Below are 71,619 nucleotides of genomic sequence, written 5' to 3'. Positions count from 1 at the left end.
GGCCTCTTGGCCCAGCCTTGTTGAGCCAGGAAGGCCAGTGACTCATAGTGACCGCACTCCACTTGGCCTTTTTTGCTCTTTCTGTAAAATGGGCACAGTGGCTATTGGTTAAGCAGTCTCCCCATGAAAGGCCTGGGCGGCTGTGGAACTCTGTTATTATCATCACCACTCCTCCTTGCTCTTACTCATCTGGGAAGTTGTGTGGAAGGGGGAGATCCCAGAAAAGAGTAAAAAAGAAAGGAAATAAGTTTCCCTTGCAGTCCTTGCAGTCCAGCACCCAGAACTAGCTCCTCATTAGAGCTGGTGGCTCCTTCTCTGTCACTTTTCCACAAACAACCAAAGACAAGTTACCATTTAACCAGCCCATGGGAATTGGGGCCAAACTCTCCAAATGGCAAACCAGCAGGACCTGTTTGCTGGAACGAAATAACCCCACTGGACCTAGTACATGGCTGCCCTCACACGGCCCTCCACCTCCCCCTTGCCCAGCCCAGCAAGGTAACCTTCCTAAGCTTCCGGGACTTCAAGGGCCAAGGTGGGAGGTGGGGCTACTGGGAGGAGCCAGAGCCAGGGCTCAGGGAAGAAGACACAGACAATCAAATGAGTGAGCAAGCGGTGTCCCCCGGAGTTGGCTAGAGGAGTCCAGAGCAATCCACAGTGGACTGGAGAGGCAGGCTGGGATTGGAGGGGGAACTTCGTGAGAACTGGAGAAGAGGGGGCTCCCCAAAGTCTACAGACTGGAAGCCCCAGGAGCCAGGGAGGGAGAAGACCCCAGCCTCCTCCCTCAGCCCTCCCACATCCAGCACCGAGGCCAGGGGCCATGGGAGGTCTCCTTTCTTAGGCTTCTTTTGAACCAGCTTGCGTCTTAATCACCCCAGGGGCCGCACGTGTCTGATAGCCATAGGTACAATCAATGTTTATTGCATAATTGCTTGGCTCCAGTCCTTCTCCCCAGGACCCCAGCCCTTGGTCAGTTCAGCTCCTGGATCCCTGGGCTATCAGAGCAGGAAAGGTGGAAGGGGTTGCAGGGATAAGCAGGGCTGGGGGTGGGGATTGTGGCTGGGGAGGGACTTATATTTTACTATTAAAACAAATGTTTTTTTGCTTTAAGTGACATCAAATTATAGATTTTTACCCTTCTTAAAATTTTAAATAAATTTAAATTAGAAAATATTTCAAACATACAGAGAAGTACGGAGTCATATTTTAGATAGCCACACACCCACCACTAAGCTTGAACAAATGTTAACATTTTGTTGTATTTTCTTTAGTTCTCCTTTGGTCAAAAAATTAAATGTTGACAGTAGAACCGAAGTGCTATCCCTAGCCCATCTCCTTCCTCCCTCCCCCTTCAAAGCCCACTAACTTGAGAATGATACATTTTCCCATGTGTTTTCATACTTTTACTATATATATGGGTCTATAAGCAACCTACAGTGTCGTTTTGCATGTTTATAAAATGATGTGTGAAATGTGAGTTGCAGAGCGATGCAGTGTTCTCCTCCTTGGTACTCTGGGGCCTGGCCAATCATTTACCGATCCAGGCCCCACCCTGGAGGAAGCAGGGCCCGAGCCCCTCATCATCTTGAAACAGATAGAACAGCAACTCTTTCTTCTGATGTATACTTTGGGCTTCTGCATAAGATCTCCTTTGAAAAACAGGTTCCATTGTTTGAAAGTCACAGGTCTAATGAAAACCCCTCATCTGACAGAGGATTAAACTAGGGCCCGGAGAGGGGAGGTGACAGCTTCCCCACGGGCCTCCCTTGTTCAACAAAAGAAAAATAGATGGGCACCCAGACCCAAAGGCTGATTTGCTCCCGGGTCAGGGAAAGGCAAAAGGATCTGGACCTGGGGCCTCTGAGGAGGCCAAACGACGGACCCTTTGGGGAGTGGCAGGGCATAAGGAAAGCCCTAGACCTGGGCCGCCCAGTGAGGCAGCCACGAGCGCCCTGTTGAGCCCTGGAATGGAGCTAGTCCCCGCTGAGAGGTGCTGCAAGAGTGAACTACACACCTGATTTTGCTTTTTTTTGTTTTTTTTGGAGGGGCCGCATTGGGTCTTCATTGCTGCGCGCAGGCTTTCTCTAGTTGCAGCGAGCGGTGGTTTCTCTCGTTGCGGAGCGCGGGCTCTAGGCGCGCGGGCTTCAGTAGTTGTGGCACACGGGTTTAATTGCTCCGCAGCATGTGGGATCTTCCCGGACCAGGGCCCGAACCCATGTCCCCTGCATTGGCAGGCGGATTCTTAACCACTGCACCACCAGGGAAGTCCCTATGCACCTGATTTTGAAGACTTAGTACAAAAAAAGAATATATAAGATCTCACTAATTTTTATATTGATTACATAGTGGAAGGATAATATTTTGGATATGTGGGGTTAAGCAAAATATATTCCTAAAATTAATTGTACTTGTTTCTTTCACACTTTAAAAAATGTGGCTATAGCGCTTCCCTGGTGGCGCAGTGGTTGAGAGTCCGCCTGCCGATGCAGGGGACACGGGTTCGTGCCCCGGTCCGGGAAGATCCCACATGCCGCGGAGCGGCTGGGCCCGTGAGCCATGGCTGCTGAGCCTGCGCGTCCGGAGCCTGTGTTCCGCAGTAGGAGAGGCCACAGCAGTGAGAGGCTCGCGCACTGCAAAAAAAAAAAAAAAAAAAATGTGGCTATGGAGAAATTTTAACTTGTATATGTGCTGAGTGAGGTCAGGGCTGGGGGAGGTTGGTCTCCAGGGGCCCTGAGCTGAGGGCTCTTTTTACAAACCACATCTGGGCACTGGGTTCTGATCAGGGTGGGGTGAAACCAGTAAGTGCCTCCCCAACCTCACTGTCAGGTTGGCTCCGTCAGCCTCTCTGAGGCCCTCCTACCCTGGTCCTCCAGGATCCAAGTTTGCCCTTGTCTCTGGCCTTGAGAGCCGAGTCTGAATCAGAGTAAGCCATCTCCTCCTGGCATTTCGTCCTCCACCTGCAGGCCCCCGGTGTGCACAGACCCCCGAGGAATCAGGACAGCAGGACGGTACCCTCTCCTGGATCTCTGGCCTCCCTCTTCTGTCATGATGTCAGGGACCTTTGCTGCTCCCGTCCCATCTTCCCCTCTGCACTGGGCTCTTCTTTCTGAATTCCTCCCACCACAAACATACAGCTTGAGTTCGGGAAGAGGGTCCTCGGGGTCTGGTGTGGGCTGCAGAGACTCTCCCACATGTCAGCGGCGCACACTAAGGCCCCTGGAGGGGAGAGGGGCCACTGAACGGCTTGGGCCTCTGGACACAATGCCCCTAGTCTGGCATCGTGGAAGATGACCAGCCCACCTCTGGGGGACCCTTTCCCCAACCAGCTCTGTCTTCTCTTGCACCGTCGCCCAGGTCTGTGATTCCAGCCAGTTATGCCGTCTTCCCCAGAGCTGGCAAAGCATGACACTTCCCTATTGGAAATTCTTAGCGATCACCCTGTGTAGATGGGAGCTGTCAGCCAGCAGCTTTTCTCTGTTAAGGTAGGGTGAAAAGTAGGGGTGAGGGGGTTGCACTGCCTATCAGAACATGAGAAGAATGTCAGGCGCTTCAGTGCATATGACAGAGAGCAACGTTTTCTCCCCATGGGGGAAATAGAATCCAGGATGTAACAACTTTAGAGTTTTCAATGTATTGGGGGAAAACATAGCATCCTCCACTACCACAAAATAATACAAATGCACATAGAAAAATATTCAAATAATACAAAAGCCCCCAAAGTTATTAAAACATTGACACATAATTCACCTTTCATCACTGGCCTCTGCAAACTCCAGGGTGGGTGCTGGTGGAAGCTCTGAGACTCTCTCTCCACCTTTGCTTCACCTCGCTTTGGGAAATCAAAATAACTGAATTTTACAAGCCACTTCCCTGGAAATACGGCTTCTAATTTAGAAAAAGTTGTCAGCGGAGGACTGTGCTCCAGACGCTAACAGACTATGAAGAACGAGCATACACACTGAGAGTTCACTGTTTTAATCAAATAAAACCTACAACAAAGTTAATCTGACACATAGTTAATGAGATAATCATTGTTGCGCTTCATGGGAATTAGGCATTAATGGGAAGTAGTTTTTATAAATGATGGTAATTATACTGTTGCCTTTACTCAGCCAGAATTTTAAAGTTTTTTTCTTCTTGTTTTGATACTTCCCTTGCATAGGCTGTCAGTCTCTGTGATGAAGTTTCCTGTGGTTTCTGTGCCATTTCATCACCGTCCCCTCCTCGCCTTGCCCCCACCCAGCTCACAGGCAGTCAGCAAGGTTTTCTTGAGCACCTGCCATGGGCCACTCTTCAAAGCACTCAGTTCAAACTACCTCGTTTAATCCTCAGAAGAATCCCTAGAAATAGGTTCACAAAAGGGAAAACTGAGGTTCGGGTTGGTCACAGAAGCAGGAACGAGCCAGCGCAGGCAGCCTGACCCGCCCCCGGAGCGAAGCCACCGTGCTGGGCAGCCCCTCTCCTTCGTCCCTGGCTGGCCTCTGCTCTCCGGGGACATCAGTGCTGGGCAGTTGAGGGCAGCAGAAGCGTCAGGCTCTGTCCCTGCCCAGGGGCACAGTGCATGGAAAGGGAGTCAAGGCTGCATGGGCTTTGTAGCCACACGGGCCAAAGTTCAAATCCCAGCAGCTCACCGAACCTCTCAGCCTCGGCATCTTCATCCATCACATGGGGTGGAGAGTTCAGGGCTCCAGTGACGATCAAGTGAGCTGATGTCCGAAGGCTGAGTGCAGGCCTGGCGCACAAGATGGGGTGAATGTGAGCAGGCCCTGTGTGGGGAGGGGGACAGGAGGAGCAGCAGGTAGAGGAGGCTGTGCGGGCCCCATATCTGGGGTCCTCCGCACAGGGACTTGGATCCAGTGAGGGAAACAACACTTTCCCACTGAGCTTTGTGACTGGGGGTCACCCAAGGGGCCAAACAATCACAGGCTCTCTTCGGGACCAGCTCTCGGTTGGTCCAGATTCCATGACCAAGGAGAAAGCCCCGCTTCATCACAAATCTCCCCAAAGCCTCAGGTTCCCTCAGCAGTCCTTTCACACCACTCTGAGCTATAAACGGGTTACACCACAGCATGCAGTCTGCGGCAAGGGGAGGGGGCAGCCAGCAGGAAACTCCAAGTGGGAAGAGAGCAGAACAGAGAGGCTGCAAACACCGTCCAAGACAAACTTCTGCCACCTTACCGTTTTGCCCTGGGCCTTCCCTATTTGCCATCACCAGCAAAGAGAGGTTGTGTGCAAAGGTACTTTGTGTTCTTGTGGCAGGGGGCCAGTTAAGGACTCTTGTCACCTGGCTGGACTCAGGATTCCAGGGCAGGATCTAAACTACCAGGGTCATCCGCAAAGCAGGTCTGAGTGGAGCCTGTGTCTTGAAGCTAGAAAGGCCACCTGGGGCCGGCAGAATCCTGGGGCCCTCGCCAACGGCTCACCTGGCCCGGCTGCACTGTCATCTGGGCTGCAGACAGAGCACAGACATCCAGAGTCACAGGGCCGCATCAGGCTTTCGAATCAGCCACACTGGGGTCGAGTACCAGTTCTGCCACCTTCTAACAGTGAGACACAGACAAGTTACTTATTTCCTCTGAGTCTTAGTCTTCCCACCTGTGAAATGGGGCTAATCATCAGGGTTAATCATTGTGAAGACACATGCGCTCTGACTTGCATACTGAGTCCAGTGGCTTATTCAAATGAGGGCTCTGTCCATGCCAGACATTTATAATGACAGTAGAAATATAATGATAATTCATTCCAGAAATACCTGTTGAGCACCTGTGACAGGCCAGGCACCGTGCAGGGTGCTCTTGGAGATATGAAGGTGAGTAAGATGAGTCCCACCCCTCCTAGCGGGCATGCACAGGAATAATTCTAACCTAAGTCTGAGAGTGCTGAGTGACGTGGAGAGAGGTTTGCCAGGACAGGCATTCAGGGAAGGCTTCCTGGAGGAGGAAGAATTTCAGCTAGGCTTGGGCAGCTGGCTAACTGGAGGTGGGGGAAGAGAGGAAGGGCACTGATGCATGAATAAAGAAGCAGAGGTGTGAAAGAGTGTGCAAGATTAGGGCACATGGAAGCTCCAGTATCCAGTGGGGGCGACAGGGGGGAGGGGTGGTCAGCTGCCCTGGTGAAAAGAGAGCACTACTGTCCCCCAAACATGCCACTCTGCCTCTGCCTTGCTGGGTGACCTTGAGCCAGGCACTCCATGTTTCTGAGTCTAATGAATGGTTCCCCATCTTTTCCTCCAAGAACTTCCATCATTCCTTCATTTCTCCTCGTTCTGCCTTCTGCACATATGCAGAATCTTTGTACGACGAAGTCACTCAAGGTTTTGACGAAGGTTGTGAGGGATCGGTCATAAGTGAAGGGAATGAGTCCCCTCTGACTCTAGTGTGGGGGTGGGTGGGAGGCTGGGAGACCACCACCGTGCTCTAGGAGGCTAGGATGAGGCCTGGGCTGAGAGGGGTGAAGAGTAGCTGGTGGCGGGTTCCCTGGGTCCGAAGGCAGAGCCTGGGTGATCGGTGGCCAGGTGCAAAGCTGTGGAGCCCTGCCAGAGGGGCAGCTCCCCCACCAAAGGGGGAAAGTGGGCTGGTGTGAGCAGGCTGAATTGGAGGTACTTCTAAGATATCATGTGGAGTGTCCAGTAGGGAACAAAGCTAGGAGCAGGGGCTACCGACCTGGAATTCACTTTGGGTCCCAGATTAGAAACCCAGGTTACCCCATCCAGCTCAGTGCCTTTGACCTATTCCATGGGAACCTGGGATGCCGGGCGGGCAGCAGTGGAGGGGGGGCGGGGACAGAGAATAAAAGAGAATGGCAAGGAAGTGACACTCCTGGGCCTCGGTTCCGATCCTGTGGAATGAGGGGAGGTGTTTACAGCAAGGGTACGGAGCGGGCGGCTGTGCCGAGGGGACCAGCTCTCCTTGCACATTCGCTTTAAGCCCCTCGAGATGGTCTGCTATACAGCCTCTCCTCCCAAGTGCTGTCTCCTTGCCACGGCAACTGGCTTCTTTCCCTTGGGAAAATCCTGAGGCGTTCCTGACGACCATGGCTTCTTCCTGCTTCCACGATCACTAGCTCTGAATTCTGGGGTTACTTGTGGGCTGGGCTAGCAGGTGAGGAGCAGAAGGGTTCGTGCTGTGGGCGGGTCTTGGGGCCCAGGCCCTGTCCTGCTGGCGATTTTCTTTGTTACCTGATGGGAGGCCAGCCACTGGTAGGCGGGACCAATGATGTTGGTGCCTAATGAGTGACTGATACGATAGCCAGTGAGACACACTCGGACCTACTACTCCAGCAATACAAGGGGTCTTAAAGATCACCTATCCTTGGCTGCCCACTTCGCACCTGAGATCAGAAAATAGCGGGGAGGAAGAGACCTGGAGCTGATTTTTATCTTTCCAAAAGCCTAGCAGAAATAGAACATTTATCTGTGTGAAGGCTACACAGGCTTAACTAAAATGTCAAGTTTCTTTGCTGGAATTATCATGGAAAATATGATAAATGCACCTTTATTCAGTAATTATTAATTCCAGATCCTGTTTTATGTGAAACAAAACCATGGCATGCTGCTCAGAAGCTTTGGTTGGTTTTGTTTCATACAAAATTGGCTCCTGAATTAATAATTACTGAAAAAAGTAATTTGATAGCTCTAAACTTTTAAAACATGGAACGTGTGTGTATGCTGGGGGGTGGTGCAGAGCTGGGACAGTAAAAAGGTAAGACGCTCTCATTTCACAGCTGATAAAACTGAGATGCAGGGGGCAAGGGCCCAGCTCACGGCACACGATGAGGCAGGTAGGGCCAGGCCCCAAACTTCCTGAACTCTAACCCTAGGCTGCCCTTGGTGCTCTGCTGCTGCTCCTTCTCTGGAAATGCAGTGGGTAGGAGGAGAGGAAGAGTTAACTATTCCTGTACCTCCAGGCCAAGGCCAACAGCTGCCAGGAAGATAAGGGGAGGGGACCCCTGGGAATGAACAGCCTGTGGATTGGCGAGATTGAGCAGGGCAGGAGAAACAGGGGCAGGTGACAACAGGGGATGGGGGAGGGGAGGCAAAGACAGAGAGAGGCGGAGAGACAGAGACAAGGAGAGATAGGTGGATCCAGACAGAGCAGAGGAGGTGGGGCTCCTGGGACCCTTGAGGACCCGGGCAGTCTGGAAGGCCAGATCCTATGGTGAGCAGAATCCGGTCCCAGGCCCCACTCCCCAGGGGCCGCCAGCCACTGCGGGAGACAGTCCCTTTGTTTCACAGGCCTTGCCCTGGAGAACTCTTGTTCAGAACCAGCCCCATTAAAAACCCTGCCCCCAGAAAGTAACTGGGAGCCCAGTCTGAAGTGGGGGAAAGGGCACCGGGCTAAGAGTTCAAACTCCACGCCTCCAGGCCCTGTCCTGTCACCGACTCCCTGCCTCTCTGGGGGCTGTTAAACATCCCCACTCAGAGTCAAGGTCTGGGTGACTCTCTGGGCCCCCCGGCCCAGAGTTTGGTTGGGGGAACAGGTTGAGTGCTGGGGCCTTGCTTCCCTCCCCTGCGAGCCTGCTCTCTAGGCAGAGGCCCTGCCACCGTGGTGTGGTGTAGGGGCAGAGGGCGGGCTGGGCATTGGGCGGTCTCCCACCTCTGCCCCTAGGGGGACCTGGCAGGGCCCTCGGGCCCCGTGCTTGGGCAGCAGGCTGGCACCTGCGTGAGGAGTGGCTAGGCGCCCTGCCCCGAGCTGAGGAGAAGCTGCCCAGGGACTGGGCCCAGGCCTTCTTGTTCAGCCAGAAATTCTAGACTTTTAAGAATCAAGGGCCAGAGAGGAGCCTTTTCCAGGGCACCAGGGAGCTGCTCTCCTGCTTGGCGGTATTATCAGGCCTTGAGGGAGCCTGCCCTGGTCTTTGCTTAGGCTTTCTGGGAAGACATTTGCCTGCTCGTGGTAAGATTATTGCAGGACAAGCTTCAGGCCTGTGGTCACTCTGACAAGGTGGGGGCTTTGGCCCCTCATCCAGGCTCTTGGGAAGGAATTATTTTTCTAATCAACTTTATTGAGGTCAATTTACATACAAGAAAGTATACCTATGTTATACACAATAAAATGTACTCATTTTAGATGTACCGTTCAGTGAGTTGATAAGCGCATATACTTGTGTAGCTGCCACAACCATCAAGCTGTAGAACATCTCCATCACCGTAAAAGGTTCCCTCCAGACCCCTTCCCAGTCCCTACAGCCCCTACGCTGGCCCCAGGCACCGGCCCCAGGCACCCACTGATCCACTTTCTGTCCCTATAGATTAGATGTGATACAGGTTACCATGCTGCTTGTCCTCGTGTGTCTGACTTTTTTCGCTCTGCATAATACTTTCGAGATCCATCCATGTCATCGTGTCTATTGGTAGTTCTTTCCTTTATACTGCTGACTAATATTCCACCGTACGGATATCTCATAGATTGTTTATTCATTCGCTGTTTTTTGGACATTCGGGTTATTTCTGGGTTGCAGCTATTATGAAGAAAGTGGCTACGAACATGTACGTATAAGTCTTTACGTGGATGTATGTTTTTATTTCTCTTGCATTAGTACCTAGAAGTGGGACTGCTGGGCTGTATGATAAGCATACGTTTAACTCTTTAAGAAACCACCAAACCGTTTCCCAAAATGGTTGTACCAGTTTACAATGTATGAGGGGGAGGGATTTTGAATGCAGCCCTTCCCTGTTCTGCATCTTGACCTTTCCTTCTCCTCAGGGACTGAGCTGGTTTTGTAGGTGGTTTGGTGCTTCAGGGAGCAGGAGGGAGCCCCCCTGCCTCTCCAGGAAACATTCCCTTGCCCTCCCTCCCCGCAGAGCGGCTGCTCAAGGTTGAGATTAATGGACTGTGCTGTGTAGAGAAGGGCCTAAGGGTCTATTTATACCTGAGTTTAAGCAGATGCATTGTTAGCTGAAATGCCATAATTATTTTCCTTTTGCTAGTTCTTACCATCCCGTGAGAGTGTTTTTAAACAGAGCTGCTGCCACACTGGCAGCCTCACCCTGACTTCTCTGCCTGCCACCCCCAAGGTAAAACCGTTTCTTCCCCAGGCCGGGGGCGGTGGGTACTTCTGTTCCCGAGCCCTCCCTCTTCACCGGCGTGGGCTGATAGCTGGAGCAGGCAGCCTGTAGCTGGAGAACTTCACTTTTTTGCTGTCAGTCCCACCCCAGCTCTCACCTCCCTGTCACATTGTTCCACCTTGCCATCAGTCACCAGAGAGCTCTGGACACCCCTAACTCCAAATGATGCAGCTGTCCAAAGAGAAAGGATGAATCTTTCTTTTTCTTTCTTTCTTTCTTCCTTTCTTTCTCTTTTTCTTTCTTTCTTTCTCTCTCTCTCTTTTTTTTTTAACATTTTTTGATATGGACCTTTTTTAAAGTCTTTATTGAGTTTGTTACAATATCACTTTTGGTTTTTTGGCCCCGAGGCATGTGGGATCTTAGCTCCCGGACCAGGGATCGAACTAGCACCCTCTGCGAAGTCTTAACCACTGGACCGCCAGGGAAGTCCTGAACCTTTCTTTTTGTGTTCATAGGCTTTGCTAATTGCCAAGAGGTAGGAAAGTACAGGCAGCATAAAGGTCTTCCACTGGAGCAGGAGTTTAAGGAAACCTATGAGCCTGGCACTGCACGTTTCCTGGGCTGGCCCTAGTCTCCCCCTGTTCTGAAGTTTTTAGGCTCAGGCCAATAAATGGCTCCTTAGGGGTAAATTAAGATCTTCTTCATAAGAATCTCGGGCTGTAATATCTCTCAGACCTCAGGATACCTTAGAAACCTTTCTCCCTGCTTGGGAAAATATCACTACCCTATCATTTAGGAGTCACTCACTTAGTTGTTTTCAAGCTCTGACTCTTTAGAAAGCACTTACTGGCAGGATCCTGCCAGTCTGCACATGTTTTAATCAAGGCCACGGGTGACATGGCCCCAGACCCTCAAAAGTTTGACTGGGTTGATGACCCTGTGATAGAGCCCCAGTTTGAGCCACGAAAATATCATTCAACTCCTTATTATTATCACTGTTAGCGTTTATTTTATTCAAAGATTGTAATATAGGGCTTTCCTGGTGGCGCAGTGGTTCAGAGTCCGCCTGCCGATGCAGGGGACACGGGTTCGTGCCCCGGTCCGGGAGGATCCCACGTGCTGCGGAGCGGCTGGGCCCGTGAGCCATGGCCGCTGAGGTCCGGAGCCTGTGCTCCGCAACGGGAGAGGCCACAACAATGAGAGGCCCGGGTACCGCAAAAAAAAAAAAAAAAAAAAAGATTGTAATATAGCTGTGAGGTGCTAAATCTGATACAGGTAGGCTACCTCTTTAGGCTAACTTTTATTCTAAATTGGCTTGATCCAAACCTGTGCCATCTACTATGGTGGCCACTAGCCACATGTGGCTGTTTAAATTTAAATTAGGGCTTCCCTGGTGGCGCAGTGGTTAAGAATCCACCTGCCATGCAGGGGACACAGGTTCGAGCCCTGATCCAGGAAGATCCCACATGCCGTAGAGCAACGAAGCCCATGCGCCACACTACTGAGCCTGTGCTCTAGGGCCCATGAGCCACAACTACTGAGCCCGTGGGCCACAACTACTGAAGCCCGCGCACCTAGAGCCGGTGCCCTGCAACAAGAGAAGCCACCGCAATAAGAAGCCTGTGCACCACAACGAAGAGTTGCCCCCACTCACCACAACTAGAGAGAGCCCGTGCGCAGCAACAAAGACCCAATGAAGCCAAAAATAAATAAATTTATTAAATAAGTAAATAAATAAATTTAAATTAGTTAAATTAAATAAAATTAAGCTATTAGTTCCTCAACTGTACCAGTCACATTTCAAGTGCTCAATAAACCCAAGAGGTTTAGTGGCTACCATGTTGGACAATGTATATATAGGACATTTCCAATATCACAGAACATTCTAGTGGGCAGCAGTGGTTTAAACAGTAAGTCATGTATGCAGTAGCAGCTTTATAACGTAGAACATTCCTGCACCATCTACATAGGACCCTTATCTGGGCTGGGCCTTAAAGAAAAAAAAAACATATCAGAGGTAGAATCCCTGCCCAAAATGCATCTACATTTCCAGAACGACACAATGACACACAGGGTTTAAGACAGTAGAGGACAGATATTAGACCAAGCAATGATGGACATATAAGGGCAAGAGAGCAAACAATTAGAGAAGTGAATGTAAAGTCCAGTGGGAGCTCCAAGGAATGGTGTCTTTTGGAAGGAGTTCAACAAGACTCATTTGAGAAGGTATTTGGACTGGGCCTTGAAGGGTGGATAGAAGTTTCCCATGTGAAGGAGGCAGAAGGATATTCAAAGAAAAGGGATTACGTGTGCAAAGGTCCAGGGGTATGAGGGACTGGCCGTGTTTGGGATGGTCTTGGAGTGGTACAGCAGGAGTGTGGGGGTCAGATGGGCCAGATTATGAAAGGCTCTGTGCTCTGCTAAGGGGAATCTAGTTTATCCTGGAAGGCAGGGGCAAGGCATGGAGAGATTTACGTTTTAGGAGGATCATGTTAGAGAAAGTGAGATGCACAACATGGAGAGACCAACCAGGAGGACTATGGAATAATCTAGGTGTAAACTGAGTTGTCCTGAACGGAAGCCTGGACAATGGGCATGGAGAGAAGGGGCTAGATCTGTGGGACAGCTGGTCCAGCCTGGACGAGGCAGGTGGGAAGGAATGTGCACCATACCCAGGGAGGTTTCATGTAGGAGATGTGATTTCTGGAATTGATTTACCGCTATGGGCTGTAAATTCAAAAGGCTGCTACAATAAATACCCAAGCTAATTAGCCCCTAGAACATCAGTCTTGATTCCTTCCAAACAATGAAGTGTGAGGCTTCTCTGAGACCTCAGCTTTCCATCTGAGCCAATGAAGCAACAAATCTATTGTTGGAAAATGGGTTCTCCAGGGAGGGGGTGGGGCGTGGGGAGGCAGGCTCATTACAGCACAGAACGGCACAGCTGTTGGTTGTCCAAACTCTCCACTTGGCTTTATTTATAATCATAATGACACCCTCCAGGAAGAACAATTGCTGATCGACCCAGTTAGGAATTAAAGTTAATAAAATGAAGAGACTGCAACAAATAATCGATGCAAATGCTGCAAAAAGCCATGATCAATGGCAGAGGGGCCTGCAGTGATCAGTGACCATGGCCTGCAGCTGCCTGGTCTCCTCCTCATCACGCCCCTCCCCGCCCCTGTTTCCTGCCTTCTCGTGACTCCGTCGACCTGCTGTCATCTCCCATCAGGGGCTGTCAGGCTTCAAGTGCTCAAGTGGGTGCCCCGCTCACTGCTGGCTGTCCCGCCACCACTCCCCTCCAGCCCCCTTGCCAAGGGGCCACGTGGAATGAGGCCGCTGTAAGCAGAGTAAGAAGCAGAGACAGGGAACAGGGCCTTGGCTTCTATTCTCCTTCCCAAATCTCCTTTGCTGCTCCCTTTCCCGTCCAAGGTGTCTCTCATTTCCCATTATCTTCTTCTCTACTGGCCTCCGTACACCCTGAATGTTCCGAGCAGGGCCTGGATTCTGGGGACATCCCAAAGAGGCCAGCAGGCACGGTCGGCTTTTGCTCCGCTTAAACACGGCTTCCTGCTCTTGCTGACCCTGTTCATTTCTTTTTCTTTGTGAAGAGGGAATTGGAGGAGGGGGTGGGGGACGAGCCTCCTCGCAGGCCCCGTTGTCTGTGCAGTGGCTCCCGTCTCTGCTTCCCTTGGTCTCCGGCAGCGTGCCCCTGCTCTGCGGTCCACAGCAGGCCCAGATGAATCGGCATGGCTTACCTGGGAGGCAGGCAGCATGTGGGGACTGGGCCACTTCTCTGCCTTTCTCTGTAGGAAAGGCACACTGGTTGGTGTCCTACCTCTGGGCCTTTTGCCAGCCCCCAGCACCCGTGCACCGTGTGCTTACCAGGCAGCTGCAGGCCACGGTCACTGATCGCTGCAGGCCCCTCTGCCATTGATCATGGCTTTTTGCAGCATTTGCACTGATTATTCGTCGCAGTCTCTTCGTGCACTAGGGAAAACAAATCTCCCCAGGTTTGGGACAATCGTCCTGGGAGTTCCGGCTTCTTTGGGCCTCATGTTTGCTCAACTCCAAACTCTCGGTTCTGCCTCCCCATTGCTGCCCCTTTGGACTAGGGGTTTCTATCTAGTCCTCCTGGCATTTGGCTCTTGGATTCCCTAGATGGGCATTGACACGGCTCACAGGCTGGGATGCCCAGTTTCTATGCCGGACTCTTGGTCTTTGCCCCGGGGAAACCAGGCTGGACAACCCGAGTGACAGGGAGGTAGAGTGACCAGCAAAGGAGCAGAGAAGAAACTAGTGCTGCCTCCAGGGTGGGTCATGCCGGTCAGGACTGATGGAAAGGCTTCATCAGCAGACTCCAAGGACTCCACTCTGTGAGTGGCCCACTCACCCCGCTGTACTGTAATCAGTCTGTTTACCGGCCTGCCTCACCCACTAGACTGTGGGCTCTGCGAGGGCGGGATTGTGTCTGATTGGCTGCTGGATCTCCACTACCTGGTGTAGGTCTTGGCTCTCTGACCAAGTGTTTATTGAAAAAAAGCAGATGAACAAGGGAGCTCTTCTCCTTTATTCCTGCCATGGTTAATGTCAGCCTATCCACATAAGACCCAAGTGAGAAACATAAAGTCATTAAGTCCTGTTGATTCTACTTAAAATACTTCTCCAACCAATGCCTTCTTTGGGGGACCGTGTGTTTCCTGCCTGGGTAATTCCAGCCAGGAGTTGGTGGACTGATTCTCCTGGCTTCCTTTTCTTGACTCTTCCACTTGTCTACCTTCCCTATTGCTTACATGTATAACACAAATCTAATCATGCCATTCCTCTGCTAAAGCGCCTTGCAGAGCTCTCCATTTCTCACAAAATAAAGTACAGTTCCTCTAGACCCTCCATGACCTGGCTCAACCTACTATTCTAGCCCATTTCTTGCCATGTTGCCCTGGGGATCCTGTAAGTCAACCCCATGGAACTGTCTTCAAGCAAGTTATTCTTCCATCTCCACACTTTGCTGCTTCTATCCCCACTGCAAAGGTTGCTCTCTGCAACAGACCCCAGCCTTTCTGATCTCCTTAACTCAGACTAGTCCTTTAAGGCTCAGCTGAAACGTCACCTCCTCTCTGGTTCCTCTGATGTCATCAGCTAGCCACCAAACATCCCTTTCTTATGCTTCTTTTCATCTTGCACATGGAAGGTCACAGAGTATTACAGTTCTAGGCGCCATATCTTTTTTGCACGAGCACATAAATTCCTTGGGGGCGGGGCCTCACACTCACCTCCAGGTACCCAAAGATGGCAGATAATATTGGGCGTGGTGGGAGAGGCATATACCATAGGCTGTGTGGCCTTGGGCAAGTTACATTGCCTCTCTGTCTCTCATTTTGCTCATTTATAAAACTGTCAAAATAATAGTTCCTGCCTGAGGGAATCTTCCACCAATGAGGATTAAATGAGTTACTACATGTGAAGGGCATAGAGCAGCGCCTTTCTCATATTAAGCCCTCAGTAAATGTTAGCTACTGTTATTAACTGTGATTATTAGGCACTCTGTAAATGTTTTTTCGAATGAATGAGTGAATGAGAGTCTGCAGAGTCTAACGAGGCACTTTTCCACCCATAAAGAACATTCAGTATCAGAGTCCTTCTGTTCAGATCTTAAAGGCTGGTCAAAGTACTAGCTATGTCACTTGAGTCGGTGGTAATTCACTGGTGAGTAACGATTCCCCACCTCTTCAAGTGGAGCTGAAAACGTTCGGTTAAGGGAAGATGACTGGAGAAAGTTTTCTCATACTTGTGAGAAGAAGGACAGAGAGGGGCAGGGTTCGAGCAACTTGATGACAGTGGTGATACTGAAAGTCAGTGCCTGAGTCACCCACCAATCCGTGAGTTAGCCATAAATTCCCTCATTACCTTTGAGTAGGATACAAACCCATGATTATCTGTCTGCTAAATTACAAGGAACCAGATGGGGAAACAAATTTCTACATTCAAAAAACCTTAAAGAGAATCGAATCTCAATCATTTCTTCAGAGAATGGTGATTATTTTGACCTTGGTTCAAATTCCAATCCTGTTATTTACTATTTGTAAGATACTGATATATCCCTGGATCTTGCTGATCTATAACATGGAAATAATTCTTATCTCATGTGGTTATTGTGAGGTTGAAATGATAGTAAATGGGATAATTTACATATAATGTAAAGCTTTGTGATCATAAGTGTGTACAAACAGTGTCAGAATCAATTTTGAAGTGTAAGCTGTACCTGGGCCTAATAAAAATGCTTACTTCCTATGCAAGAATGACATTGGACAGCTACAGGTATGTTTCTCATTCTCACATTCTAGTAAGAAAAAAAAATTTTTAACCATGGGCCAGACATTTTGTTAGTGGCTAGAAAAACACAGTTGAAAAACACAGCGCTTGCCCCCATGTAAGTCACGATCTAGTGAGGGACATAGACAAGGCAGCAGATTGTCAGTCATGAGTCAAGTTCTACAGGTAACACAATATGTCCTCGCAGAGAGGAAGCACTGAACTGAGATGGGACAAGATGGGAGGGGAGGGGGTTAAAGAAATCTTCTGGAGGAGGCGATTCTTGAACTAGGTCTTGAAGGAAAAGTAGAAATCATCCAGGCAGACGAGGGGGAAGGGAAGCTCATTCCAGGCAGAGAGAGCGGTGGATGCAAAGATCCTGGAGCACAAAAAGCCGTCCCACTCTAGGAAGAGTAAACTGCCTGACAAGGGTAGAGAGCCGATACCATAATGGGGAGGCAAGTGAAGAGACCAGAAAAGCAAGCCATGTCATGAGAAGCCACTGGATCCAGGCTAAGCAGTCCTGATTCCATCCTGAAGGAGATGGAAAGCCACTGAAGGCCGCAAGCAGAAGAAGGACGTGGTGGTATTAATGTCTTGGTCTGCTCACTCTGGAGGCCCTGTGGAGGACAAGGCAAAGGGCAGGAGACCAGGAGGGGGCTATTGGAGAAATGCAGGCAAGATAGTCCCACCTGGAGCTGTGCCCAGGCCATGAGGAAGGTGACTCCACAATCTCAATCCATGTATAAGCTGACAAATGTATCCTGTCCTATAGTAGATGCTCATTAAGAAATGGCATCTGGGCTTCCCTGGTGGCACAGTGGCTGAGAATCTGCCTGCCAATGCAGGGGACACAGGTTCGAGCCCTGGTCTGGGAGAATCCCACATGCCGCGGAGCAACTAGGCCCGTGAGCCACAACTACTGAGCCTGCGCGTCTGGAGCCTGTGCTCCGCAACAAGAGAGGCTGCGATAGTGAGAGGCCCGCGCACCGCGATGAAGAGTGGCCCCCGCTTGCCACAGCTGGAGAAAGCCCTCGCACAGAAACGAAGACCCAACACAGCCATAAATAAATAAATAATTTTTAAAAAAAAAAGAAAAAAAAGAAATGGCATCTGCATACTTTCAGTACACCAGGCTGGGGGGGGACAAATCAGAGGTACCCCAGCAAGGAAGGGCACAGAGGTAAACTTTGGAATGTGGGGAGGTAGGTCTAAGAAGATGTATCCCCCAAAATATTTATAGAGATTATTTCTGGGTGGCAGAATTATGGGAGATTTGTATTCTTTTTTCTACAATAAACATGAGTTATTTATATATTTTTTTAAAGAATTCATTTAAATACATCCGCCCCAAAACCTTGGATCAAAGGGGAATTGGAAGACCCAGGACATTCATTAGACACTAGAAGGTGGATACTTCAGGGGTCTACACGCAGTTTGGAGTCAGTGAGGGAGAGAAGATTTAGGAGGGAAAGAACAAAATCTGCTCAGGCTGGCGAGTAAGTGCCTGCATTGTAGGGGATCCTGGTGAGCAGAGTCAAACTCAGCAAGAAGGCAGTGAGCTACCCATCAAAGATGGGATGACATGCCAGTCAGGCATCTGGGAGAGGGTTGGGGAGCACACACTCAGTGCAGGCAGATTTTCAGTGGGAGGCTGAAAGACACGAGGGGAAAGATTGTGTAACCGAATTATGGGGAAGAATAGTGGCTTATTGTTGGAGACCCAATAAACAAATTGAGAGCGTTCATCCTGGGGGTGTGGGCCTGAAATAAGTTCTAAGACAGCTTAATGAGCCATCACAGGTCCTCTTCTGGGATGAGTCACTGGAGAATTATATTAACCCAGTTCAGCCTTCATTGCCCCATCACCTGCAACAAAGTCACTGAGATGCCGTAGCTGAGCTGCTCTCAAGATAGAGCCTCCTTTCTGTGAAATAGAGAAGATGACACCAGCCAGCTCACCCATCAGCCCTGGGCATGCCACAATCTGCCCTTCATCTCGAATGTTCAGCATTTACATAATTAGGCCCCTGATGGAGGTAAATGCCCTCCCCACTGACACCCAGCACTCTGGAGACAACGTGTAGGTGGACAGCCGCTGAATGGGCCCGGGTCTGCTCCAAACAGCAGCAATGTCCTTTTGTAGAAGCTGATTAATGAGGCTGGAAACTGGTGGCTTGGGAATCAGGGCCAACTGAAGCCATATCAGAAATGGAAATAAGAAACTACTGGAAGAAATGAAGGAGCTCACAAGTCTTCCACCAGAGGCTCCGAACTTCAATTCTGGTTCCACCCCACAAAAGCCATGTTATATTGAGCATTTCACTCAACTCTTTGGAGTCTCAGTTTCCTTGACTGTGAAGTGGTGGTAAAGTCCCAGTTCTCTTAGCCCAGAGGCTAATAGCAGTGCACCCTCATGTCAAGCTTGTTGTGTGTGTCTGGCACTGTTCTAAGGGCTTTACACATAGATAGATAGATAGATAGATAGATAGATAGATAGATAGATAGATAGATAGATAGATATAGATAGATAGATGATAGATAGATAGATGATAGATAGATAGATAGATGATAGATAGATGATAGATAGATAGATGATAGATAGATGACAGATAGATAGATGATAGATAGATGATAGATAGATAGATGATAGATAGATAGATGATAGATAGATGACAGATAGATAGATGATAGATAGATGATAGATAGATAGATGATAGATAGATAGATGATAGATAGATGACAGATAGATAGATGATAGATAGATGATAGATAGATAGATGATAGATAGATGATAGATAGATAGATGATAGATGATAGATGATAGATAGATAGATGATAGATAGATAGATGATAGATAGATGATAGATAGATAGATGATAGATAGATGATAGATAGATAGATAGATGATAGATAGATAGATGATAGATGATAGATAGATAGATGATAGATGATAGATAGATAGATGATAGCAACAACCTACATGAGGTAGGTATTATTATGAATGTCATCCCCCTTAAAGATGAAATAACTAAGGCTTGGGGAAGTTAAGAAAAGTGCCCAAAGTCAGACACTATTGTGGAATCCGGACTTAAACCTGGGCAGCCAGACTTGGGAGTCCATGCTTCAAAACATTGCATTCACCTCCTCCATCAGACTCAAACTGCTTTACAAATAGATGCAGGCCTGTTTTTTTTTTAATTTTTATTTGTTCATTTATTTTTGGTTGCGTTGGGTCTTTGTTGCTGCGCACGGGCTTTCTCTAGTTGTGTCGAGCGGGGACTACTCTTCGTTACGGTGCGCGGGCTTCTCATTGCGGTGGCTTCTCTTGTTGTAGAGCATGGACTCTAGGCACATGGGCTTCAGTAGTTGTGGCACGCGGGCTCCGTAGTTGTGGCGCACGGGCTTAGTTTCTCCGCAGCATGTGGGATCTTCCCGGACCAGGGATCGAACCCGTGTCCCCCGCATTGGCAGGTGGATTCTTAACCACTGCGCCAGGAGGGAAGTCCCTAGATGCAGGTTTATTCTTCTTAGTTGTGACTGATATTTCCAGAATGCTGAATTAAATGCCTTGGGCCCCATTTGTGACAGGTTTATGGTTGCCAGGGTTTTAATGCAGGAAAGAATGGGGCTGATGGTTGTGTCCACCAGATGTTGCAATAAGTGCTTAGTGTCGATTCTCATACAACCATGGAAGATGCAGGAGTGGAGACTAGGAGGACTAGTGACATCCCACAGTCTTGGAGCTCATAAGCCAGAGTCTTGTTTGATTCCAAACTTTCCAGCACAGGGCCTCTTAGGCTTTAAATGAAGACAGGCAACGTGGTAGTTAAAGCCTGGGTCTCTAGAACCTGAATTCAGCCCATTCCTGCCACTTCCTAGCTGTGTGACCTTGGGCAAGTTTACCTCTCTGGGCTTTGGTTTGCCCCTTTGTAAAATGGAGATGACAATAGTATCTACCGCCTAAGCTTATGGTGAGGTGCACATGGGTTAATACAAGTAAAGTGTAGAACGGTGGCATGTAGTATGCTCTCAATGGTTATTAAAGCAACAACTCCAGGCCTGGGACAAAAGTATAGTATTTGACTCAAGATTTGCTTTTCCATGAGAAGGGCTATACCCAGAAACCAGAAGATTCACACAGTGGTGGGACATTTGTTCAGGGAAGATTCTAGAAGGACACAAGCAGTAAAGTCAGACTTCTAGGAGGGTGGCATGAGGACCCACGAGGGTCAGACACAGGTAAGTGGGGAAGGTCCAGTTGGACAGGGGGTTAGCTTGGGGGGCTCAGCGTTGGGCAGCAGGTGGCTCTCCTTCCAGGTTGGTGCTCAGTATCTAGAGGGTCTGATGGTGTCTGGTAAGAGCCCAACCACATAGTCAGTATAAAGGGTCTGGCGTGGATTTGGCAGCAGGGAGTGGAGACACAGCCACTGGCTAGGAATTTCGAGGCAGGAGTTTACTTACTAGGTGGCCAGGAGTCAGGGAAAAGACTGTGAAACTTGTAGTAGGGGAGGCAACAGAACTGGGGTTCAGTTGACAGTGGGCTAGGTCAGACTAGGGAAGGCCAAAGCCAGATGTTAGGCAGATATAGGTGAGCAAGATGTCAAAACAAGAGAAGGAGTTAATTAACGTATGCAAAGGCTCAGGACAGTGCTCTACACAAGTGTTTCTGCTGTTGTCGGTGGTGGTGGTGGTGATGATGATGATGATGGTATTCTGTTGGCCAGGATCTGGGGTTCAGGGTCAGGATTTCAGTTCCTTAGAGCAGTAGTAACCAGACTGGGCTTCAATGCTTTATGATTTTCCCCCGTATGTCTAGGACCGATATTGCCAACTTTTTAATTTAGCCAAGTGAGGCCATTTAAACAACCAAAAACTTATTACCCACCATCACCATGATTTCATAAAAGAAAGGCCATCTTATCACCAAAAGTAAGACAGACATAATTTCAAAATAGACAGCCGTTTAAATTGGAAATGAAAGTTAACTTGACAAAATACCAACTTACACTGTCTTTTTCTCAGTGGAAAGCTGGCGGAGCACGGAGCAGGACTGGTGGGCAAAGCAGAGTTTAGAATGCATTCGTTTCCAGGGCTCCCCTACCGGGGCTGGACTACCTTGGGGGCTTGTTTGCAAGGAGCGTGACAAAGGCTCTGCAGCTACATGCAAGGTGTCTGTCCTGGCCCTGAGCCTTCATGCTGACCTAAGCCATCCACATCTTCACAGCTGGTGCCTCTGAAGTCCTGTGCGGACACTGCAGGACACTTACTTCCTGCCCAGCCTGCTCCCACTCCATTCCAGGGCCACCTGGGTCCTCTCCAACGTACAGCCCTCCTCCTGCCCTTTGGACCTGACACCTGAACTGGCTTTCTCCAGTTTAACCCTTGACACTCTCTAAGGGCCTTGGCTGGAACACACCTTCTGGATCCTCCTTCTCCTACCCACCTCTGAGTAGATACCCTGCACCATCCTTGCCCCTGGACTTCAGCCTTGGCCCTTGTCCTCAGTTGCTGGGGACCTGCATGGAATGCTGGAGCTTAGATCAGCCCTCGCAGCCACTGCGACGTGGATCCAGCACTTCCTCCACCCACATTCTCCTGTTCCCCTATGTTTGGTCTAGAGAGGCCCCATGGGGGTGAGGGACAGAAGGAGAAGACTGTGTCTCAAGTTTGGTCACAGTCTGTGGAAATTAATAGGCCCCAGGGCAAGGAGCTAAATGGGTAATTAACCCACATCCGTGTCAAAATCTGTCTCTTCGATTTATCTGGAAGCTCTTTGAGGCAGGGACATATCCTGATCATCTTATTTAATCTTTTATTTTCTACCCACTCCCAGCTCCCCATGCCCAGTACTCCCCGCAAAACCAACTAGCCAAGTCCATCTGCAATATATTTGTTGCCTTGAATTTGATTCCTTCATTTGACATATGTTTACTGATCACTTGCCAAGAAGGAGCCACTGTGAAAGGCACTTAGAGAGATACTAAGACAGACAAGATGTGGACACCACCCTCAAGGAGCCTTCTGCCCAACAAGGAAGAGGCTGCACACCCAAAGAACTAAAAATGAAGTAGGAAATACAGAATGTTTCCAGAAAAGTATGAAGGCTGAGCTGAACTTGTTTCACCTCCAAGTGCTTGGGTGGTTTGGCCTCTCTCTGTCAGCCCAACCTGGGAAAGGAAATCTCCCTACAGGGGCTCCAACCACATCCCAGTGGGCCCTGAATGCAGCTCTGAGCTGAGAGCCTGCATTGCAGTGATTTGTTTTGTTTCCAGATAGGTTTTTCCCTTCAGTTCCCCATTTGCCTTGGTCGGCTAACACTCCTTCTCCCTGACCTTCCTCCCATGCTCATCCTGAACAGGACAAGACCTTTTCCTAAAAGCAGTGTCTCCCTCTTCCCATTGCAAGATAAGGCTGCCCTTTGGGTGTTATTTTCATTAATTTATCGATGCTTGTTTTCATACTGCATTTGACTGGCCTTGTACTTACTTTGTTGAAGCCCGAAGGTTGTTTAAGCAAATGGGCACAAGAAAGGGGAAAACAAATCAAAGAAACCTAAACTCTCCAAAAAAACACACACACAAAAAAACCCAATCAGCTGATTTAGTACCAGTGATGAAGTTTCCCAAGGAGAGAGTCCAGAACAGGTTGGGTAGGAGTATCTTTCAGGCCAATGATACAGATCAGGGATTTCCATAACTTGCTTTACTTCACTGTTAAATGACACTCGCAGTGAGTCGGACTTCCTCTGGGGCCACAGGGTACGTCTGTCCCCAAGGGGGTCTGTGCTGTTGCCCTTTGATGGCCTGACAAGTCTGGAAGCTACTCCCAGTGGGTTGCCTTCTGATCTGTGCACAGTCCTTCAGGGTAAGGCTCTCCAAATTTCCACACGCTTTTGGTTGTGCAATTATTACCTCTTCCTCATTTGTAACTGTATGGAGTGGGGCAGCCCTAAGGTTGTGAGAAAGAATTTTGAATTCCCAGATGGGGAGAACTGGGTCCTAGTCTTGAGCATGGCAAATTCCCTAACTTATCTGGAATTAAGTTTCCCTGAATCAAATAGTCAGTAAAGTTCAATGAGTCTATGTATGCTTATTTAATTTTAATTATTTAATTATAAATTGAATGCAATTCACTGTAAAAAACTGAAGATGGGTCCCTCACCTCCACCCACCATCACCTCCAGAAATAACCACTCTAGTTTCATGAGTACCCTTCCAGAAATTGTCTATGCCCACACAAAGGTATCACTAGGTTTGTTTAGATCCCATCTAGTTTCCAGTGTTGCCACAGACTGCCTAATAGTGGTGGAATTCTTCACTTTCCAAGACAAGACTCTGTCTTCTTAACACATTTTATTATATTGGCACCAAGAAAGGTTTATGCTTTTTGCTTTCCGTGGTTTTAAAAAATATGTGTTCACTTTTTCTAGAAAATTCCAGAGATAAGGAACAGGTGTGGAGCTGGCTTGTACAGGGTTGAGAGTCAATTATATGTATCTATTCCAAACTCCTCATTTAGTGATGTCACATTAGTAGCTTGAAATCAGCCATGGTAGGAGTTTGTTTTTTTGGTTTTTTTTTCCGGTACGCAGGCCTCTCACTGTTGTGGCCTATCCCATTGCGGAGCACAGGCTCCGGATGCGCAGGCTCAGCGGCCATGGCTCACAGGCCCAGCCACTCCGCGGCATGTGGGATCCTCCCGGACCGGGGCACGAACCCGTGTCCCCTGCATCGGCAGGCGGACTCTCAACCACTGCGCCACCAGGGAAGCCCAGCCATGGTAGGAGTATTTATACCACAGAAACTGGCAAATGCTACAAATCAGGGTTCCCCCATCCCATCCAGTTTACCAGTATATCGCTGGGCATGAAGAACATGCTTTAGCAACTGAAGAGGGTCAAAGAGCACTATGTAGCAGTTGGACAGCCTTTGTAGAGTCAAGCGAACTAGATTTGTATGCTGTTCTTGCTGACAAAAGATAACAGAACCCTAGTTAAGATCATGGAAATCCCTTGTGGTGCAGTGGTTAAGGATCAGCCTGCCAATGCAGGTGACATGGGTTCGATCCCTGGTCCGGGAAGATCCCACGTGCCACAGAGCAACTAAGCCCGTGCGCCACAACTACTGAGCCCATGCGCCACAACTACCGAGCCCATGTGCCACAACTACTGAAGCCATGCTCCACAGCAAGAGAAGACACCTCAGTGAGAAGCCCATGCACTGCAATGAACAGTAGCCCCCGCTTGCCCACAACTAGAGAAAGCCTGTGCACAGCAATGAAGACCAATGCAGCCAAAAGTAAATTAAAAAAAATAATAAAAAAATTTTTTAAAAAGGTCATGGAAATAGAAGAATAGGAAACTTACAACTCCTCTACCCTGCTGTCCTGAAGCAAACGCTTCACACTTTACATCCTTTAGGTCTCTGTGGTAGAGTTTAGAATATTGGCCTCCACGAATCACACCCCATGTGCAGTGTGATATTGCTGCTTCCCCACCAAAAGGTCAAGGCTATTTTTTTAAATTTATTTTTTACTGAAGTATAGTTGAATTACAATGTTGTGTTAATTACTGCTGTACAGCAAAGTGACTCAGTTATACATATACATATATTCTTTTTCATATTCTGTTCCATTATGGTTTATCACAAGATATTGAATATAGTTCCCTGTGCTATACAGCAGGACCTTGTTGTTTATCGAGGTCAACTCTATGTTGACATCCCCTTGAATATGGACTGGCCTTGTGACCTTTTTTTTTTTTTTTTTTCTTTTTTTTTGCGGTACGCGGGCCTCTCACTGTTGTGGCCTCTCCCGTTGCGGAGCACAGGCTCCGGATGCGCAGGCTCAGCGGCCATGGCTCACGGGCCCAGCTGCTCCACGGCATGTGGCATCTTCCCGTACCGGGGCATGAAGCCGTGTCCCCTGCATCGGCAGGCAGACTCTCAACCACTGCGCCGCCAGGGAAGCCCAATCATGACCTTTTTTGACCAATAGAATATGGCAGAAATAATGTTGTGCAAATTCTGGAGCTTAGGCCTAAAGGGGTCTTCCAGTTTCTCCTATTGCCTTCTCATAACCTTGGGACCACCATAACTTGATGAATTTCAGTCAGTCTAATGGAGGATGAGAGGCCACTTGGAGGACTGACAACCAGAGTCAGTTGCCAGGCAGGTGAATAAGGCCATGTTGAACCCTCCAGCCCAAATCAGATGACTGAGGCCACGTGGATGATCAGAGATGAGACTAACAGAACCGCCCAAGGAGACAACCCCCAGCATGTGAGATACAATAGACCATTGTTTTGAGCCACCAAGTTTTGCTGTGGTTTGTTACAGAGTAATAAGCAATAGCTAACTGAAACAACCTCAAAATCTAGAGAATGAGGAGGGCCTGGAAAGCTGGCTGCCTCTCCCTGCTGTAGACACGTCCCCACTAGAGTTGATACGTGGTCAGGATTTATTTAAGGCGTCATTCCTCTCAGGGCTCGTCCATCTTCAAAGGCATAAAGTTCTAACTGAAATTGTAGGACCTTATCAAGGACATATTTATGGCCAGGGACCCTCCTGCCTGCTCTTCTTCTTTTTTTTTAATTGAAGTATAGTTGATTTACAATGTTGTGTTAATTTCTGCTGTACAGCAAAGTGATTCAGTTATACATATATATATTCTTTTTCATATGCTTTTCCATTATGGTTTGTCACAGGATATTGAATATGGTTACCTGGACTATACAGTGGGACCTTGTTGTTTATCCATTCTATATATAATAGCCTGCACCTGCTAATCCCAAACTCCCAATCCATCCCTCCCCCACCCCCGCTCCCCATTTTCTTTCTCCTCTTCAGAAGCCACATCTTGGCTGCTTCCTTCAGCAGCTTTCAGCTCACCTGTTAAAGGCCTGCCTTTCCCAGGTGAGGAGGGGATGGGGCACACCTAACTCAGAGGAGACAGAGCTGGTCAATGATGCAGAGGAAATTCTGAGGAGACACTAAAGAACATCTAACCTTTGTAGCCAAACAACGCAAAAATGATCCCAAACCCCAAAAGAGTCCTGGAGGGAAAAAAAACCAAGGATTGCAAAGATGATAAAACGTTGGGTCAAGCCTCTAGGTCATGAATTATATACGGCAGTTACATAAAGAAAGTAAAAAGTCAGGTGGAGTCCATAGAGTTTGACCTCTTCTGAGGTCTTTACATTGTTCTGAAAGTTTGTTTGTATCCGTTCCCCTCACTAGACTGGAAGCCTCCTGAGAGCAAGGATCATGAATTATTCACCCTCTTGACTGAGAGCCTAGCATAGGGCTTTGCACAGAGCAGGCATTCAATGAATGCTGTTCAACTGAAGCACAAATTCAAGGCCAAAGAGCAGGGTGGGGAACGTTGAAGCCAATAGGTCCCATGGTTTTAACATTTTGAAGGGTTCGAAATGTCTGCAGAAGTACCAGGAGAGCAGGGGTCTGAACCCTTGGAAATGGCTGCAGGCCTGGCCCTCTGAGCACTTGTCTCCCCAAACCCACCTCAGGCTCGTGCCCTCACCTGGGACACTGGTAATTTCAAGGTGAGGCTGCAAATCCTCAGACCGTGGTAGCACCTTGAGCTCACTTATTCACCAACCTTATTCGGAGAGGCACACGGTGGAAATTGTTTGTGCCCCAGAGCCAGAGTCCTGGAGGCGTGGTCTTCAACCCCTCAATGGCCTTGTGGCAAAGGCTACAATGCAGAAGAAACACTGGAAGGTGGCACACCCTCAGGGACCCTCCCCAGACACTTGTCAGCGGCCTCATCAATTTGTCATTCTCACTGATGGACACCTGCCCTCTCAACTCCTCCCTCTAGCCTCCACTCTTGCGGCTTAGCATCCTGGGTGCTTCAGAGTCTCCCAGGCCCCTCTCTGCGAGAATGCGGTTGCCCTGGGGAGTGACTTTCCCTCTTTCAACTACGCTAGCTCTGCTTTATACATCTGGGGACAGGGCCAAGAAAAGGGGTCCCTTGAGCCAAATGGCCTGACAGCACCTTGTCGCTTTATTTCCATCCAAAGACTTACTGTTTGGTACTTGGAGGTTCCCTGTCTCCAGAAAGAAGAAGAGCAGGGAAGGAGAGATGGACGAAAGAAGGGAGTAGGGGAGACATTCCCTAACAACCTTCCCAGTCTCCCCCATTACCTGCAGAATAAAGGTCAAGTCCTGTTTTGGTACGCAGAGCCCTTCCCAGGCTGAGCTCACCCACAATTGCAGACTTATCTCTGCCTCTCCCCTCTGTGACTTGACAACCACAGTGGAGTCTACATCAGGCTTCTGCAGCTTCTAAGTCTGGAATGTCCTTTGCCCTTCCCTGTCCGTGAAGTGATACCCACCCTTCAAGGCCTCCTTCTTCTCTGTGATGCCTTCCCCACCTCCCAGGCAAAGACAGTCTCGCCATGCCCCAAGAGCCCCACAATCTGTCCGGTAAGGCAGCAGGATCACTCATTCATTTACTCATTGACTCATTCATTCATTCACTCAAGTGCTCACTGAGCACCTGGATGAGTCAGGCTTTGTGTTTGTTTCCAGGGATACCACAGGGAACAAAATACACATGGCTCCTACCCTTATGGACCTTACAGACAGTTGAGTAAATAACTACACGGGAGTTATGGAGGTAAAGAGGAGGACTTTGCTCTAATAGTGAGGGTTGGGACAGCTTCTCCTGAAGAAGAGAAATACCAGCTGGAAGCTAAGTAGAGGTTAATGAGGTCTGGGGGAGAGGTGGGGAAGGGGGTTGGTGAGAGGATCCAGGCAGAATGAGTAGTACTGAGCAAAGTGAAAGGGAACTTGGCATATATGAGGAAGTAAAAGAGGGTGGAGGAAGGTGGTGCAAGCTCTGGGCTGTGGCTGGACAGGCAGGCCAGGTCCTCCAAGGCTCTTGTAGACCTCCGTGAGAGTTTTGGTCTCACTGAAGAGACATGGGAAACATTGCTGGGTTTACCCTGCTGCGGGTAAGAGGCAGGAGCATGTCCTCTTGGCTTTTTATAAAGATCTCTCACCTGCGCAGTGGAGAATGGGTTAATGATGGGGGCAGGAGTGATGGCAGGAGGGCCAGCAGGAAGCTGGTGAAGTGGTTCAGCGAAGGGTTGCTCAGTGGCCTGGAGAGTGGTAGATGGACTAGATTGGCTCAGTGGCAGGTTGGAAATAGGGACAAGGTGAGCAAAAGGGGTGCCCAAGATGGCGCCCCAGTTTCTGGCTTGGGAAGTATCCGTAGCTCCCACTAGCCTGGGGCTTGCTCAGTCTTATGGCCCCTGCACCCAGCATGGCATCGTACAAAAAACCTGTGGGGGGCTTCCCTGGTGGTGGTTGAGAATCTGCCTGCTAATGGAGGGGACACGGGTTCGAGCCCTGGTCTGGGAGGATCCCCCATGCTGCGGAGCAACTAGGCCCGTGAGCCACAACTACTGAGCCTGCGCGTCTGGAGCCTGTGCTCCGCAACAAGAGAGGCCGCGATAGTGAGAGGCCCGCGCACCGCGATGAAGAGTGGCTCCCGCTTGCCACAACTGGAGAAAGCCCTCGCACAGAAACGAAGACCCAACACAGCAAAAATAATAAATAAATTAATTAATTAACTCCTACCCCCAACATTAAAAAAAAAAAAACTTGTGGAAGGGAAATCTAGACGCTGGGAACAAAAAGGCAAATTCTCTTTTAGGGAGTATGTTAAATTTTAGCCAGACCATTTACGAAATTCTTGTAACAAATAGATATTTAAAAATGCACAAAATCAGATCTCTTCCAAAGTGATAAATTAATGCTTTTGCAGTGTAGGCAGATAGATGAGGCATGAACATTCTGTTCTCATTTTTACTAGCTAACAGTTTGAACTGAAGGAAGCTTCTAGAAACAAACACTATATAAACAAAGACGTAAACCCCAAATGTAAAGATAATTTAAGACTATAAATCATATTAATATATAATAAATATTAAAATATATTTAATATTTGAATTGCAAAAGTAACGGCTCACTGTGAAAAATTCAAGCAATATACGAAGAATGGAATCAAAGTGACGTAAGTGCCCCTTCACCCAACTCCAAAGCCACCACTCACCAAATGTAACCACTTGTTCCTCTGCACCAAAACATGTTATCTTCTGCCATCCATATGGCTTCATCTCATCAACAACTTCAAAGTACAAGATTTATCAACATTATTCAACAATCCTTTGTTGATGGACATTTAAGCTACTTCCATTTTCCTTACAATTCTAAATGGTAAGTGTCTTTACAAGTAAGTATCTTTAAAGATATATCTTTCCGTACACTTGTGGGCATTTTTGTTCTCATTACAAAATGGCATCAATTTTCACCCTCACCCTCATACTTAACCAATTTGAATTCCTGTTAAGAATGCCCTTTCCCCCACTCGTTGGCCAACAATTAGCAATTTTTAGTAAGTTCTGTCAAACCAGTGGACAAGATAAAATATCTCATTATTTCATTTTTGTTTTCCATATTATTAGAGAGTGAATGTCATTTTATGTGTTTATAAAAAGCTGTAATTTTTTTCTTCAGTGAATGGTTCCATTTTACTGTGGTCAATTTCCATTGGGTTTATATATCTTTCCGTTGTTGATTTGTAGAAGTTCTTTATATATTATGAATATTAATCTTTTGTTCTTTGCTTAAGGTGCAAATAATTTTTCTCAGCTGGTCATCTGTCTTTTGATATTGTTTATCAAAATTAGATATTCCAGGGACTTCCCTGGTGGTCCAGTGGCTAAGATTCCATGCTCCCAATGCAGGCAGCCCAGGTTCAATCCCTGGTCAGGGAACTAGATCCCACATGCTGCAACTAAGAATTAGCATGCCATAACTAACGATCCCGCATGCCTCAACTAAGACCCAATGCAGCCAAATAAATTAATTAATTAAAAAAAATTATTTTAAAAAATTATCTTAAAAAAATTAGTTACACCAAAGATTTAAATGCTTATCTGTTAATCTTTTTGTTAAGAGATAAATCTGTTTATCTGTAGTCTATCAGTTAATCTTTCCTTTATGGCTTTAGGATTTGCGCCTTCCTTAGAAAGGAAGATTTTTTTAAAGTTTGTATATTTATTTCTTATTGACTTTTAAGCTTTAAAAATGTTTTAATCTTTAAACTACCTGGTATTTTTGTGTATGATGTGTTATAACTTCTTCCCCCTAAAATTGATAGCCAGTTGTCCCAACACCATTTTTCCCCACAAATTATAATTGCCATCATTGTTATAAACTAAGCTCCTATTTAGATAGGATATATTTCAGGACTCTGTTTTGTTTCCTCATCCATTTGGTTATTCCTACGTCAATACCACAGTTTTTATTATTAGATCTTTGATATCTTTGTTGTATGTCTTGATATATAACAGGAGGTGCTCCTCTCATTTCAAACACTTCTATTTCAAAGTGTTCTTGGCGATTCTTGTATATTTCTTTTCCAGATGAATGTTGGAACCAGTATATCCATAAAACAAAAAGTCCTGCTGGAATGTCAATAGGGATTAATTTGAAGAAGAATTAATATCTTTTAAATACTGAATCTTTTCATTCAGGAATATAAACTCTTTCTCCATACTCAATATTTGTATGTCCTTCAATAAAGTTTCATCGTTTTATTCAGTGTAGGTATATTATTTGTTCATTTGTTCCTAAGTGCCTTATAGTTTTTTTATTAATGTAAATGATATCCTTTTTCTATTATATTTCCTAATTTATTATTGCTGTTGTATAGGAAAGCTATTGATTTTTTTCATATGTTTATTTTCTAATTTACCACATTGTTAAACTCTTTCATAAGCCACAATCATTTTTTACGGTGTTGGCCTTAGAAGTTCTGGATAAATAATCGTATCACTGGTAAATAATGCCATTTTATCCCTTCACATGTTGATGTATACCTCTTATTTCCTTTTCTTTCTCATTACAACGACTAGGTACTCCAAGCTTGTTTAATAATAATGATGGTATCAACTAGGTTTATCTCAATCCTGACTTTAAAGAGAGTGCTTTTAATACTTCACCATTAAGTAATACTACTGTAGGTTTCTGATGAAGACTTTATCAAGTTAAGGATGTTTCCTTCTCTCTTTTTTCTAAAATAATTTTTTGGCCACGCTGAGCAGCATGTGGGCTCTTAGTTCCCCGACCAGGTATCTAACCTGTGTCCCCTGCTTTGGGAGTGCAGAGTCTTAACCACTGGACCACCAGGGAAATCTAGGATGTTTCCTTCTCTACTTCACTTAAAAGAAGTTGTCGTTGTTTTTTCCAATCATAAAAAGGTATTGGATTTTATCAAAGGCTTTTTTTTTTTTTTGGTATCCACTGAAATGATCATTTTCCCCCCTCTTTGGTGTATCAATGTAGTGAATTGCATTAACAAATATCCTAATGTTGAATCATCCTTGCATTACTTTTAATACGCTGATTCAATTTGCTAATATTTAATTTAGGATTTTAAAAATTTAGCCTTTGGTTTTCTTTTTCTTTCTTTTTTTTTTTTTTTTTGCGGTATGTGGGCCTCTCACTGTTGTGGCCTCTCCCGTTGCAGAGCACAGGCTCCAGACGCGCAGGCTCAGCAGCCGTGGCTCACGGGCCCAGCCACTCCACGGCATGTGGGATCTTCCCGGACCGGGGCAAGAACCCGTGTCCCCTGCATCGGCAGGTGGACTCTTAACCACTGCGCCACCAGGGAAGCCCTGGTTTTCTTTTTTTTTGTTATTGTCCTATGCTTGCTTACTATAGTATCAGCATTATGCCAGCTTCATGGAATGAGTTTGTTAGATCTTACCATAAGACCACCCTGGCCTCTTTTTTGTGGGTAGATCTTAAACTATTTTTTTTTCCAAGTTTTTTCCATGGTTGGTGGTCTATTTAGGTTTGATACTATCTTTAAGTCAATTGAGATAATTTATATTTTCCCTGAGAAATCTAAATTTAATACAGATTTAATCCAGTTGTACATAATATTCTCATAATTCTTTAATAACCTCTGTTTCTGTAATCATGTTTTCTTCTTATTTCTAATATTGTCAGTTTGAGTCCTTTTCCCTTGCACAGACTTGTAAAATTTTAATCTATTTTATTGGTCAATCATCAGCTTTTGATTTTGGACACCTTGATGTTTGTTTTTTATTTTATCAATTTCTGTTGTATCTATAAAGAATGAATAACAGTTCTTACATTTTACTTAGGTTTATTTTGCTTCTCTTTTTCTAGCATCCTGAGTTGAATGCTCTAATAACTTCATTTCAGTTTTTCTTATTTTCTAATAAATGTGTTTAGGTTAATAAATTTTCCTCCAGTTATCACTTTTTCTGCATCTATCACTTTTTATAGCATCCACATTGTCATTACTCTAAAATAATCTGGGACTTCCCTGGTGGTGCAGTGGTTAAGAATCCGCCTGACAGTGCAGGGGACACGGGTTCAAGCCCTGGTCCGGGAAGATCCCACATGCTGCGGAGCAACTAAGCCCATGCACCACAACTACTGAGCCTGCACTCTAGAGCCCAAAAGTCACAACTACTGAGCCCACGAGCCACAACTACTGAAGCCCGCGCACTGCAACTATTGAAGCCCACGAGCTCTAGGGTCTGCGTGCCGCAACTACTGAGCCCGCGTGCTGCAACTACTGAAGCCTGCGCGGCTAGAGCCCATGCTCTGCAACAAGAGAAGCCACCACAATGAGAAGCCTGCGCACCACCACAAAGAGTAGCCCCCCCGGCCACAACTAAAGAAAGTCCGTGCACAGCAACGAAGACCCAGTGCAACCAAAGAATAAATAAAATTTTTAAAAATAAATAAAAGATAAAATAAAATAATCTGTTGTTTCAGTTTTACTTTCCTATTTAACTACAAATTACATGAAATTTCAGTTTTGATTTCCTCTTTAACTTAAAAGCTATTTCAAAAAGTGTTTTTAAATTGCTTTTAAAGTGAATAGATTTTTTTTGCTATATTTGTTGTTAATTTCTAGTGTTAATGTTCTGCAGACAGTTTAGGTCATAAGATTTCTAGTCTGGGGAGTTTATGGAAATTTCCTTTGCGATATATTACACAGGCAATTTTAAATTATTTCATGGACATTTGAAAATAATGTCTATCCTTGGAAAGTCCTACAAGAACACAGATATCTACTAAATCAAGCTTATTATTCCAAATCTTTATTTTTCATCTAATTAATATATCAATTTTTCTAGAATTTAATTATTCCCTTCTGGTTGTTCTCTCCATTTGTAACTTCTGGAATTCCTACTTGGGTCAGTATCAAAACTCCTAGAGCTATTCTACGTGTCATTTAATATTTTTTCGTGTTAACCATATTGAGAATAGAAGAACAATGATTTAACTTTAGAATCCACACGCCACTGAGCATGTGAAGTCATCTGGTGATTCATTGCGTAAGTACCGGCCAAATGATCAAATTTAACAGGTTAAAAGAACAGCATATATTGTGATGCAAATGACCAAAAGGCAGAGCACTGAATTTTATGAAACTTGAAAAGTCAGCTCGGCCAAATATTTATAAAGCCTCCCGTGAATGGCACAGGCACAGGGTAGTAGAAGCTACTTCCCTGCACTCACACAGATCTCTTGTAGAGACAGGACACACACCAATGCAAGACAGTTAAGTAACAAGAAAGGCAGCACACACTTCCACGCCAAAACGAATGGCCCAGACAGTGAGCGCTACTGCAGTTCAGTGAGTGGGGAGATGGGGGTTGTGGACACAAGATTGCTTATGTAGAAACCTAACCCACTTTGTTTTTGGCCAAAAAGGAACTTATTATTAGTTCATGAGTATCTGATACCTCTTAGGCACAACCTCAGGTTCTCTTGGCCTCACCTTCTCTCCTTCCAGCTGTCATTGCTGTGACCAGATCTCCACAGGCTCTAACTAACATCACACAGGCACAGTCTGACAGCTCCTTACCTCACAGTGTGCCTCTTGCCTCCTGCCTAGGGACCTCCCAGTTGACACCAGAGTGCAAGACCCTCAGTTGGCTTCCAATGTCCAAGACCCAGAAATATGGGAGAGTTAACGTGCCATGATATGAATCTTGATCAGTGGGAAACAGCAACCAGTGTATAAATTCTTCACCCTTCCTTTCCTCAAATGGACTTTCCTCGGATGCCATTTATGTGACTTCTTGGAGGACTGGCCCTTGTGGTCAAACGATTGTTCTTCACAGCAGCCGACTCAGGAATGCAAAATTTGATTCGTTCTCCCCCCTCCCCTGTCTTATTCCCCTCATCCCTCACTCCCACTCCCTGGTCTTTCACTCTCAATTAAAGGGTAGCACAGGGCTTCCCTGGTGGCGCAGGGGTTGAGAATTTGCCTGCCAGTGCGGGGGACACAGGTTCGAGCCCTGGTCTGGGAAGATCCCACATGCCGCGGAGCAACTGGGCCCGTGACCCACAACTACTGAGCCTGCGCGTCTGGAGCCTGTGCTCCGCAACAGGAGAGGCCGCGATAGTGAGAGGCCCGCGCACCGCGATGAAGAGTGGCCCCCGCTTGCCGTAACTGGAGAGAGCCCTCGCACAGAAACGAGGAGCCAACACAGCCATAAATAAATAAATAAATAAATTTTAAAAAATAAATAAATAAATCAAGTGGTAACACAAAGCTTTTTGGCTCTGCTCTTTGGGTGATCCATGCTTGGACATCCTGAAGCCAAAAGTCCAAGTAGAGGTGATACAGGGTCTCAAAGTCTGTTCCCAGGATTTGGCTTTTCTCCACGTTTTGCCTATGTTAGTTGCATTCTCTGACAGCTCTCTACTGATGGCACTGAGATGGCCCCAGGAGCCTCAGATGTGAGCCTTTGCGGCTCATATTTCATGGGAAAGAGTCCTTATCCCTGATACCTCAGATAGAAGTCCCAGAACTGAGAGTTATTGGCTTCAATTGGCCTAATAAGTCAGTGGCCATCCCTGAATGCATCACAGCCACCAGGAGAATGTCATGTTCTACTTGTCTTCAGACTAGTTGGTGGGTCCCAAAGGAAGTACATGGATAGAGAGTGGGAGAGGGGTGGATGCTCAAACAGAAATCAGGACTGTTGCTGGAGGAACGGGAGTGGATGCTGTTTAAAGTAACAGCAAATATCCCGCACAGGCAGGAAAGGTGGAGGCAGAAGAAACCACACTTGATGGAGCCTCGTAGAATTCTCCTCAGAGAATTTTTAGGATTTTCAGAAACCAAAAGATTTTGGCTTATACTGTGCCAAAGAATTCTTTTGTTCCAAGGTGGATAGAAATACTGGTCTATAGGCAGGGTCTGTTTCCTTCCTAAAAGACAAAGTATTTCATCTTCAGAATACCAAACAATTGAAGAACACTCCCTTGAGTGATAAAAGCAATTGCACACACACTGACAGGCCAATTCCTGTGTGCAAAGCACTATACTAGGCTCTGGGGTTCAGCGCTGAATAAGATAGGTTCCAAACAGAATTCCAATAATGTCATTTTCTAACTGAAAAAGCACTCAATATCTTCCCATCCATTAAAGACAAAAATCTCAATTTCCTAACCGAAGGCCCTTGGTAATCTGTCTTCTGCCTACCCAGCCTCCTCTCTAGAATCTCACCTTCTGAACCTAAACACTAGCCACTCTGATCCACTTACCCTTTCTCAAGTATTCTGTGTTCTTTCTTTGGATTAGGCAACTGCAGAGCAAAGCCATCAATCAGTCTATGTTGATTGACTATAAGGCACTATAGAGCTCATGTGCAAAGGTACAAAAAAGTGTAAGGCATGGTACCTGCCCTAAAAAAGCTTGGAATCAATCCAACATAGGAGACAGGACATAAACCATGGGAAGTTAGATAACCTAAGAATTAAATAACACCAAGGCATGAGATTCTGAGAGACATTTTGAAGGAGGGAATGACAAGTTGGGGAGACTGTATCTGAGAGAAGAGTGTGTTAATAATATTTGTTTATAGTTTACTCAGCCATAAAAAGAAACAAAATTGAGTTATTTGTAGTGAGATGGATGGACCTAGAGACTGTCATACAAAGTGAAGTAAGTCAGAAAGAGAAAAACAAATACCATATGCTAACACATATATATGGAATCTAAAAAAAAATTAAAAATTTTAAAATGGTTCTGAAGAACCTAGGGGCAGGACAGGAATAAAGACACAGACATAGAGAATAGACTTGAGGACATGGGGAGGGGGAAGGGGGACGAAGTGAGAGCGTGGCATGGACATATGTACACTACCAAATGTCAAATAGATAGCTAGTGGGAAGCAGCCACATAGCACAGGGAGATCAGCTCGGTGCTTTGTGTCCACCTGGAGGGGTGGGATAGGGAGGGTGGGAGGGAGATGCAAGAGGGAAGAGATATGGAGATATATGTATATGTATAGCTGATTCACTTTGTTATACAGCAGAAACTAACACAACATTGTAAAGCAATTATATTCCAATAAAGATGTTAAAGAAATAATAATAATATTTGTTTATAGTTTAAAAGTAATTTCACATATTTCTTACTTGAGCTGAATCAAATTTTCATCAGCTATAAGAAGCAAAGGAAGAGGAGGAGGAAGGGAAGTGAGAGGTCAGGAGAGGAAGGGAAAGGAGAGAGGAAGGGGGGAAGGAAGCAAGACAATGTGAACATCTATGTAGGGTTTTACCTTTCACAAAGAATTTTCACCACCATGATAAGGCATTATCTCATTTGATTCTCACATAGATCAGAGGGTAATTATTGCATCTATTTTTTTTTTTTTTTTTTTTTTGCGGTATGCGGACCTCTCACTGTTGCGGCCTCTCCCGTTGTGGAGCATAGGCTCGGGACGCGCAGGCTCAGTGGCCATGACTCACGGGCCCAGCCGCTCCGCAGCATGTGGGATCTTCCCGGACTGGGGCACGAACCCGTGTCCCCTGCATCGGCAGGTGGACTCTTAACCACTGCGCCACCAGGGAAGCCCGCATCTATTTATTATATGAAGGCTAAGACCCAGCACAGCCATACTCAACTAATATCTGGCAGAGCAGGACTCAAATACAAATCCTCTGGTTTCAAGGTCCTAATTTTTCTACTACACTCAACTACAGCTGAGATAGGAAATGGGAGCCACGCTGAGTACATTCTGTGTCAATGCAAGAACGTGCAAAGTCAAAAGGGAATATTTCAAGTAGTTACCAGTAAACAGTGTGAAAAGTGGCAAAAAGATCAAGGAGAAAGAGCACTGAGGAAGGATGATTAGAACTGTTGTTTTGCCTTTTTTTTTTTTAAGCATTCATTGGTAACCTTTGAGTCAGACCAAATGTTAAAAAATGAAGCAATAGATTGGAAATCAAGGTTGTAGGCATCAATATAAATCACATGTTTAAAACATCTGGGCAAATTCTAGAGTGAAATTTAAGATCAGAGTCATGATCAGTGACGTATTTGGCACACAATATGCAGGATGCTCACACAAATTGAAGAGGAAAACACAAAGACCTCTAATGGAAACACAGAGAAAAGGCGTGGATAGAAAATTCATTGAAAGAGTAATACAGGCGCTGATAAACATGTGAAAATATGTTCATCCTACATCTATTCAAAGAAATCTAAATTAAAACAACAAAGAGATGCCATTTTGCTTATCAAATTATCCAAGAATAGAAAAATGTAATGAAACAGACACGATTATACACTGGGAGTATTAAGTAATACAATCTTTCAGGAAAGTGGAGCATTATGTATTAGGAGGCTTAAAAAAAATGATCTCTTCTCTCTGACCCAGTAAATTCACATGGAGAACTATCCCAAGGATGTAGTTAAAGACATATATTAAAATGTTTGATTAAATATGATTGTTTTTAATACAGAAAAATTCTCGACAACCTACATGCTGAGCAATGATTAAATCAATTATTCTAAATCATAGAACGTAGTCATTAACAATGATGATTATGACAATACTTAGTGTATTGGAAAATAGAAACAATGTAATGCTAAATGAACTGCAGATACAAAACTGCATATGCAGTAGAAACTCATTCAGAAAGAAACGGAGCAGAATACTTACAATGGTTGTCACTGTGTGGTGAGATTAAAGATGATCACTATTTTCTTCTTTATTTCTATTTTCCAAATTTTCTACAATGGGCATATCCAGGTTTTATAATGAGAGAGAAGCCCTGATATTTTAGACTTGGAAACATTTGTTTTTTAAGAATCAAGTTCAGGTTTCCTTAAAAGATGTTAAATTGGTATTTTTGTCGAGAATATGCTCAGCTGTAAGTCATGAATCATTTAACGTGGATTAAAAAGTAGACCTAACCCAGGCAGTTACTAGGTTTGGTCAGAGCCCTTATCTCTATGACTATCTTGCATTCTCTTCATGTTTATAAGAAGGCTGTTGCAACTCCTGCCATTAGACGCATGTTAAGGCAGGGAAAAGGTGAAAGTGTCCCAGTGATGATTTCAAAAAAGATCCCGAATTATTTGACATTCCTCCCTTGAGAGGTAAGGATCTATGTGCTTTCTTCTTGAATCTAGGCAGGCTTATGATTACCTCAACCAATAGACTATAGCAATAGTGGTGCTTTATAACTTCTGAGGCTGGTTCATAAAAGGTCATGCAGCTTCCACGTGGCTCTCTTGGAATGTTCGCTCTCCAGAAGCTCCCTCTTGGGATGCTTCCTCTCAGAACCAGCTGCCGGGCTATGAGAAGCCCAAGCCACAGAGAGAGTTCAGAGGCCATGTGTAGATGCTCCAATCAACAGTGCCAGCTGAGCCTAGCCTTTGGGTCATCCCAGCCCAAATGCTACTCATGTAAGTAAAGAGGCCTCCAGGACTTCCCTGGTAGCATGGTGGTTAAGAATCGCCTGCCAATGCAGGGGACACGGGTTCGAGCCCTATTCTGGGAAGATCCCACATGCCGCGGAGCAACTAAGCCCGTGCGTCACAACTACTGAGCTGGCGCTCTAGAGCCCGCTAGCCACAACTACTGAGCCCATGTGCTACAACTACTGAAGCCCATGTGCCACAACTACTGAAGCCCATGCACCTAGAGCCCACGCTCCACAACAAGAGAAGCCACCGCAGAGAGAAGCCCGCACACCGCAACAAAGAGTAGCCCCCGGTTGCCACAACTAGAGACAGCCCACGCACAGCAACGAAGACCCAATGGAGCCAAAAATACGTAAATAAATTAAAAAAAAAAAAAAAAAGGCCTCCAGATCCCTGCTGTCCAATTCAGGAGCCACTGGCCAAATGGGGTTATTTAAATTTGCATTTAATTTAAACTAAATAAAATAAAAGTTTCAGTTCCTCAGTCACACTGGCCACTTTTCAAGGGCTCAGTAGCTACATGGGAATTGTGGCTACCATACTGCACAGCACAGATATAGCATCTTTCCATCACTGGAGAAATTTCTATTAGATGAATCTTCTCCCGGTGATTCCTGATTGTTTTCCCAGCTGATGCCTGTTTATGCCTCATTGGCAGAACAGTGTCACGATGCCACCCCTACTGCAATGAAGGCTGGGAAGTTACGTATTTAGCTCTTATAGCCTCTTTAGTCAGGCAGACAAGAGGAAGGGGAGAGGGCATGGGAAATGGGTGAGCTAGCAACAGTGTCTGCTACAGTTGTGTGTGTGTGTGTGTGTGTATTTCTCTCTCTCTCTCTCTCTCTCTCTCTCTCTCTCTATATATATATATATATATCCAGAATTACAGGACCCTAATATCTATTTTATAAAATAGAATTATGTATATATTTCTATTTTAAGCAGAGCTGCATAATAACAGATGCAATCTATGCTTTAAATTTATGTATCATTACAATAGAGCATTTTCAATTTTCCTTAACATAGTGTGCAATGGAAGAAATCCAGAATTCATATATTTAAAGTGATAACATTGGCTCACAGAGACTTTAAATAAATGTTCTTTGTACTTAAAATGTTGTGAACACTGGATCACTCCTAGGATTTGCAACTATAATCTCTGGGTGAGATCAAAATCCTCATTCTTGGCTAATGGAAAGAAATTTCAAAATTTTGTTTGCATTTTTGTTCATCAAGATAATAGGGAGAGAGCAAGTTATAAGAAGACATTCTCATATCAGACCAAGTTGCTTCAGTGAAATTGCCTGTTCCAAAGATAAATGGGTTTGTTCAATGTTATCTAGTTATCTTGTAATTACAAATGTGTGTGTTCCCATCTCTCAGAGGATGTATGGCCTTCCTCTACTAATCTATATGAGAAACCACAGGAAACCACACTGAGGTTCCCTAAATCATAAGTGCGTGACTTCCTTTGAGAAATGTTTTGTAAAGAATTGGTATACTTGGCTTTTAATAACTAATGATTAGTTTTTAATTGTTCCTTATTCATAATTTTTTAAAGGTGCATGCTATGGTTTTCTTTAAATAAATTTATTTATTCATTTAATTTAATTTTTTTATTTTTTTTGGCTGCATTTTTCTTTGCTTGCATCCAGGTTTTCTCTAGTTGCTAAGAGCGAGGGCTACTCTTTGTTGCAGTGCGCAGGCTTCTCATTGCGGTGGCTTCCCTTGTTGCAGAGCACAGGCTCCAGGAGCTCAGACTTCAATAGTTGTGGCACAGGCTTCAGTAGTTGGGGCTTGCAGGGTCTAGAGTTCAGGCTCAGTAGTTGTGGCGCACGGGCCCAGCCGCTCCACGGCATGTGGGATCTCCCCGGACCAGGGCTTGAACCTGTGTCCCCTGCATTGGCAGATGGACTCCCAACCACTGCGCCACCAGGGAAGCCCCATGCTATGGTTTATGTTGCATGACTATCTAAAAGAAATGAATAACCATAATGATAAGAACATTACATTTGTATGTTGCCTAATTTTCAAAAAAGGTAAAAGGTTGATTCCCTAGAAGTGAAATGAGCCTTAGTAAATACAGATCATGTGATGGTGAGTCTTCCATAATCTTGTCTCAGTTTACAAGGAAACAGAATGAGAATTAGAAAGTTTAGGACATCTCTCTCAGAAATCAAGGTGAGCTGTGTGTGTGTGTTTATATGTGTGAATGAGGTAATAATTCAGGACACTTTCAAGAACTGTTGGGACTTATTCTCTCTCTCTCTCTCTTTTTTTCTTTTTCCTGCGCCACAGGCTGCGGGATCTTAGTTCCCCCACCAGGGACTGAACCCCAGGCCCCAGCAGTGAAAGCACCGAGTCCTAACCACTAGACCACCAGGGAATTCCCTGGAATTTATTCATTTACCAAACAACAATTACCTTTATTGTAAAGTACCACTCCGGAAATTGTGTGGAATGCAATGATGTGAAAGGGAAGGGCTGTGATTTTCAGTGACTATCACTTGGCCAGAGAGAGGAATACCTGTTGGTTGTGATACCACCTGGAGCTTAATATCAAATTCTTTTTTTCTTTCATAAATTTAAATATCCATTGAGCAGTCTACTCCCCTGCACAATTCTAAAGTAAATGTTAAATAGCAATAAGTCATATAAAGGGTCCTTTAAAGGGCAAAACTTGAATAAAGGGAATTTTATACCTTGTGACTAGCAAGGTTGGAAGGATATGAATCTGGTTTTCTTTTTATTTGCAATCTGTATTTGAAAAAGAACTACACCATTTACTTTAGGGGCATTGAGTTTTAAATATGGAATTTTTTAATTGCAAGAGTTAAGAGATTAATCCAATAAATATTTATAGATGAGAGAACTAAAAGTTGAGAAATGGGTGAAATTCAGATTTCCCAATATCTGCTCTTCAGTACTTTTTCCTGTGTGCCACGGGGCCTCACTGTGTGTGTGTTTGTATTTATATTTGGTTTGAAACCCTCTCATACCCTTGAGCTGAGCAGCAATAACCCATAAATGTTTTATATCTAAATTTCTGATTTAAAAATTCTATTTACCACTACTAATATTTAATCAATACCTATTTAATCAGTATTTGACTGCTCTTAAATTTTACACCTGGGATTACAGATTCAGAAAAGTAAATCTCTGTCTTCCCTTTAGAGAATTCTTGAAAAGTATAGATAAACTTTACAAAATTACAATTCATCTATCTTTAGTTAGACATATTAATCTCAGACAAGCATATGCTCCTCTAATTATAGTGATATATTTTCCAAATTACAAATCGAGACACATGGCCGATTCTTGGTCCTGCAATTCTGGATGTTTGGTACAGTAATATTACTTGCCTAATGGAAAGGGAAATTATGCTCTGGAGCACACGAAAAATCAAGTGTTCTTCTGAGTAAACCATTCCCAAAATATCCTATATTCTTGTAATTTCTGTGCTCAACTAAATATAAAAATTTAAAAATAACTCATTTATTAAAAACAAATGGAATTAATATTCGTTATAGAAAAAAATACAAATGAGCAAAAAGAAGACAATACTGAACGAGTAATAAAAATTTTTTTGATGCAGAGAAAGGCGCGTTTTAATTTAAAATGCTTCCGTACTTTCACAACCAAAATCTCACTCTTCCTCGTTTACAACTGAAAAACCCAAACACTAGGAAAGCAGAACTTGAGTAAAACTTCTATGTTCTTTAAAAACCCTGCCTTCGTTTTAGGAATCTAAACTAGTACAATAAACAAGAAATCAGTCACCTGACCACTCCCACCCCCTGCCTTTTTCCCAAACCCATCTTCCCTCCTCCTCTCACACACTTTGGGACTTTAGAAATAAATACCCTTTTTTTCAGTTCGGTTTCTTCTAAAAGGGGAGGAGAGGGGGACAAGAGAGTCAGTTTGGGGGGAAAAAGCTACGACGAGATTTCGCGTCCATAAAACGAGTTTGTGCCCGAGGAGCACAACTGGTCTACACAGCTGGCTTCGCCAACACCGCACTCCTTGGTGAATTGCGGTTTAACTTCCTTATAGCAGGTTGAGAGCGCCGGCCCCTCCGTTTTGAGGGGAAGGCAGCGCCCCAACTGGTGTTTTTTCCAGGAAGCACTCCCTGAGTGCAGAGGAAAGGGGAGAGGGGAAGGCCAGGCGACGGGCGTTTCATTCATTGCTCCTCTTTTTCCCCCTCCTACCCTTCCCTCCCCCTAGACTTTCTCTCCCTTTTCCCCGAGAGAGTTTGACGTCGGTCTCCTGGATACCAGACAGCCAATCGCCTGGTTGCTAAGGGAGAAGCGTGGCCAATCAGGCGTCGTTGCTACCTGTGAGTAATATTTTTAGCCGCGAGGGAAGCTTGGTTCCGCTCCCAGTGTAACTTCGTGTATTTCTGTGCTGCAGGTTGTGGAAAAGAGCGCTTGCCCGCCCCCTTTGAGTCCCTCTCTTTCCCCGCGCCCTATTTACTCGCCCATATTTCAACTGAAAATTATCTTAAATGTACCATACAGGAAGACACCGTGTTTATTATGTGTGTTTATGTTAAAGTAGGCTCTTGAAATACACGCATGCTTACATATATATACTTAGATACGTACGCAATTTGGCATGGAGGCCTGGATTGGGACATTCGGAATAAAATGTGATTCTTCTCAGTCTCAAGCCACCCCCACGTCCGAGTTGCTGCCGGGTCGCACGGGGAGGTCTGATGTGGGAAGCGGAGGCAGTTTACCTGGGCGGGAGGTGTGGCCAGGTGGTCTCTTCCCCACCCCCAGCCTGGCACGGCAGCTCCGGGTTCTGCGGTTGCCCCCCCCCCCCCGCTCTGGATGGCAGTTGGCCTAGGCCCTTGAGGTGATTAATATTCAATTAATCGGGTACACGAGTCCCCGTCACAGTTCGCCCTTTTTCTAGGCTCTCCTGGGTGCACTGGAGGCCGATTTGGTAACTCGTCCACGAGTGGGATTTTCCCCAGCCACAGTCCCACTCGGGTGAGACATTCTTTGTAAATTCCCCCCTCCCTCTTGGGGTCTTGGGTTCTCCTCCCCTTTTTCCCCAGCCGCTTCGCCCCCAGCTTCACTCCCCTCCCCCTTTCTCCCCGGCGCTCTCTGCCTAGACTGAGTCAGCCGTCCCAACCCACTCTGTAGCCCTCACTGGCAAGTCTCTCCCCCAATCCCTTTCCAAACCTTCTCTTAATCCCGCCCACAGTGACTCCAGATCATCGGCTCATTGGCCACCCTGCAGCCCTAGAGGTGTGGCCTTGTCCACCCGGCCCTCCGCCGCCCGTCAGGACATGGGCCGGCGGGACCTGGCCAATGGCGTCCGGGGGCAGGGCAGGGGCGGAGCCAGCCGGCCAGGGTCTCCGTTGCAGGGTGTGAGGGCGGGGAATGGTGACACCGCCCGGAGCTGTGGGACGCGGGGCGGGCGCGCGCATCCCTACGGGAGGGGATGGGGGCGGGGACGAGAATATAAAATGAGAGGCGGGGCGCGCGCCGCGGCAGAAGGAGCGAAGCTCTGGCCCGGCGCGGAGTACGCGCTCTACGGGGACGCTGGGCCGGGCACCGGGTTGTGTGGAGAAGTGTGCGCGCTCGCCTGATCCCGTCCTCGCCACTCCGAGCCAGAAGGGGCGAGCTCCTGAGGCCCTCGTCCTCCGCAACCTCCGCCCGGCGGCGTTCGCGTGCCCTCGGCCCGGCCAGCTTGCAGCCGCCTACCCTCCCGTGCCCCCGCCCTGCCGCCCCTTGTCCGCCCAGCGGCCGGGTCTGTGGTGTTAGCAACCCGTAAGTATCGAGGGGCGGCGGGCGGGGTCAGGAGGAGGAGGGGCTGCAGCGGCGTAGAGCCCCGGGCCTTCGGGGCTCGGAACGGAGGCGTCAAGGCCTGGGCGCGGAGGGGAGCCGCTCCCGACACCCGGCCTGAGGCGGCTCCGAGGGGCCCCGGCGCGCCCGTGGGCCGCAGGTGGGGCCGGCCGGCGCGTCGGGCTCAGCCGGGCCGGGTGACCGGGGAAGGGCGGCCGGGGTCGAGTTGACGGGAATCGGGGATTGGGGCGCCCGGGAGCAGCGGCTAGCTCGAGGGGAACGCTGGGGTCCTCGGGGCCGGTGGCCGCCGGGCCCGAAAATGGTGCCGGGGATCCGGTGCTCCCCGGGCTCTGGCTGGATCCCAGGAGCCTCGGGGCGCGGGGGGTGCAGGGAGCGGCAGGTCGGGTTACGGCGGGGGGGAGGGGAGCGGCTGACCCGGTGCGGCCGGCGGCGCGACCCGCCCGGTGTCCGGCCCCCGGGCCCCGAGTGGTTGCTTTTCCATTTCTCGTGGCCTTCCTCCACCTCCTCCTTGGGGGAGGAGACTTGCTTGGGCTCCGAGGGCTGTGAGCAGAAATCTAATGAGACCCAACTGGCTGTTTATGTAATTCTTCACGCTCCTGTCTTTAAGGCGTTGCTTTGAAACTACCTTACGCCGAATCTGAATTTCGCTCGACTGCACCTTCAAGCATTTTGGCTTAATCAGCTGCCTTTGCCAGCACTCGGGCTTTCGGCTTGGAAAGTGTAGTTTGGGGGAAGCCGAGGATTCTTTTCCCTTTGTCACCACGAATATGGAAAATGAGACAGATGGATTAATACCAACTTGATTTTTTTAAATGTCCTTTTAAATCAACCTCAGTGTACAAATAGATCTGCAAATATCTTGTTTGCCCTTGGTCTTTTCTTATCCCCACCCAGTGCTGATCCAGCAAACGTTTAAAGGTCGACCTTATCGTACATGCCTCCCCGGCTGTTCTCTTACCATGAGGGAGGGAGGTGGCTTTGAAAATCAGAATAAAACTCAGAAACCCTGCCCTTTAAACAGAATAATCAATACAGTTTGAAATTAATTGTTTCTTATGTTATACTTGATACCCAAGAGGTATTTTCAGATTTAGAAAAATACACATTGAAAAGAAAAGCATAGAGAAGCTCGAGTATTACATTATGTGCCCTTAGTATATTTAAAACAGCAACTGTGTAGGATAATTTGGTTCATAATTGTTGTTCGCTAGGATGGCAATTCATTTTGTATTTAATTCCTTTAACTTTACTATCGTGCTTTGGAAATTAAAATAATTTTCCTAACTTCTCAAATTTTGAGATGTTTAATGATGAAGAAGATTTAAGCAGTATGTATCCAAAATGAACTGAAATACAGAATTCACTTCTAAGTTGATGAATAGGAGTATGACCAACTTCTAAAGCTAGCATATATATATGTATATATTATATGTGTGTATGTATATAGATAGGTATGCTGAGTTTCCAATAAATATTCTTTTGAGAACTGCAGGAAGAAAAAGAAGAAATACGCTGTGTATTCTGGGAATATTTTTCCTCTTAGAACTCTATTCAGAAACAGAAAGTAAATAATAGGGTTTTTTTTTTAATGTTGTTTTAACTGAAAATCCTGTTTTCCCTTGAGATTTGGATCTTCAGTAAATAATTTTCGATTGTAAGTTCCTATATTTTGTGCTGATTATATTTTTCAGACTTTCTAGCCTATTAGACTTTTTCAAAAGTGAAATTACTCTGGGGGTAAAAAAAAGGTTGTGAAACTTAACATTTATCTTATGTGGACATGTCTCCTTTTGTTTTGTTTGTTTTAAGGAACAAGACCACTCAAGGTGAAGGATATCTACTAATACCAGCACTTTGAATGAAAATTTGTTTCTCTGCCACAAACTGAACACTTTTGTGTGTGTCTTGGGGGGGGAGTTGAAACACAAACCTAATTTTGTGGCATAGCAGCTATGCAGCTTGAAATCCAAGTAGCACTAAATTTTATTATTTCATATCTGTACAATAAGCTTCCCAGGAGACGTGTCAACATTTTTGGTGAAGAGCTCGAAAGACTTCTTAAGAAGAAATATGAAGGGCACTGGTATCCTGAAAAGCCATACAAAGGATCAGGGTTTAGATGTATACACGTAGGGGAGAAGGTGGACCCAGTGATTGAACAAGCATCCAAAGAGAGTGGTTTGGACATTGATGATGTTCGCGGCAATCTGCCGCAGGATCTTAGTGTTTGGATCGACCCATTTGAGGTTTCCTACCAAATTGGTGAAAAGGGACCAGTGAAGGTGCTTTACGTGGATGATAATAATGAAAATGGATGTGAGTTGGATAAGGAGATCAAAAACAGCTTTAACCCAGAGGCCCAGGTTTTTATGCCCATAAGTGACCCAGCCTCATCAGTGTCCAGCTCTCCATCTCCTCCCTTTGGTCACTCTGCTGCTGTAAGCCCTACCTTCATGCCCCGGTCCACTCAGCCTTTAACCTTTACCACTGCCACTTTTGCTGCCACCAAGTTCGGCTCTACCAAAATGAAGAACAGTGGCCGAAGCAACAAGGTTGCACGTACTTCTCCTATCAACCTCGGCTTGAATGTGAATGACCTCTTGAAGCAGAAAGCCATCTCTTCCTCAGTGCACTCTCTGTATGGGCTCGGCCTGGGTAGCCAGCAGAAGCCACGGCCACAGCAACAGCCATCCCAGCCACCGCCGTCACCACCACCGCAGCAGCAGCAACAGCAGAAAACCTCCGCTCTTTCTCCTAACGCCAAGGAATTTATTTTTCCTAATATGCAGGGTCAAGGTAGTAGTACCAGTGGAATGTTCCCAGGTGACAGCCCCCTTAACCTCAGTCCTCTCCAGTACAGTAATGCCTTTGATGTGTTTGCGGCCTACGGAGGCCTCAACGAGAAGTCTTTTGTAGATGGCTTGAATTTTAGCTTGAATAACATGCAGTATTCTAACCAGCAATTCCAGCCTGTTATGGCTAACTAAAAAAAGAAAAGATGTATTGTACAAGTTAAAATGCTCGGACCCAAGGGGGATGTTTTTTTTTTTATAACCTCCTTGAGATTTTTTTTTTTAAGCTTATAGTAAGGATACATTCAGGCTTGGTTACAAAAATAAAACATGCATCATTTTTCATTGCCAACCAAGCACAAAGTTATTTTATACTGACTGTATATTTTAAAGTATACTCTCAGATATGGCCTCTTACAGTATTTAAGATATAGCAAGGACATGGCTGATTTTTTTTTTTTATATATAAAAAATTGGCACTAATAAGTGGGTTTATTGGTCTTTTCTAATTGTATAATTTAATTTAGTACAAAGTTTGTAAAATACCAGAGGATATATATATTGTTTCTACGACATGGTATTGCATTTATATCTTTTTACTACAGTGACCTGTGACAGCAGCAGCTTCATGTTGTATTTTTTTTACTGAAATTGTAAATTATCCATCTTAAAGACATCACCTCTTCTAAATTGTGTACAGGATATTCCTTTAGTGGTGGAATGAAAATGTACGAATATTTGCTTTTTCAAAAAAATGTATTTTCTGTTAAAGGTTTAAAGATTTTTGCTATATATTATGGAAGAAAATGTAATCGTAAATATTAATTTTGTACCTATATTGTGCAATACTTGAAAAAAACGGTATAAAAGTATTTTGAGTCAGTGTCTTACATGTTAAGAGGGACTGAAATAGTTTATATTAAGTTTGTATTAAAATTCTTTAAAATTAAAAATGTTTATCGTGGTCTTTGTTTTTAAGCCTTTGCCAAAGATCCAATTCTGGAATTATGATGTTGTAAATGTTGATAAGGCAGGAAGATCTGACTCATTGAATCACAAGGGAATAATGGAAAGCTGTCGCTCCACTAGTGCACAGATAGTAGTCTGCCACGTAAAGAGTTGTCCTAAAGCCTGCTTAGGATGGCTTTATTGTGTTCAGTAACTAACTCTGTTCGTCCACATCTTGTCTCCCCACTATAGGGGTGGTATGCTAAGGCGAGTCAACCCTATTAAAATGTGTCATGCTGACATCTAAGACAGAGTCAGGTGATAAAATGAAATTCACTCATGTAAACTGAGAGGATTTATTTGAAATGTATATGGAGAAAGAAACCATTGGATCAGTTTTCTATTTCTGCATGGGAGATGAATAGCTCAGAAAACTTGCTTGACGAAGCAGCTGACCTAACTATTTAAAAAGAAGATTTAGGTCTGTTTTTACTAATCCTTAACACCGAGTTTAGTCATTGTAGGTAGCTGGAGAATTGATGATTAAAATCTATTCAAGATTGGACAGGTATTTATATTAGTATTTGTGTGCATTTTCCTAGCAAAAAAGTTGACGCACAGTTTTTGGGTTGGTTTTGTTTTTGCAAGCAGACAGCCAACCTGCTGGTTTGGGACGTCAAAGATTAGTCATAATCTGTCAAATTGTGGTGGCTCATTAAGGATGGAGTTTTTTTTTTTTTTTTTTTTGTAAGTGATGAGGTGGAAGGGTGAGACTATCTTTAAGCTAAAATAATGAGTCATTTCACTGTTTAGATGTCCATTGATACAGTGTTGACATCGTATTGGGGAGAAAATTGTCTTGAATTGGAAGAATAACTTTCTCTGCTTTTTTAGTAAGAAACCAGCACTGTCTGGGTTACTTGTGAAATAAATTTGGTCTCAAATGAATTTTTTGGACACCAGTCTACAAAAGCCTTTTGTCTGTTACCCTCTCGGTTTAGAACAATAAAAAGTTTTAAGGAAACAAGCACTGGAAATAACAGAGCTAAGCTGTTCTGTCAGCTCCATGGTGAGGCCTTTGTCCTTTAGTGGACAGAATGAGGTTATGAAGAAGTATTGCGGTAGTGACTGGAACTGGCAGAGATTGGTCTGCCTATGCTATCAATTATGTGCTTTTGTGATCACAAAGTTTGAATAGATCTAAGAACAGAGTAATGGTTTTAAGCACTAGTTGCTACTAGAAACTTTTGGGTGATGTTATCATAGGCTTAACTGGAAGAAAACTGCCTTTTTATAAATGAAGAAAGGCTCAAGTTAACTTTTTCTAAAAATCAAAAGGCAAAACTGGCCAATAGATACACAATAGAATTTGTAACAATCTGGAACACTAATACATATATTCAGATTTTAAATAATTGAGCTTAATGTAAGTATGAATATCAGATCTTGGGGATGTGTGTACTGGCAAAAAAAAATCTTAGGGAAATTAAATATTGGTACATATGTTGGTTTGGTGCTGAAAAAGTTAACTCAATTTTATCTTCATTGGTTTCCTAGCACCCCTTAGAAAACCTTAGAAAAGTTTACACCTTAGTCCCAAGTCTTTTTTCCCCCACTGCCATCACACTTTTGACCCTCTGTGTGGAGACTTTTAGTTTACAATTTTGATAAGTTAGTTATCTTAAAGGTGTTTTTCCATTTTTTTGTCTTCTATACCTATAGATACTGTGGCAGCCTCTGAATGGCCCTATCCTGGTGTCCCTTTGTTTCCCATCTTCTAAAATCAGGTGTATTGTTAAATCTCCTTTTAATAACTTTAACCTATATTAGATGGCAAATGTAGACCTCGAGTCAAAATGCCTCCTTAAAGATAACACTGTTTACTGTGATTAACTTCTTAGTTTTTGAAGGTGAAACTAAAGTTGTTCTGAATTTAAAGTGTTTTTCTAATGTGTATTGGTGTTAATATCCTTCTCCTATGTACCCACATTTTAACTGAGAGATTTAATCTAACAAATCTTCAAGACTTATTTTAAAATAAGTCAGTGTAACATACAGAGAAAATAAAGTACAGTTGAGCCTTGAACAGCACGGAGGTTAGGAGGGGCACCCACCCTCCACTCAGCGGAAAATCCATGTGTAACTTACAGTCAGCCCTCCATACCTGCGGTTCTGCATTGAGGATTCCACCAACCACAGATCATGTAGTATTATAGTACGTGCTACTGAAAAAAATCCACATGTAAGTGGACCCACACAGTTCAAGGGTCAACTGTACCTCTTTCTGCACATAACTTAAACTAATGAAGTAAAATGCTGGTTGGAGACCTTCCTACACAAACAGAAAATAGCATAGGTATGGCATATCCAATATATTTCCTTGCCTACAATACATGCATGTGTCAGAAGCAGGATAACAGTACTCTAGGACAAGATCGGATAAGACGGGAAAAACCTTATTAGAAGACAAGTTTGTAAAATTGCCGTTGCTTAATAAAACCCATTATAGTGTGTCAGTCAGCTGATGCTTTAATCCATTTGGCCCAGGAGGTCACTTTAGATCAGAGTTTTTCAGTTTTTTTGTTATATTAGGAAGATATCGTCGGGTTTTTTTCTTAATTATGTTTTATTTTTTTATTATATATTTTTTTGACTGTGCCACACGGCTTGTGGGATCTCAGTTCCCCGACCAGGGACTGAACCTGGGCCACGGCTTCCAAATCCTAACCACCAGACCACCAGGGAACTCCCACAGGAATGTATCTTCATGTTTAAAGGACCTAGGACCGGGAATTCCCTGGCGGACCTAGGGAATAAAGGACCTAGGACCAATATCTGTGTGCATACAGTTGGAAAATTAGTACAACACTTGTACTTTTTTAATGTTTTAAATCATTCAGTTAAATCCTTATATATCTTTTACTATCTGCCATGCACAGTTCTAACCCAGTTTACAGAAGAGGGGCCGAGACACGGCTTGATATTTCATGGCCAGTAAGTGGTAGAGTTGGGATTCGAACTCAGAGAGTCTGGTTCCAGAGTTCTTGGTCTTAAATTCTATGCTTTGTTCCCTCCAACTGGTCGCTCCTCTAATTTGAAGTCAGGGGAATAAGACCACATTTGATGTATTAGCCACATGACTTGTAGAATCTCTCTACAAGAGTGTTAACGAGAAGAGTCTAGCGGGAGGCTCTTAGCCATTCTCCAGTCATGATGTTTTGAGAGAGATGCTTTGTATTTCCAGTGGCCACAAACTGTAGTTACAGGCTATCTGGAAATGTTTTTAGAAATCATTAAGTCCTACGAATGCTCTAATTTTGTTGATTTCCTTAATTCAACTGTGTTGATTACTTCTCTTATGCTGGAACCACTGGGTGATTCCTTCAGATTGAGTAAGAGCTGTAGATTCAGTGGCCCTATTACTTCTAAGTAAAATTGTAAACATTGACCTCCTGGAGCTATTTTCACACACTTTCCTTACCTGTGCTGTTGATAAACGATGTAAGGAAAGGCCAAGTCAACTATCAAAACAGTCTTCAACAATGTGTTTCCAGTTCGTATGATTTAAGTTACTTTGAAAAACGATCTTAAGGCACACCTTGGTAATTCACGATTTCTATATGTATAGATGTTGTGATAACTAGTCTTTTCGCTTTTATTTTTAAGCCTTAAGGAAACCAAATGACCTCTTATTTCAAACTGATTCTGAAAGACCTTCTTAAAAAAGATCAATATATTTTGGTTTAAAATAAGAAGTGGTCACATTTTAGAAGCATGTGCTATTATGAATGAACTTATATTCCCTTTATTGTTGCTGTTAGTTTTGAACATGTTTAAACTGCACAATAAACAAAACTCAGTTTAAAAATAGCTCAGAAGGGACTTCCCTGGTGGAACAGTGGTTAAGGATCCGCCTGCCAATGCCAGGGGACATGGGTTCGATCCCTGGTCCGGAAAGATCCCACATGCCGCGGAGCAACCAAGCCCGTGCGCCACAACTACTGAGCCTGCGCTCTAGAGCCCACAAGCCACAACTACTGAAGCCTGCGCGCCTAGAGCCCGTGCTCTGCAACAAGAGAAACCACCGCAATGAGAAGCCCGTGCACCTCACCGAAGAGTAGCCCCCGCTCACCACAACTAGAGAAAGCCCGCACAGCAACGAAGACCCAACACAGCCAAAAATAAAATAAATTAAAAAAAATCAATTAATTTAAAAAAAAAAGCTCAGAAGAATTTCTGTAGTTTCTATATGGATTAAATCTTGTTATACTAAGTGCCTACTATTTTGATTTTGGGTTAGTTAGAATTTGATTGGACCAAATATTGCTGAACCACTAGATGGGCTTTTGGAGGTTTAGATTAGGCTAAAAGTCTTGTCAGTAATGGTATTTGACTTGTGAATAGTAAACCTCTACTAACCATTTCTCAGTATTTGAGTTTTAAGATTTCTATTTTCGAACACGTGCTTCATACATATAGTCTGTAAGTGGAGCTTTGAGATCATCTTACAATTAGGCAAACCTTGGAAAAAAAACATTGGGAAGCAGCTCGTGTCTGGAGGCTATTGGAAATTATGGGTCTAATTCCTTCCTTAAGTGTATTAAGTAATTTGACTCAGATGGCTCCGTTTCTTCATCTGCAAAGTAAGTACAGTGATATCAGTACACTTCCTGACAGAGTTTTGAGGAAGCCGTCACCTTGCTGTGAAGAATTGTAATGTGTTCTTAGGGGCTTATAGTATCTAGAAGCCACGAGGTCCATATTTGTTGTGTTGCCCTTTGAAATCAAAAAAGTAAATGAAGACCATAACTGTCTTTATTATAGTCAACATTTTGTTGTCCAGTCTATTATTTGCATCAACAGAGAATTAAATAAAAATTTTACAGTAATATCGTAAAAGCTATTCTATTCATGTTTCAGTAATAAATACCACTGAGTTTGTTTTCTAGTTTTAAGTCGCTGATAGGGAAACCAGTGTTTCAGCATTCTTTTTTATACAATCAGCAAGTTGATTTAAACCCAGTATACGAGCTGACGTTCCTTTTGGGGGCAGCCAAAAATGTTTGCTAAAGTGTCCACACTGCTGTGAAAAGTATTGAAATGGTTGTTCCTAAACAGTACTGCTCAGGAATAGGAGTTGAAATGTAGCTCTGGTGGTAGATGTGTCATGTGGGTAATGGTTCTAGCTTTATTTTAGTGCAGGTAGAAAAGGAGGTTTGCTTTACAGGAGGGAAAAACATTGAGGACTTGGAAGGAAAAACACATTCCTCGTCTGGCATTATGAGCACTTTACTTCACTGATAAAATATGACCAGCGTGCAGAACAGAGAACAGGTGTAAAATATTTTTAGACAAACCTTGGCATATACTGTGGGTCGCATCCCTTCTGTCTATACCCTCAAGTGTTTCAAAAATAATTGTGGAAAAACCACATTTACAGAATAAGCTAGACATTGCTTTTATGTGTTTTTTTTTTGTACTAAATGTGAAAGTCAAACATAAACTTCGTTCCCAACCACCAGGTTGCAGCTATTTTTAAAAACTGGTTCTCCACATGCCCTTTGACAGCTCCTGAGTCTCCTTTTCTCTTCCTTCCTTAGTGCTGTGGAGAGAGCTGGGAGAATGTGACACCATAGCCTCCTTTGGAGCGTGAAAGCTAGGTTGTGATATTTCCCCAAACTACATTCTAATTCAAAACAATTTTGTACTTCCTTTAGGCTAGAAAGAAATAGGACAAGCGTAGACACGGTATCCACCTAGCTTGGTTTCAAGCAGATGGGTATAAACTGATGACTACTGGGTGCTGATAGACATGAACACTGGATACTCCTTCTATGAGTGTGGTTTAAGAAGTGGAATCATAGGACCCTAAAACTGTCTCTTTTAATTCAGAGTCCAGATACCCTGTGACACGGGTTCAGTAGTTCTAGGCACAGTTCCTTTTTCTGTTTGGAACTAAATGCAGGTACTCCTTTCAGATGGCTTTTCCTGGCCACCCTTCCACCATCCATGGGTTCATTTCTAGTAAGGATGAAGGTTGGATTTTGATTTGTTTTGTAATGATCATATCTGTTCACTGATAATCCAGATCCGCCTACTGACCTCAGAACTCTTTTCTTAAAAAAGAACACTCCTTCTTTTGTAAACTACCTGCCGTTCATTTTTTTTTGGCCACACCGCTGAACCGGGGATCGATCCCGTGCCCCCTGCAGTGGAAGCGTGGAGTCTTAACCACAGGACTGCCAGGGAAGTCCCAATTCATTTTAAAGCTCTATAGAGTCTTTGTGACTTACTTTCTGCTAACTCCTTTCTATTTTCAGGAAACATGATGGGGATCCCTAAACCATTTCAATCCAATGCTTAAGATAGTTGCAATCCCTGGGCAGCCTTTCTAGAAACTAAGGTATCACCAGAGGCCCTTTAACTAAAGAGAACAACCCGGTTTTCACAAGGCTATAAAGGGGTTTGCCTGGAGAAATTTCATCTTTTTGAATCTTACAATAGGTTGGAAAAATAGATTGGAAGAAAGGCAGGAAACGTTTTTTTTTTTTTTTGTAATTTAGGAAGAAATGTTTTTTGGAAGGAGACTCTTGTTTATTATCCGAGCCACGAAAGTTCAAAGAACTTTTCGGGTTCTGTATAAAAGGAATAGAGAGACAAAGGTAAGACCTTATCTCCCCAAGAGCCTCTACCAGAGGAGAAGAGTCTGGTAGCAGGTAGAAAGGAGATTAGGGTATGTCTCCTCTATCTGCCCTTCCTTCACGTGTGGGAAAGGCGAAAGAAGGGTAGAGGAGGGAGCCTGTGTGTGTGAGCCGTGGAACTCATCCTGGAGATCGTTTCCCGTGTTGGATGCTTTGCAGAAGTTTGGAGACACAGGACAAGTTTCCTAGTCCAGGCACACCACACTTTCCTGATGATTATGAGTTTTCTTCCAGGCTTTGACAGTGGGTAGGTAGCTGCACCAGTACCTTACATGCTATCTATCTGAATGACGATGATTTTAATATTATCAAAAGTCTTGTGGAGTCCAGAGGCAATAACCAACCTCGGAAGCTCAATAATGATCGTCAACATTTCATAGTCTGTACTGTGTGCAAAATACTGTTCTAAGCATTTGTACATTTTAGCTCACTTAAATTTCATAAGAAGCCTCGGAAGGTTATGCTATTTCCCTCATGTACAGAGGGAAGCAGGGTTGGTGACATAGTTACCCCCAGTAGAGTCAGGATTTGCATCGTGGGATTCTGTTTCCAAAGTCCACGATCCTTAACCATTACACTGCTCCTTTGACCTCCGTAGGAAGGCTTTATGAAAGAACCACACCTGATTACATAGGAGACAGTATCTATAGACTGCACTTTGTGTCATTTCCCTCCCCACACACCTAGCCTGGCCCTGTAAGTGGTCGTTTGCTCAGCAACCCCAAAATTGTGTTAATATCAGCCTTTGCCCGGCACAGTTAGGAAAGGGAAATATGCTGCAGAAACACCATGGGGAGTGGGTTATAGGAGTTTGCAGGTCATGGGCTAGTTTTATGTACCCACTTCCTACTGCTGTCTGGGTGCTCAGATCCTCTGAGAAGTAACTCGAGACATTTCACGCACCTGAAGTCTTTGGTCCTGGGCTTTACTAGTCCTTATGCTAGATAGCAAAATGGTCAGGTTGACTCGAGGGTCAGATTCCATTCAAGTCCCTAAATTGTATCAAACAAAGTGAGGTAGCATTTACAACAGCCCCTGTGTTCACCCCCTTAACACATTTATTGACCATCTACTAGGTTAGGAGCTGGTGATGACGTATATAAACCTTTAGGACCTTTCCAATGGCTTACACTCTAGCAAACGATAACACACACCGAAATAATCATACACAGGAGAATATGGAGGTATGAACAAAGAGAGGGAGAGATCATGTCCACATGAGGGGTTCTAGACTGGGGAGGAGTAATCAAGTTATGAAGAATGGGTCACCTGGGGAAGCATGGGCTCTCTCAAATTCCCCGCTGCCGTGGAGGAAAAACTTGGTCCTGGTTCTTTTTCTTCGTCTGACGTGTCCACAGTGGAAGACTTAGTGCTATAACTCTTAGGGAAAAAAAAAAAGCAGAGGAAATCTGTCCCTGCTTCCAGTCCATCCCTCGCAGGAAAAGCTGCCTTTGACTTTGGACATTGTAATTTTTTTTCATTGCTCCAAGCTCTGAACAGAAATATTGTGAAAGAGAGGTGGTTTAGAATTTCTTTATTCATGAGACCCAGGGGTGGGATGAGGAGGTCAGGGAAGAATTCCAAGGAAGAAGTAGTGGTAGTGAGGGAGGGGAAGTACAGGAGGGGCAGCTCCAGTTCCTATCCCAGTTTCCGTTTAAATGCTTATCTTAAAAACCTCCTCAGGCTAGAAGCTCCCTCTAGGGGTCATCTCATTTGTTTTCCTACCTTTAGAGACAAAACCTCTTTCTGTTTTTGTAATTATCAGGGTTCACAGCAGATGGTGCCCTTCCAGAAGTCGGTGTCGGTGGAATCTGTGTGTGTGTGTTCACTGCAGAAATTCAGACACCCACAGCTCACTCCCACTTGCGGTACCCATCACCACATTCTACTTCTGGCCGAGGTTACTATCTTTTCAGAGCTCAGCTGTTCGGCTTTCCAGTTTGGCTTTTTCGATGCTTATAATATCTTCCAGTTTGAGCATAAATCAAAAAAAGGACTTTGGCAGGGAAGCTTTGTAACATCTAAGCGAGAAATTGACAGCCACAAATACCTTTTCCCTTGGGTCACTTTCCCTGAGCAATGCTTTTCTAGAGTCTCCTCTAAGTTTCCCTTGCGGCTGAGCACTCTGTCATCTACTGAAAATACTGCCACAGGCTGGCCAAGCCCCTTCACGTGACCTGGGACTGTTCAGAGAGAGCATCGCTGTTCTTTATGAAACGTGGATCCTGCATTGGAACAGAAAACATCAGTGTCTGATCCCTGTCTCACCCCAACTTCACCAGTAGGGATAGAGGTCTAGGCACCACGAGTTTGTCTCCAGACTCCTTAGTAACTGCTAAGAGCTAAGCAAGAATGTTCTATAGCAGTGCAGGGGTTTCATTAAGCCTCCAAGTAAAATTACTCCTGGTAACTCTGTACAGGAAAAGAGTATGGGCCTTGGGGTCAGACTTCGAATTGAATCCCAAACGCACCCTCGTGTAGCTGTGCCCCGTTAAACGTATTCAGCCTCAGATTTCTTATCTGAGAAAGCCTGCTTGTTACATTGAGTGTGAGGACCGTGTAAGGGATACGAAGCCTTGAGCGTAATCCTCTTCCCCACGGGGGATAACCTGACCTCTCTCGACTCTCCTGTGAGAGGGGCTTGCATCCCCATCTCTTCTGTCTCTCGGCCTGTGGTTAGCCTTAAGGGCATGTGATCAGCATATTTAGGGGAGGTCAGCTGGCCTTAAACATGCCTCTTCATAAGAATTCTACGCAGTGAAACTTCCTGGTGGATCAGCAGGGAGAAAGGAGGAAGCAAAAGAGAAAACTGTACTTCACTGTTCTTGAATCTGTGGTGGAATATCTTATACATGTGGTTAAATACATGGGCTTTGGAGTCACATAGACCAACCTGAGCTTGGATTCCTGCTTGGCCAGGGGCCTTGGGCAAATTATTCAATCTCTCTGAGCCTCAGTTTCATCATCTCTGAAATGGAGAGAATATTAAGTGGAGGTGAATGACATACACACCACAGGTGTGTAAATAGTCAATGAGGTAGTGTATGTTGAGCGCATATTAGGTGCTGCAGGCTATTAGTAATGAAAATTATGAACCCTGCCATCAGGGCATCTAGGTGGTAAAGAGTGGGTATCTTCCATGAGGCCTGAGATGGGGATGGGTCGCCATCTGTGGAAGTCTCACGGAAGCTGCATTCCGCTCATCCGTGAACACCAGCTTTTCCTCTTATTAGGGTCACAGGGTGAAATTGTTGGTTGTGATGACTGAGAGGATTACTTTGAGTCTGAGTTACTGGTCACACCAAAACTCTGAGGCTGTTTCCCCTTTTATTCTGTTGGCCTTTTTGGTGCATTGAGATGGGGAGTGGTGCTTGAAATAAAGGGTAAGAACTCAGCTCCAGGGACTTCCCTGGTGGCGCAGTCGCCAACTCAGGGGACATGGGTTTGAGCCCTGGTCTAGGAAGATCCCACATGCCGCGGAGCAACTAAGCCTGTGCGCCACAACTACTGAGCCCTCGCGCCACAACTACTTACTGAGCCCGTGTGCCACAACTACTGAAGCCTGCGCACCCAGAGCCCATGCTCCACCACAAGAGAAGCCACCGCAATAAGCCCACGCACAGCAACGAAGAGCAGTGCCTGCTCGCTGCAACTAGAGAAAGCCCGCGTGCAGCAACGAAGACCCAACACAGCCAAAAATAAAAATATAATAAAATAAAAATTTAAAAGAAAGAACTCAGCTCTACACTTGGAGGTATGAACCATCTCTACCTCATTACTCCACTTGTCTCCGCTTGCTTCCAACCACCCAACCCAGAGTGTGTGCCTCTCTTTCCCTTCCTCTCGCTTCTCTCCTTTCTGGCTACCCTTATCCTGGACTCTTCCTTTGTCAGCAAAGGAGACTGCATCTGTTCTTACTTTGCGGTCCAAGAGCAGATTTGAGGAGAGAGGCCTGTTCTCATCTCCTGGTTCTTTCCAGCCACAGGTGGGAACGTGCAACAGCAATTATTCCCAACCAGCTGGAGCAATCAGGCCCAGGGCTGACTACGACTGGAGAGGCACTATGAAAACCATTATTATTCCATTTTACAGATGAAGATGCTGAGGCACGAGAGGTTAACTTACCCAAAGTCACAGAGACAGTATTTGAGCCCAGGTAGTTTGACTCAAGAGCCCATGCTCTGGCATGACTCTGGCCTTTCCTCACGGCCACTCATCCTGTATACCAGCGAAATTTGGGGGCCTTAAGGCCTAAAACATCTGGTGCCTCTTTTTAAAGTCTTATGCAATTCAATTCTGACAGCAACGACCATAACAAACAAACTAATTCTTAGCCCTTTATTCAGCACTTCCACAGACGTCTCTGAAGAGCTGGGGATCACCTGGCCCACTAGTGAGAGCACTTTCCCAATTGTCGTGGGCACTGGGCCATGCCATGAGAGGATTTGACCTGGAGCCCCTACTGTCTCCCTCCCATCAGCAGCCCCTCTCTGTCATACTTAGCTAAAAGTTTGGTAAACTCATCTTCCCCTGAGTGCCACAACTGTTGGGTCTTGGTGTGTGTGTACTCATCTGTGTACCTCTTTAGGAAATCTGGGATATTGAGAAAGGCCATCAAGAACTTTATCTGCAAGAAGGCTTAACAGAAGGCTTCTGGGAGAAAAGATGAGGGGATTTTTCTGAGGCTGAGATTAGAGTCTAGAGACAGTAGGGCAATTCCAAAAGCCCTTGTGGCAGTAGGACCCATGAGACCAAAACCAGGAACAGGAATCCCTGGAGCCCTTGGCAGGGCAGGAGCTAGAGTCAGGGCCTGCACCCTTACACAAGATCTCTGCCGGAGAAAACAAGAATTAACGGTTTAATCCTTTGTGACGGGGCTATCCAACAGAATTTTCTGTGATGCTGGAAATACTCTATGTCTGTGTTGTTCAATATGGTAGCCACTAATCTACATGAAACGTGACACTTGGACTATAGCTAGGGGGGCTGAGGAACTGAATTTAAACGTTTGATTTCCTATGAATTTACTTACATGAATTCAATGCTAACTATTGGAGGGTGCAGCTTTGTGACTTTCTGTACAGCCTTGGCACTCCTGGAGGTCAGGGACCAGTTAGAAAAGGTGGTTAGGGACGTTCAGGCGGGGAACGGCCATTTGGGGCCCTCAGCCTTCAGCTGAAATGGTTAAAATATATATGTTACCCTGGAAAGAATATGGGCACTAAAGTCAGACAGACCCAGGTCTGAATCCTGGCTCTTCCATTTATTAGCCTTATGACCTTGGGCAAGTTTCCTTTAAACGTTTAGATTCAGATTCAGCATCTGTAAAACAGGGGCAATAATACCTCTGAGGTCATCGCTTCCTCCATAAGGTCTGTAGGGCTGGCTTCATTCAGTCATTCATTCATTCCACAAGTATCTGTTGAAACCCTCTATGGTCACGCCTTGTGCTGTGAACAAGGCCCTCCTGAACATTGCTGCCTAGGGTGGGGTCTATCACACGGTGAAACAGTAAAAGGTGCAGCTGAGAGAAGGTTGTGAGGATTAAACTGGACAACATTTTGTAAAGTGCCTGATCAGAGTTGTTCACACCCGGGAATTCCCTGGCAGTCCAGTGGTTAGGACTCAGCGCTTTCACTGCCAGGAGCCTGGCTTTGATCCCTGGTCAGGGAACTGAGATCCCACAAGCCCCACGGTGCGGCCAAAACAAATGTGGTCCCAGGAGAGCAGCATTAGCAGAACCTGGAAACTTAAAAAAAAGAAGAGTTGTTCACCCTGAAATGCCCATCCGCTCTCTTCTGGCACTGGGCTCCTCCCCTGCTGGGGTTCCTCACCACTTCCCCAGGCCCTGTCTCTACTTCCTGGCTGTTCACACAGAAAGGAGACAAAACTGTCACCATCCTCTGTCAGAACTGGGTGTGTCCCTCACACCAAGACAGAAAACAAATGATCAGGGTGGGTATATCTGCATCCTGCCAGGTCTCTAGCCGTATCCTGAAGACTTGAAAAGGACAAGAGACACACCCAAGTACCTCACCTCACCCCAACAGACGTGCTGGAAAGAGGCCCTACCTCTGGGAGGGTCCAGTCCAGGAAGCATTGGAGATGCAGCCTATTCTCCCCTTGTCTGGGTGTCCAGGGTGTTGCTGGAGACCTGGATGTCAGAGATTCACGTCCTGGGGTTAGCTGCGGTGGGACACAGAGACTCCAGCCCAACCCCGAAATAGGAGGCAGAGAGGCGGGAAGGAGAGGGTGGTGGACTGCCCACCTGCCTGCCCTACCCGCTCCCTCAGGGCAGCGCTAGCTAGAGGGTTAGGCTTCCTTCCTCCCGACAGCTTGAGTGTCACTCGACCTCAGGGCACATTCCAGAATGAGGCCACAGCCAAGAATAGGACCCAGGAACCCTGCCCTCCATCCTGCCTGTATTAATCACACACTCCCAGAGCAGGAGGGAGACTTCAGACTCCTTGGGGAGGTGGAAGGAGAAGGAGACGGTATCAAGAAGTGGAGCTGGGCAAAAGGAAGGAAGACCCCAAAGGAGCCCTTCACAGCCCTGTGGTCTCCAGTGCACCGCGTGGCCCTTGGTCCCGGGACCATTTGTTCATCCAGCGAATCCCCCTGGTCCCTGCAAGCTGGGCCCACCGGCCTCCCAGAGCCCTAAGCAGTGGCTCTGGCCAGGTATCAGTGCAAGTGCAGAGGGAGACGGAGACTTGGAGAAGAGTGTGCGGCCTGGGCACAGCGGAGGCTCCCCAAGGAGCTGAGTCTCGAAGGATGAGCAGGCTCAGGAATCCGGGCCATGACTGCTCACGTGTGTGACAGAAATACTATGTGACACGTAACCTCAGAAGCATGGGGTGGTGTGCGTGTGGCTGACGGAAGACAGGCTCTTTGGAGACATTTGGGGTCCTGATGGGATTCCACACTGCCCAGCCCAGAGCCGCGCGTGTGTGTGTGTGGTGTGTGACATGCTGGGAGAAATAGCATAGCATGAGCATTAAGACCCTAGAAGTCAGACTGCTTAGGTTCAAATCTCGGCTCTGCCACTTAGCGGCTGGGTGATCTTGGACAAGCTTCTCGTCTCCTTAGCCTCAGTTTTCCCACCTACAAAAGAGCATTCTGTCTCCCACAGGCATGACGGAGATGACAAGAGATGACATCTGCCCTGCAGTAAGCGCCCACTCAATGTTGATCCTATAGCAGGATGGTGGGACACAGGGCGCAGTCCACAGTCTGAGGAAATCGCCATGTAGCTGTATTTATTCGCCCCCTTCACTCATCAGGTTCCGCCCCCGGTCCCTGCTCTCTGGCCCCCCTGTCCAGGGGTGACATCAGACTATGGGGCAGTGTGTCCTAGGAGGCTGGAGGGGCTGGGGGACTCAGAAGGTGGAAAAAGCCAAGCCGTCCTGCCCCTGTCTTGTCCTCCTCCAAGCGGAGGCCTCAGAGCTGGTCTGGAGACAGCCGGCACCAGAACGAGCCTCTGAAGGCAGAGAGCTGGGGTAGAGGCGGCGGAGGGTGGAGAGAGGGAGACAACAGATGCGAGCAGGGAAGGAGCGAGCATCCAGCGACAGGAAAGCAGGTGAGTCTGACCTCGACCTGAAGGAGGGCTCAATCCCCCTATATCCTGGGGCCAAATCTCCCAGACGGGGTAGGCTGGGCCTCCCTAGGTCACCTGGCAACCAGGCCCTGGGAATTCAGTTCAGCCTGCACTCAGCACCTCCCAGAAGCCAGTTATTACGTAAGGCCTGGGTGACAGAGAGAGGCACAGACTTGGTTTCAAGGACAGAAAATAAACGCCATGTGGCAGGTCCACAACGATCACTGATACTATATCACCCTTTCCCCAAGTACCCATATTTTCCAAATCCCAAATCAACCTATGCGGGGTGGTCAGTTTGGGATGTATTCCGAGCAGCAGAATACAACATTTGAAGCTGCGTGGTCACGGAGCCTGTGAAACCTGAGGTCTGGATGGAAGGGCGAGGGGAGGAGAGCAGTCCTGGGGGCCTGCTCTCAGCCAGGGAGCTGCTGAGGGCGCAGAGGGGGCCCAGGGGCAGCCATCTGTGCCAGGTTCTGTTTCCTAGGCTTTTCAGTTAGACACAGTTAATAGGGTCGAGCACCTCAAGTCTCCATGAACTGCTCTGTCTTACAGATGAGGAAACTGAGGCTCAGAGAGACGGCAGATACGTGTCAGAGCCCAAATTCAGCCCTAGGTGTGTCTGACTCCACAGGCTGGGCCTTCCCACCCTGCCAAGCTGGGGGATGGAGTGTGACAGGGACCCCAGGTCTGCAGCTGTGTGTGGCCAGTGCCTGAGGTCAGATCCCCTGAGCCTCTCACACCTCCGCCCGGCAGTCACAGGGCTCAGCCCCACGTCTATGCAAGTGGAGGGAAGAGGGGAGGTGACGGGTGCTGGCACGTGGACACTTGCCCCCTCGGGCTCTAAGGTGATGTGTCACTTATTGGGGCACCTCAGCCTAGAAGCAGGTGCAACGGTGTGTCCGCCCTCTGAGGGAAGGGAAGGAGTTACTCCCTGGTTCTGGACCTGAGAGGGGCAGGGCCTGCGTCTGGTGCTCACACCTTCTTGTTTGAGTTCTGTGCTCAGCATTTTCCCAGTGGTGACTTGAGGAGCTCCCACTCCTCTGGCCTCTCTTCTCTCTCAGGGAGGAGCTTGTCTTCTCCATCCTGGCCCCTCCTTATTGCAGGGAATTATCTCTGAGGAGGGATCGACCTGGGCTGGGCTGGGCTGGGCCTGGATTCCTCCTTGGGGCTATGGCCCGGGAAGACCAGGGAAGTGGACAGGGGTCAGGTGTCCCTCGTGCTTAGCTGGCTCCCAGCCTAGGGGACAGACAAGCTGGGAGCACGCCCTGGCTGAAAACTCCTGAGCACATCTCCAGGGAGGGGTGCTGCTGCCTCAGCCTGGGAACCCAGCCACGTGCTCTGAGCACCCAGGGCTTTGGGACCAAGCCTCACCCAGAGGCCCCCTAGGGAGTAACAGCAGGACAGCAGCATGGCCCCCTGTCCACTCCTGTCTCTTCCACCTTCGTGCCCCTGAACTGACCATCAGCGTTGGGGTCTGGAGTCTGCCCTGGCCCACCGTGCTGTTGTGATGGGGCAGGGGACTGAGATACGAGGCAGAACACCTGGGCCTACACCCTGTGCCTTCCTGCCCGTGTTCCTGGGTGAGTTACCTGGCCTCTCTGGCCTCAGCTCTCCTGCGTCTAAAGTACGGAGCTGGGGTGGACGCCACAGTAAGAAGTCCCGTTACCACCTCAACAGGATCCAGGTGGACAGATTAACCCCCCCACCCCCCAGCTCCCCCCCAACCACCAGGTCGCCAAAGAAACGACACTACCCACCCCCCCGTCCCGCCCACATTAGCCCAAACGAACCACACAAGAAGGGCTGTTGATACTCGGAGCTTTTAATTGGTATCTTTCCCCCTACATTTGAGGAAGAAACAAAAATGCCCCACAAAGACCTTCTTCAGCTATGGAGGGGCACGGGCAGAATGAAGGGCTGAGGAGGGAATGGGGGTAGAGGAAGAGCTGACGGTGGGTTTCCCCAAAACTTTACCTAGTGGTGTGGTGGCAGACCTGCACAGGAAGTCCAGAAACAGAGGTCACCAACAAGCTGCCGCACACCCAAACCGGTCCTCCCAGGCCACACCTAGAGCCTCTCTCCGGGTCCCTGCGGCTCCCAAGGCCACCACCAGATGGGAGCATCGAGCAACATTCCTTTTCCTTCCCAGGCCTGCCTCCCCTCTTCCCTCCTTTCTTATTCCTTCACCAACCCCCTTCCCTGCCTGTTTTTCCTCTTCCTTTATTTCTCTTCCCACCAAAACAGATCCTGGGGCTTCTATCTGCTTTATGTCCAAGGAAGCCAGTGGCAGCTGAAAGCACGCTGTCTGTTAAAAATGGGATTTTTGACAGCGGGGAGAGCCAGCCATCGGTCTGCTTCTGGGGGGGCCCTGGGGTCTGGACATTTGTGTACATTCACTATGAGCTGGGCAGTGACTAACATCTCTCTGTGGTCCTAGCACCTGGCACCCAGTAAGTATCCGGAAAATGTCCACTGAGTTGGATTGAACAGAACTGAATCAATAAATCAACAATCAATAAACCAATCGATAAAGCCAAGGGAGAAGAAACATGAGAAACGTGCTCTTCACCACATGTGCTGTGGTGGCCTCAGAGACTGCCAGGCCAACCTCACCGAAGCACAGGCTGACCACCGCCCAAAGGCACCTGCCCGGCAGCCTCCACTCAGGGCAAGCCTCCCGATTCTCACTTCCCACAATCCCCCCATGAAGTGGTTTCTGCTCATAGCGCCCTGGGGGGCTGTGGGAAATTTGTCCCATCAGTTCCTGGGCCCTCCTTTCCATCCCACCTACTTCTTTTGCAAACCAATTCATTCCACTATTCCTGTGACCATCGTGCAGCCTCCATCTCTAGAATCCTGGCTGGGAGGCTGGCTAGGGGCAGGGAGGCTGGGAGAGCCAGGGGAGGGAGTGGCCAGCCAAGAGAAGCTAAGAAGGCCAGAGCAGACTGGTCGTTAGGAATAACCTGCAGGTGTCTGTTGACTTCTCCTTTTGTCCCCCACAGCTGAAAAGACACCCCCTCTTTACTGAACTCAAAGAATAGAAGTTGATCTAAGACCCTCGGGTGGCTTTTTTCTTTTCTTTTCTTTTTTTTAACATCTTTATTGGAGTATAATTGCTTTACAATGGTGTGTTAATTTCTGCTGTGTAACAAAGTGAGTCAGCTATACGTATATCCCCATATCTCCTCCCTCTTGCGTGTCCCTCCCACCCTCCCTATCCCACCCCTCTAAGGTGGACACAAAGCACAGAGCTGGTCTCCCTGTGCTATGCGGCTGCTTCCCACTAGCTGTCTGTTTTACACTAGGTAATGTATATATGTCCACGTGGTGGCTTTTTTCGGATGCGTTGATTGACATTCCCCTGCTGGCCTAAGACCATCTAATCTGACCTTGCCCAGTTTGCTGACTGAGGGGTGCTGGGGATGGGTCAATGGAGGAAGGTCAGGGACAGGACTGGGGAGGGGCGGAGGGCCTCACTGCAAGCCTGGGAACTCCTTGAGGACGTCACAGGTTTTCTTGTGCATGACCTCGCGCAGCTTCCGAACCCGCCGGGTGCTCGAGGCCCCCACGAAGCTGTCGGGCCGCAGCATGGCCATGCCGCCGTCCACCTCACCCATGATGATGAGCAGCGTCTCGCCCACCGTCACGTTGGGGCAGGGGCAGGTCCAGTCCACGTGGAGCAGAGTGACCTCCAGCGGCTCCCGGCCCAGGAACTTGAGGCCCATCTTCTCATCCTTTAGGACCTCGTCCACAGTCACCAGGGCGCGACCTGAGTCGGGCTCCTCTGTCAGCTCAGAGATTCGGCCCAAGATGACAAAGTCGCTCCGACAGAAGCTGGTGACGAGCTTCTGCCTTGGCTTGCAGGCCCGGCAGCGCTGGTTCCCCCGAGGGAAGGGGCAGGACTCCTCGCAGGCCTCGCGGCTCTCAAAGTTGTTGCCGTTGCCCTCGCAGCCGCCGTAGACAAAGGACTGGCACTGGCCCGTCTGGCTGTTGTAGGCCCAGCGGGGCTCGTAGGCCTTGCAGGGCCCCTGCAGGGGGGGCAGGCTGCACACGGCCAGCGGCCCGCTCACGCAGGCCAGCATGCAGGCCTCGTAGGTCTCAAAGTGGTTGCGGTTGCGGTGGCAGTGGCCGAAGGTGAAGGTCAGGCAGCTGTTGGCCTGGGCGTCGAAGTACCAGCGGGTCTGCTCCTCGCCGCAGTCCTCACTGTCAGGGGGCTTCAGGCACTCGGCTGCGGGGAAGGCTGTGCCGTTCGGGCTGCTCTCCTCGGTGGCCGAAGGCCGACCCCCCCGGACCACCGACAGCGGGAAGTCAGCACGCAGGACGCCAGCGGCGTTGCGGGCCGTGCAGGTGTAGATGCCGGCGTCCTGGGGCTGGGCGCTGTAGATGACCAGCTGGGCGATGTTGGTGACCACCACGTTGCCGCGCACATGGTTGGGCCTCATGACCACGTTCTCCCGATCCTCCAGCTGCTTCTCCCAGGTGATCTCGGGCCGGGGCCGGCCCACCACATCACAAAGGAAGCTCACTGTCTCACCCACTGTGACGGACTGGTGCGCGGGGTAGTTGAGCAGAGCTGGGGCCGCTGTGTCCAGCCCAGGGGTCTCTGGGGGGGCCGTGGTGGGGTGCACGGTGGTTTCGGGTGGTGGGGGGCTGGTGTTGGGCCAGGTGAAGTGATAGCGGCAGGTGACGACAGCCAGTGTGATGCCCTTGGAGCAGGCCTCGGCGTCCATGTAGCAGCGGTTATAGTAGGTGAGGCCGTCGGAGGCACAGGTGAAACTGGGCTCCTTCTCACAGCGGTCTCTGCACTTGCACACGGGCTGGCCGTCCCAGATGTCACATTCGGAGCCCTGCTGCAGACACATGAAATGGTCGCACGTGGCCTCCTTGGGCATGCCCACGGGGCCCTTCTTCCCCTTCACGTCCATGTAGCGGGCCGCCACACAGCTCTTGGTCCCACACACGTTGGGGCAGCACTTCTCATAGGTCTCACACTCCTGGGGAGAGCCAGATGGAGAGGTCTGAGCAAGAAGGAGAAGGAAGAGAACACAGGCTTCCCCCCACACTCCCCCATGGTCTCCAGGGAAGGGAACTAATAGATGCTCACCTACCATGAGAAAACCATTTCGATAATACTAATAGCTAATGTATTCACCCACTATTTGCCCAGCCTTCTTCTAAGAACATTTATATCTGTCAGCTTATCTAACGCTCATCACAATGGGTACAACCATCATTCTCACTTCACAGGTAATGATAACTGAGGCACAGAGAGACTAGGTAACTTGCCCAAGGTCACACAGCTAGCAGTGTGGGAAGAGGAAGGTCACATACTGTAAGAGGGAAAGTCTTCCTACTACCATGAGATGAGATGAGGATGCAGAGACTAAGAGAGGAGCCGCTCAAGTCCACAGAGCTGGGAAGTGGTGGGAAAGGGCTTCAAGCTCCAGGTGGATGGGACTCTGATGAGGTATTTTTCTTCTACATCCTATCGTTAGCGCCGTGAGGTGTCGACTGGAACAGACGAGCCTGCCTTTTTTTGTCTCTTCCAATGGGGATGCCCTGGCCAAATGCTAAGAGGGAAAAGTCGGACACCACGGGGACAGCTCTTCGAGGCCGTCCACATACACATCAGGAACGGCAGCTCTGATGCTGGCCCATGTTCATCCAAAGCCTAGAGGAAGGGCAGGCGGGACAGGCCCAGGACACCAGGTCTGGCCACCGTGGGCTGTGCCAGTTCCAACCTGTGGGACATTGCACGGGGAAATCCACGGGGGAAAAAAGTCCCTTTGTGTGGCAAAGGTCAGCAAGGCCATCAGCATGGACTTGCCAGGCTGTGTAATTCCCTCTGATTCTCTGTGGAGCCACGTACGGCATTAGTTTAATTCCTCAAAATTAGCAACACGCTCTGGGGCCGACACAAACAAGGATTTCACGTGGTGTTTTCGCTGGGATGTGGGCAGTGCCCCTAATCCTGAGCCCTGCTCGTGGCTCTGGGAGCCGCTCACCACCGGGGCTGGCCTCGTGCGGCTCCAACTTTCCCTTCAGCCCCTGCGACATTCCACATCAACTAAGGGCTACGTGGAGCCCGCCTGCCCGACTTGTTTACTGTTTTCCCCTCTCGGCTCAGAATGGGGACTTTGTTTTGCAGCCCTTGCTTGGCATAGGCTTCTAGGCCACACCAGGGAGGCTCTGGGACAGGGATGGACAGATCTCAGAGCTGAGGTCTGCGGGAGAGGGACCCGGCGAGAGGGGGAGAGGAAGAGGGGGCTGAGGAGCAGAGAACCTGCTCCTTGCCGGAGGGCCCTTCAATTCCTTAAAGACTCTGGCCCCGGAAGCTCCTTCAGGACTCAGAGGTCCAGGAAAGCCTGGGTCTCTGGGGACCAGGGGAAGGTATTTCTGGGCACAGAAAACCTGGAGGGAATTTTTAGAACAGTTTTTGCTTAAGGGCTCAGAACATACCCGTAGGCTGTCCATATCCCCAGCCCCATGGAGGTGCCTCCTCCCCAAGACACACAGCATCAGCCAGAGTCTCACTGTCTCCGAGCCGCACCTGATTTATCAGGCCAGCCTGTGCCAGTGGAACAGCCTTGCCCGCAAACGTGGCCAACGAACAGCACGACCTCAGCCGGATGGGGACGCTCCCCCCTCCCTAGTCCTTACCTTCCTTTCCCTCGGCTCCGCCGCTGCTCCCTGCCAGTGAGAGGCCTGGATCGTCCCGTGGGCACTGTGAGGGACAGGCCGCTCTCCCCAGGGCCAGCCTATGCTCTCGTAGGTTACATGCATTCGGCAGACGGAGCATCATGGTCTCCCATGGTCCCTGGGGATGACCAACCCAGCCCGAGCCCCAGGAGCTGCCAGACTGGCAGGACGCATCTCTGCCCAGGCGGGCGTCAGGTACCAGCAGGAGCTTCACCCCATGGGGAAGTGACGGGAACAGCCCTCGGGCTCAGGAGCTGGGAGGGAATTGCCCTAGAACCAGGCCTGCCCTGAGTGCTGGGAGGCGCGAGGGATTTGGCAGGTTGAAACCTGGTCTACGTGCCCCCTACGGACACCCAGAGAGTCTGTTCAGATCCACTCCTGCCCACCCTCCCCATCAGCCTGCTCTGATCTAAGGGTCAGGGTCCAAACCCCCGGGGAAGTGGCCCAGAGGCCAGATGAAGCCTCAGCTCTGTGGTCAGATGGCTGCGGGGTGCAGGCCCACCCTCCCCTCCCTGGCCACGGAGCCTTGCGCTGCCTATTGGGGGTCCTGAGTTCCACTCTCACCTGTCGACAGGCCGCGGGTGGGTCACACCAGTCTCTCTGATGTGCCTGGCATAGTGCTGGCTCAGAGCAGCCCTCCGCAGACATGAGACCAGGAATCCGAAGATTCCCAGCCCCTGAGAAACTCTGACACCACGCCCACCTCTTCTTCCAGGCATCGAAGTTAGACAGACATCACACCCTGTTTATCTCCATGTGGCCCGGGGCTGGGCTCCTTCACGTTCCAAGTCGTTCCCACCACCCAGCTCCCACTCTCCCTCGCTAACAAGACCACGTGGCCTATCTCAGGCTTCCGGATTCACACTCACCTGGTCCGTCTCACACTCCCGCTTGCAGGTGCTCTGGGCATCCACCCAGAGGTTGGGGTTCATGTCGTTGGGGCAGATACCAGCGTGAGAGTATCGGATGGGCGGCAGTGCCAGGCCTCGCGGGGGCGCCCCCAGCAGCAGCAGCAGCAGCGCTGCCATCTGTCCCCAGCAGGACCGGGAACAGCAGCACCCCGGGGCCCGCATGGTGGGGTCTGCGGCGCCCAGAGACCTCCCCTGAGACGGCGCCAGGGCTGGGGCCCCCAGGGCCTTGTGCTGTTCGGGGGGCTGCCGACACCTGCCCTGCCCACCCCAGCGGGCCTCCTCGCCGCTGCTAGGGCTGTGGCTGCCGAGGCTGCCTCCACCAGGTCTGTGGAGCCCGCCGGGCTGTGCAGCCTCAGATGAAGGGGGCTCCCTCTCCGGAGTGTGCAGGGAGAGAAGCTGCACGGGGGCCAGAGCCTGGATTTACGTCCTGGGCGCGCCACCCGACTGGGAGCAAGCTAACCTGACGCCTGTCACAGGCAGGCTGCCGGCTCCTCTGTCCTGGGGCTGATCACAGACTTGTTGCAGAAGAGGAAAAAAAAGCTGGAAGCAGTTTAGGCGGCGTATCTGGCACGGTGGGACACCTGCTTGTTTTTGACTCCAGGAGGCCTTTAACCCCTTCAGGGGCCAGAAATGGCATGTGCTTTGGGGGAGCTGGCTCCGGGACACGCAAGCTCACTGTACTGCACCAGGAGGCGTGCTTCCCCTCCCCCTACCTCTCGGCCGGGCCCCCTCCTCCCCTGGGCCACCTCCGAAGAACACACACTCGCTTGTTACAAGGAGGGACCTGCAGCCGCAGGGTTAGCATCGCCGGCCCGATAGTGCATCTGAGAGCAAATGACGTGGAAAAACAACAAGTTCACGGCCATTCCAGGGCGGGCCTGAGCAGCCTGTGTGCTGTGTAAGCTGACTCCCACCCCAGCACCAGGTCCCAGGGTGGGGGGCGTGCGGACAGCTCCCTATCTCTCTGTCCCGGCAGTTTGCATCTCAAGTTCCAACTTCGGGGAATTTTCCCCAAATCATTCCAGAGACAC

At 47.3% G+C, this 71,619-nt stretch overlaps 2 protein-coding genes across 2 annotated transcripts; one reads left to right on the top strand and one right to left on the bottom strand.

Annotated features, from left to right (window-relative positions):
• Positions 1-44,633: 44,633 nt before the first annotated feature.
• Positions 44,634-48,685, top strand: TOB1 (transducer of ERBB2, 1). The gene is made up of 2 exons (XM_059996277.1): positions 44,634-44,904; positions 46,750-48,685. The coding sequence occupies exon 2, from the start codon at positions 46,893-46,895 to the stop codon at positions 47,925-47,927; it is 1,035 nt and encodes a 344-aa protein (XP_059852260.1). The 5' UTR covers positions 44,634-44,904; positions 46,750-46,892; the 3' UTR covers positions 47,928-48,685.
• A 17,766-nt stretch (positions 48,686-66,451) lies between these two features.
• Positions 66,452-67,940, bottom strand: WFIKKN2 (WAP, follistatin/kazal, immunoglobulin, kunitz and netrin domain containing 2). Its single transcript, XM_059997010.1, has one exon. The coding sequence runs from the start codon at positions 67,901-67,903 to the stop codon at positions 66,452-66,454; it is 1,452 nt and encodes a 483-aa protein (XP_059852993.1). The 5' UTR covers positions 67,904-67,940.
• Between the last annotated feature and the right edge of the window lie 3,679 nt (positions 67,941-71,619).

The sequence above is a fragment of the Delphinus delphis genome, chromosome 19, assembly GCF_949987515.2.
Source record: "Delphinus delphis chromosome 19, mDelDel1.2, whole genome shotgun sequence".
In the NCBI taxonomy this organism is placed as follows: Eukaryota; Metazoa; Chordata; class Mammalia; order Artiodactyla; family Delphinidae; genus Delphinus; species Delphinus delphis.
This window is presented reverse-complemented; position numbering and strand designations above follow the sequence as displayed.

Coding starts and splice junctions, on each gene's coding strand:
- TOB1 (XM_059996277.1), top strand. CDS start 46,893: ATGCAGCTTGAAATCCAAGTAGCACTAAATTTTATTATTTCATATCTG.
- WFIKKN2 (XM_059997010.1), bottom strand. CDS start 67,903: ATGGACGTGAAGGGGAAGAAGGGCCCCGTGGGCATGCCCAAGGAGGCC.